The 71,257-nt window shown below is 45.3% G+C and overlaps 3 protein-coding genes across 4 annotated transcripts in view; 1 reads left to right on the top strand and 2 right to left on the bottom strand.

Moving 5' to 3' along the window:
- LOC135310914 (transmembrane protease serine 9-like) overlaps positions 1-3,770 on the top strand; it is a 15,111-nt gene extending 11,341 nt beyond the window's left edge. The window contains 6 exon segments of the mRNA XM_064440044.1: positions 1,717-1,821; positions 1,823-1,906; positions 2,209-2,385; positions 2,387-2,466; positions 2,991-3,127; positions 3,609-3,770. Coding sequence (XP_064296114.1) covers positions 1,717-1,821; positions 1,823-1,906; positions 2,209-2,385; positions 2,387-2,466; positions 2,991-3,127; positions 3,609-3,770 — 745 coding nt within the window.
- A 2,276-nt stretch (positions 3,771-6,046) lies between these two features.
- LOC135310908 (mitochondrial import inner membrane translocase subunit Tim13-like) lies at positions 6,047-6,789 on the bottom strand. Its single transcript, XM_064440031.1, has 3 exons — positions 6,592-6,789; positions 6,358-6,426; positions 6,047-6,280 (listed from the first exon to the last, which is right to left on the bottom strand). Exons 1-3 carry the CDS (start codon positions 6,703-6,705, stop codon positions 6,182-6,184), a joined length of 282 nt encoding a protein of 93 aa, XP_064296101.1. The 5' UTR covers positions 6,706-6,789; the 3' UTR covers positions 6,047-6,181.
- Positions 6,790-12,478: 5,689 nt separating this feature from the next.
- LOC104041540 (lamin-B2) lies at positions 12,479-48,293 on the bottom strand. 2 transcript variants are annotated; one of them, XM_064440034.1, is made up of 12 exons: positions 48,020-48,293; positions 36,513-36,649; positions 26,595-26,751; positions 25,942-26,067; positions 23,302-23,472; positions 18,661-18,786; positions 18,227-18,447; positions 17,361-17,640; positions 16,743-16,850; positions 15,790-15,909; positions 14,277-14,378; positions 12,479-13,038 (listed from the first exon to the last, which is right to left on the bottom strand). In XM_064440034.1, exons 1-12 carry the CDS (start codon positions 48,218-48,220, stop codon positions 12,997-12,999), a joined length of 1,791 nt encoding a protein of 596 aa, XP_064296104.1. In that variant the 5' UTR covers positions 48,221-48,293; the 3' UTR covers positions 12,479-12,996. The 2 variants fall into 2 exon arrangements, with proteins under 2 accessions (XP_064296104.1, XP_064296105.1); XM_064440035.1 differs by lacking the exon at positions 12,479-13,038 and adding an exon at positions 13,078-13,674.
- Between the last annotated feature and the right edge of the window lie 22,964 nt (positions 48,294-71,257).

Below are 71,257 nucleotides of genomic sequence, written 5' to 3'. Positions count from 1 at the left end.
TCCTGCTTCAGGCAAAGGCAAACCCATTTGTGGGATTGCTTTTGCTCGAGGACCTGGGTGCACTTGGTGGGTGATGCAGGAGGATGGAGGAGTCCGGTGTGTGCCTCAAGGGGATTTGATTTTGGGCGAAAACAGCCAATGAACTGAATGGCACAATGCGGACTGCTATATAATATTGTGTGTCACCTCTGTGATGTATCAATGATATCATAATACAAACCTCCCAGTCCATGGAAGATGAACTTTGATGAAACAAGCTGTGCAGCAGTGATGGAATGATGACTGACTTGGTATGCAGCAACCCAACATCACACACACACCACCTCTCCCACCCTGAAAGACTGATACAACAGATGGAGCCCAGAGTCACGGACTGGGTGAACTCAATGGACATTTTACAGGGAAGGTCCATAGACTAAGGGACTGATGTCTGTGTATTATGTCAAAGGATGGGAAGGGAAGGGGAGGGGTGGTGGTTGGTAAGGTTGTATTGGATCGTATGGGACCTGGGCATGGTGTAAATAGTATGGAATAAGAGGTGGAGAATGTGCTGGTTTTGCCTGAGAAGGGGTTAATTCTCTTCACTGTAGTGGTCAGGGACCTTTCCAGCTTCCCGCGCTCTGCAACGTGGGCAGGAGGCTGGGATGGGCGGGGCCACGGCAGCTGACCCCAACTGGCCAATGGGATGTTCATTCCATACCATGTGACGCCATGACCAGTATATTAACAGGGGCAGTTGGCGCATGGAGGGGGCAGTTGCGGCTCAGGGACTGGTGGTGTCGGGTCGGCGGGCAGCTGCGTCACATGCTGTTTCTTTTGGTGATTCATTCCCCTTCCCCCCCTCCCAGCCCCAGGTTTTGTGCCTCTCATTGTTTTGCTTTCCATTGCATTTTTGTTATTGTTGTTTTATTTTAATTATTAAACTGTTCTTATCTCAACCCACAAGCGTTACCCTTCTGATTCTCTCCCCTGTCCCACTGGTGGGGGAGTGAGCGAGCAGCTGTATGGGGCTGAGTTGTCGGCTAAACCACAATTGGAAAAGAAAATCCCGAACGTGATGGCATTGTTAACTGCAGCAATGGATTCGATGAGCGCAACTGCGGCGAGTACAGCTTTGCAGCCTGCTCCTGCTGCCCAGCTTTATGCTACAGTACCCAGACTCCCCAGTGCAACCCACCAGGTTTACATGGGCTGTCTTGGGCCCCATGTTGTACAGTGGGCCAGCCCCTTGTGGTCCAGGTCCTACTTGGTCTGCCAGAGCCTATAAAGCTCGATGATCAGGGTCCAAATTTTCTGCCAGGGAATGTGGCCTCTTCTCCTACACTATAGACATTAGAACCCATTTCCCAGCACACAGGCCTTCTGGCCAGTCAGTCTGCTAGTACAATCTGGCAAGATGGCTCTGCACAATGTGGCACCCCAGAAGATGTCTTGTCATCCTCGGGACTGCTCCTTGGGCTATACAGTCCTTGCTGTGTGACAGCTCAGCCAGTCCATTCAAACATCCCCTCCTCATGTACCACATCCCTGGAAGGTGTGATCTGTAATAACAAGTTCCCAAACCATAGCATGTCTGCCAAGGCTTGCCTCAGATGGGTGAATGAAACTCATTGCATCCTACCACCCTGTGTATGTCTCCCTAGAAGGCTGCCCCATGGCCCAGGCTATGGAAAGAGGGCAGATATCCCTTTCACTTATGGTTACTTCAAATCACAGTGCCTCTTCTTCTGTTCCAGACTGTGAATTAACAACTGCCCTGGCCTTCAGCAAGATCGTGGGTGGCAGCACTGTGGCTCAAGTAGAATGGCCCTGGCAAGTCAGTCTGGCTTCAGCAGAAGGAACACAAGTGCAGGGCTGTCCTCATTGCTGACCAGTGGCTGCTCTCTGCAGCTCACTGCTTTGATATGTAAGTCTGAGATGGGCTAGCAAAACCAGCTGGCTCTTGGCCTCACTCCCGTCAGCCCACCTGCCCTTCCCCTTCCTCACAGTCCAGCACCGTGGCTGGGATGCTGCGCCCCACTGGAAGTGCGCACTCCCTATTACAGACATGTGCCTGCACGTAAGCATGAAGAGGAGTGAGTGGAGCAAAGCCTGGGTATGCCCACAGTGTGACAGGGACAGGGGTCCTGGCCTCACAAGGTGTGGCCATAGCACATCCTAGCCCCACGAGTGGAGGAACAGCCAGGTTTGCTGTCTTTCTGCAGTTAGTGACCCCAAAATGTGGGTGGCCTTTCTAGGAACACCCTTCCTGAGCAGCATCAATGGCAAAATGGAGAAAACATTCCGTATCCACAAGCACCCTTTTTACAACGTCTACAGCCTGAACTACAACATGGCCCTGCTAGAGCTGAACACGCCCATCAAGTTCAGCAGCACCATCAAACCTATGTCTCCCAGACAATTCATACATCTTCCATGAAGGAGCCAGATGCTTCATCACAGGCTGGGGCTTCACAAAGGAAGGAGGTACTGCCTGAGAGGGCTCCCTTACATCTGTGCTGGCCAAGCTAAGCACCACTTACCCTGTGAGCCCAACCATCTATGATTCCCATTCCACTGCCCCATGCCATGCCAGGCCCTGCAGGGATACCAACCTGGGCAAGGCCTGGTGTCACCACAATCTCCTCCCCAGCCACCATGCCCTGTACTCCTCCATTTGGTTACACCTCTGCCCTCTTGCAGCCTCCCCAAGCTTTCCGCATGCCAGCCACTGTGCTCCGCATCCCTGCGGCAGCTGTTCCAGCTGTGCTCCCGCAGTACAAGGACCACCCCGATACCATTTCTATCTGGTCAGCTGAGCTGCCTGACAAACTACACACCAAAGGGACCTTCCTGTGCTTTCTCTGCTGGGGAGGAACCATGCCCGATTCACTTTCCCAGTGCAGGTCTCTCCCTTTGGCAAGCAAATAAGGCCAGAAACCCCACTCCTACACATACTGCTGCTTCTCACATGCTCTGCACCAAGGTAACAGCAATACTTGTCTCCTCAGGTGTCATGTCAAAGCATCTGCAAAAAGCAGCAGTGAACATGATTGGAGACCAGGCCTGCAAAAAGTTCTACCCTGTCCAGATTAGCAGCAGGATGGTGTGTGCCAGTTTCCCACAGGGCCCTGTCAACAGTTGTTCAGTGAGTGTGAGAGCAGCAAATGCTGCAGCTGGGACAGAGCAAGCTTGTACAAAGTCCCCAGGCTGTATTCTCTCAGGAGGGCCTTGCCCTGCCTCCCCTAACTCAGCTGTCTGTCCATCCATCTCCACTGGCTGTTGCCATTATCAAAGTCCATCCTGCATACACCTTGTTCTGCTTGCCCCACCAACCTGTGACAGGTCAGGGAAACATGCAGAGCGATAATGCCAAGCAAGAGACCACAGGGATACCATGGAGCCCATCTCAAGACCCCATTGTGCCTCCAAACATGCTCTTGCATGTTCTAGAACCCCAACCTCAGATTGTACACGCAAGTATATCACTGAACAGTCCTCCAGCTTGGAAGCAGGCTCCTGGGGAGGTGGGGAACGTCTGTCCTAGACAAAAAAGAACATCTCACAGTGGGGGGGGGGGCTGGGCTGCCTGTTTGGCTTGATACAGGACCCTTTTTCTCTCTCTGCAGGGCAATGCAGGTGGGCCCCTGGCATGTAAAGAACCCTCAGGGAAGTGGTTTCTAGCAGGAATCACAAGCTGGGGCTATGGCTGTGCCAGGCCATACTTCCCTGGTATCTACACCAAAGTCACAGTTGTCCAGGGCTGGATTGCACAGAACCTCAAGCTCTGAAGCTGCACATTTCACCAGTCAGGGAAGGCGACGAATGAGAGGAGTAATTGCCAGAGGATGTACTAACCCCTCAACTATTGTACATTTTTCTTGATGCTGCGAAGGGGTGAAGATGGCCTGCAGCAATTAAGCAAATGCCAGTGTCGTGTGACCCACTGCAGTTGTGACACCAGGGCATTTGATAACTGCTTTGCATAGAAAGGTACAATTCTAGACACTTTCTATAAATAAATGAGGCCTGTGTCATCTTAAGACCGGGCCAAACATCTTACACATTAAAATGTGGCCTTTCTAGTTGGAGGGGTGCCTGACATCTGCCGGAGATTCACGTAGTTTGGCTGACCTCTGTCTATGAGCTGTCAGTCCAAAGCCAAGTCAAGAGACAAGCGACATTTGTCCCAGCCCAGTTATGCCCTTGCAGAAGCCTCAGGCCTCACTGCCTTGATGAAGCCGTTATGTTGTACGCTGGCTTTGGAAAGGGGATGCTACTGTTGCCACTTAACGCTTGGTACTAGTAAGCTCAGTGATGATCCCCAGGCTCACCATTTGATCACAAGAGAGGGTAGGATTAAAACACTGGGACTTAAGATTTCACAGGCCCTCATCTCTATTAGAGAATCAGGACAGGCTTCTCACACACACACCCCCGCTCCCAGCTCCCTTTGCATAAGGGAACAGGTGGCTAAATTGACAAAATTAAGGCATAGCCAGACAGACCACTGTACTGGTTAAGGTAAGTGGGAAAAATTCCAAGTGCTGAGACAGTGGCCCAAGGATACAACTCCTTCAGGAGGAAGTCAGGTCCCACTAGCCCAGGCTAGAACAAAGGCACACAGACACCTTTGTTCACAAGAAAAAACTGCTGCAGAGCCCATGTGTCAAGTCTTAGGCAGATGTAGATATCGCCTCATAGATTCAACCACCAAAACTGAACAGCAGCTAGTAACCCAAACCCCTTCCTAGTCTTTGGCACTTAGGCTCTGCATTTGGGTACAGGAAGAGGTTTCTTCTTTCCCCACCACAGCTGGCAGTGAGATCCACCCCTTTCCCAGCTAGAGCGCCAGTAAGGTGTGAGACCTGGCTTCCAGGCATGGCTCAGCTTAAGCTGGGTTCAGATCCCTGGCTGGAACACTTGTGGGATGCACCCATCAGTGAAATGGCACTGCTGCACAGCCACTACCACAACATTCATACAGCCATAAAGAAAAGTAAAAAAAGTCCCTAAGCAAACATGGCTGGAAAGCACTTTTTATTTTCAAGTAGTGATTCTGCCCAATCTGGATGGGAAACTCCAGTTCAGTGTCTACTAGTCCAAATATCTTGTTATCTCCTAATAGTTTACCTTGTGTGAGAACACTTTAGTCCCTTCATAGAAGCCACCACATTGGGAGATGAAATGAAATCTGCTTCTCCCACTTCCCTTTCAATGTCCTAGCAGCTAAGGAGATTACATCCTTCTAGTCTGTCTCCCTGCCCCAGCAAACAGTGAAATCTTTTATAAAATACAGAAGAGCTTCAAAAGAAGGGATTTCAAAAATCTCACTACAGGGGCATAGGCACTTTTAGTCTCCAACACTCACCTCTTCCAGCTGCTGTCACGTTGCTACCTACACAGCATAAACTGACCTTTCCAGGCGAGGTGTGTAAGCCAAGAACAATACAGAGCTCAGCCCCAAAGCAGCCCAAGTCCTCAAAAAAATGATGCCTAAAAGGTAGGCTCCAAGATGGAATGTCTGTGCCAGAGCCAAACCAGAAGTTACAGAATATCACAGCCACACAACACATTTTATTCTATAAAGAAATCAACCTAAGTACTTCCCAACCCTTTTCATCCCCAATTATTTGCAAGGCTGTACTGCAAACCTAGTAAGAGCACCCCTGCCCTGCAACACACTGTTTGAGCCAAGTCAAAGCCTATGAGCCCAAAAGTGAGCCCCACATACAGCTATACAAATACAAGGGAAGAAAGAACCGAGTGTGGCATGTGAAGCATCTTATGGCAGCTTTTCCACTGATGAAAAGGGACTGGATCCATGCTTGCTTCCTCAGCAAGTAGAATGTGTTGCTGGCTTGGCCCCCTTTTCCAAAGAAGCCTCCTTACCTCTTGCAGCCCTTTCAGCAGGGAATTTATCAGCCTGCCAGTATCAATATCGACTGCCCTGGCCAGTCTGGACCATTGGGAAGGGCACGAGGCAAACCAAGCAGCTCACCGTGGCTCTCAAGGCTGGAAAATTCGCTTGCTCCTGAGGCTGGTGTTAATAAAAGCCAATGAATGCAAAAGGTTCAGCGAGTGTTTATTGCTCTGCCGTGGCAGGGGCTGGAAAGGCAGCAGGATTTCGGCCCCGACCACCTGGACTGGCCGCTCGTCCCTTCCCAGCAAGGTCCCTCCCGGCTCCAGGAGCCAGGGCGCTTCACATGTTGGCTCTCTCCCGCTGCAGCCGCGAGTTGTAGGCTCGAAAAACCTTGTTCCAGGCGTCCATGTAGCGGTCCATGCACATGGCGATACACTTCTGCGGAACAGAGAGCCCTCAGCGGTCACCCCAGGGGGGCGGCCCGCGGGTCCCCGCATCTCCCCGACCGCGCTCACCTGCTCCGAGTTGTCCAGCGCGCCGCCGGGCTTCCCGATGCACTTCCGAAAGCACTTGTCCGTCATGCGCTGCGGAGAAAGGCCGTGAGAGCGGCGGGGCCGGGAGCACCGCGCTGCCGAGGGGCAGCAGCACGACCGCCCCCCCCGCGCCCAGGGCAGCCCCCGCCGCCCGCCCCAGAGCGGGGCCGGGACCCACCGGGCCAGCCCCGCCCACCCCCCGCGGCCCCTCCTGACCTGCAAGAGCTCCTGTGCGTTGGCCACAGCGATTTGCACCTTCACCTGCTCCATGATGAGCCCCGGGTCCAGCTTCCCCCCACCGCCACCCCCGGAGCCGAAGGCGCTCTCCATGCCGCAAAGTCACCACGGGCGGCAGCCCCCACGCTACCGGCGAAATGGCGACTGGCCGGGACTACGGCTCCCAGCGTGCACGGCGGGCGGGGCGGCACCGCACGGCCCCTCCCAGGGCTCAGCGATCCTCTCAGACACGGGCGGCGGCGGGACTGGGGCCGCGCCTCAGCGCAGGCGGAGCTGGGGCGGCGAGGGCGAGCTGGGCCCGCCGAGGCGCCGGGATGGGACGGGACGGGGCTGGGCCCGCGCCTGAGGCAGCAGGGGATGCCAGTCCCACCGCGCCTCGCGGCGGGCTGAGGCCCGCGTCCCGCGGCGGGACGAGCTGCGGTGGAGGTGACCCGGAGGAAGAGCGCTCCTGGGTGCTGGGGCGGAGAGCGCGCCTGCAGCGCTGACAGTGCTGCGGCCGGGGGAACCGGCGGGCCGGTGCCCGGCGTCATGTTCCCTAGTGGCGCGGCTGCGGGTGGCTGGGCCTCGGCCAGGGCTGCCCGCCAGACCTGGACACTTCTCAGGTTGGGCACGTTTGAGTACCAGGTTTTAAGCACAGCCCCACACACACTGAGGCAAGGGGAAGGGACCTAAACCTGCCTTACCACAGAGAAAAATGGTGTACAACTACATCCTAGCACAAAATATAAGCATTATGATCCAGGCTCCCTACAGATAGCAAGACCATGCTGAATTTTCCCTGGAATTACTTTCTTCTGTCCTTTGCAGCTATGATGATGGTTCCATCTGCCTTGGATAACTTGGGTAAAAGCCTCACACCCTTAAAGCCTGCGTTAATTCCACAATGGTATATCTTCCATTAAATAAGAATGTAAGAAGGCTGTGGGAGTTGGTAAAAGCAAAAATGGGAGACAAGGCTACGGAGCTTTTTTCAGGAGTAGATGTGATGTGCAGAAGAGAGCATGCTCTTGTTCCCTCAAGTCAGGTCAAGGGGGCTAAATGGAAAGCAGCCCTTCAGTGCTGGGGCTGTGGCGGTCAGCAGGGTGGCGAGAAAGGAAGGGAAGTTTATCTGCTCCAGCTGCTTGAGTTCTTCCCTCTGCTTTTGCTGGGAGCAGTGCTGATGATCAGAGAGGACAGCACTTTCCAGGAGCACTGCATCTGTGTACAGCTTAAATGAAGGCACTCATTTGTTTCTGGAGCACAGCACACAATGCAGCTGGTCCCCTTCAGGAGTACAGGGAGCTCACTGTCCCCTACACCTCTACACACAGGAAAGTCCCCTGGGACGAATCATCTCACACAGCCCATGTGGCCTCTGTGCTGGTTAAATGAAAGGAGGAGACAAAATGCAAAACGTTTATTTGAGTGTGTTGTACAAAAGGTTTCCAGTCATAAAATGTATATTACAAATCATTGAAAAAGACATTTGGCATGCATATTCTAAGAAGAAAAAAACCACTTTGAAATGATAAAGTCTAGATCATTATGTAGTTTTCATAAGTTCCATGTGTACATTTTCATAATTTTGTATTTCAAATTGCAACCCTTTTCATAATTCTGTATTTTAAAAACTTGAACCTTCTAAACACTTGTCTGCAGCAGCCAACTGATGGTGGTCAGTTACACTGGCCAGTGACCTAGAATCCAAGCTATCAAAATAAAGATTGCATTTAAGAAAAAAAAAAAACATTTTAAAAAAAAAATCACAATTCGAGTCACAAGGCATCACTGTTATGAAAATGGAGTTCAACTGAGAAGGTACTGTTGTGCCCAAATGGAAAGCATTTTGGCTTAAACTTGGTTAAAACAGCTTATTACTAATTTTAGTGTAATGATGATCTGGGTAGCTGGAATATACAACATCATCTACCTTATCAACACGGAATTGTCACTTCATTAAAAACTAACTAGAAAATTTGGACATTCAATAAAACACATTTTATTTTCCTGAACTCCAAGTCAATTCACTGTTTGTGCTATTCTGAATGGAGTCTTTCAATATTAAGCATCCTGTTCACTCTCTAGACCTTAGCATTTCAAGAAAGGCATTATGTTTACAAATAATAATTGCGTGTAAATATGGTCTCATATAAAAAAGCTTTTAAATTATTTTAAACTGGTTTAAAGCTAAGCATATTGAAGGGCAAATAAAAATTCTGTTTCCCATGCCATTTTAAGTGAGAAAAGAAACTCTCCAAGATAATTTGTCTTGACATTCAGCTAAAAAAAAAATTGCTTTGAAAATGCAATCACTATCTCACCCTTCCACTCACTGGTTTACAACAGGGCTTTGTTTCCTGCTCAAACAGGGTTTGGACCCAACAGTGGCAATAAAATCCAGTATCAAATACAGATAATGCCCTTGTTTAGAGAGAAGACTTTCTAAAGAAGATACGGAAAGGGGAGAGAGAGAATGGCTTAACAGTGAGGAAGTGAGAGAAGTAGCTACAAGAGATGTAAAACAGCATGCATGTTTTCATACAGCATCAAAATCTCTCTGATGCACACAAAAGAAACAGATACTCAAATATTTTGGGGTGTAGCCAGGATTTCTATAAGCCTCTTCTAACTAACCCCATTCAGGATTTACTTACAGGGCCTTTATACAGGAGAAGCATTAAAAAAAAAAAAAAGGGTGTATAAAAAACAGTAGGATCCCTGAACTGAACATGAGGTGTCCTGTTGCTCAAGGATGAAAGGAGAGCACTTAACGTGCATGTTTACAGTACGGTCTGCTCCATGCTGCAATACAATTTTCACGACTAACACAAGCTGCAGACAAGCTTGTCTGGCTTTTACATTACAGGTCCCGGGAAGCAGATCTTTATTTTCTTCCTGAGACTTCTGATTCCTGCTACAAACACAGACTCTGCCAGCCAGCTCCCACCTGATGGCAAAACGGCGCTGAAGATGAGTGACCAATGCATCAGTGTAAACTATAGTTTTTGTCAGGGCAAATCTAGAGTCCCGAGCTAGCCTAACTGCACACGCTGGGAAATAAAGCTGTGCAGCAACAAAGGAATCAACACCCACTATTACATGGAATAAGTCACCAAGGGAGAAAAACAGCATGATATGTCAGAGGCTCTCTGTAACCATACCTCACTCTGCAGGATGCCACGGTACCGACAGTTCTGCAGACGGATGGACTTGTTCTGACACAAGCATTTCCACATGGTGCGAACTTAGGAGTAGGAAGTATGCGTTTATCATATTTTATGATATTCTGTTATGATCTACACAGTGAAAAGATTGGCTTTGTTTCCTGACAAATCAAATGCATTTCTCCTTCAGGCTCTACACCTGATACCAGACACTGGAGAAGTGCTGACTATCCTCCAACTTCAAGAGTGTCTCACATACAGGATCAAATGGGAAAAGAGGGCAAGGGGACACTGGATTTTATTTGAACAAAAAAGCTTTAATTATCCTGAAAATGAAAAAATAAAAATCCCTGAAAGACAGGAAAAAAAGGAAACAGTGCTTTTTGGTTTGGTAAAGCCAAAAAACATCCCAGTATGGCGCACCAATGTTAAAGGGACAGTGCTATTATAATGCAGCTCAGCATCAAAAGCAAGAGGAAAGGATGGTGTCTAGAGAAGACGCACACACAAAAAAGAAAGTACATGGAATACAGTAGTTTTCCTCTGTCTTGTAATTTACAGCTAGGATTTATCATATTTTTAGTAGCCTTTTTAGAAAGCACTGTGGTGACAGAATCACCTGCAGTTAGACTGCTGGCATTCAGCTTTTCCCAGTGTCATTCCCTGTTTTATATGAACACCTGGATATACCCAAATGTGGTACTGAAGAATAAAATAGACTGTTTCCAAAGTTAAAGGACACAGTTCCAAATCTAAGGACAAATTCCGCAGACTGTTACTGAGGGGCACAGTGCTCATCACAAAAGATCTGCAAGCACTAGTCCTTAAGGCTACAAGAAGACACATTGCTCATACAGTAGCTGGTAAGAAAACTATGGCTCAGGTAGCAAGAGGTTTTTCCTTGTTCAAGCTGCCTTTCCTAGCCCATTCTTTACAGGAAAAAAAATAAATTCACAGAAAAAATGCAAATGGACTACACGCTCATTGCTTTAGTATCCAAGATCACAGAACAATCTTAAAGAAGAATAAGCAATCTATAACTGGCCAATGTAAAAAAAATAAATACAGATCTTTAGGGAAAAAAGCAAAAAAGCCCTCAAACATTATGTAATTATTTTATAGAAACTGTGGGTCAGAAAGGGAAATGCTGTCCAGTGGTTGGAAGGTGCATTGCAAAAATACTTTTACATTTATTGCATTCATCTGCAGAACAACAAATTTAGAAAAGGTAATTGGTAACAGTATGTCTGAGAAACATAATTTCACTAGATACATTTTACAGAGAGATAGACATGATTTACTACATATTTAACCTTCTACTCAAGCAGAGTGGGAAAATCACATTAGAAAAATGGCCAAGTACATCAATGAAGTTATCCCATCATCCCAAACAGCCAAATCTTCATAATTCTTTTCTGTAATGAATCTTTTGATAATAGATTAAAACATAATTCTAAATGTCTATTAGTTTAACTTCAGTAATTCAGTCATCCCACTCAAACAGAGAAAAGTAGCATCTTTTCTTTATTTTTAAATGGCAGAACAAATCCATAAGCTTAAAAAAACCCCTTTTGTTCCCACCCTGCTTGCATTACAAAGCCATCAAAGCCACTAAACTGACTTCCTAGGTTATATCTGTCAGTCACAATAGTTCGGAGAACATAATGTCCAAAAGCCACCAAAAACATCCAAACCTTGTAGCTTGTTTGATGAGCCTAAACTATTTGAATGACAAGATCAGACTTCAAGAGTGTAGGTAAAACCAGGATTCTATGTTGGCATCAAATAGTATCCAAATTTTGTATCCAAGCTAATAACTAGCAGAAAACACATTTGCTTGTACAATAGCCAATACATTCTTCCAAGCAGACAAGTGTTTCTCCTAGTGCTTAAAGGTGCACCACTATATGAATACTAACCCTCATGGGAATCAGTTACCTCCACAGAAATGCAGCACAAGAAACCTTAAGCTAAAGGGACACTGTCAGATCTAAAATGAAATAAAAATCACCTGCTGCTCATACAAAGCATTTTCTATAAAAAGCATTATTCTCCCTCCACTCGCTGTTAGACTTTGAGTGTTTGAACACTGCAAAGCAGTGCTTATGTCCTAAACAGCAGCAGTTTCTTTTAACTTTTAAAAAGTCTGTACTATTTTGCAAATACTGCTCCTTAAGATATCTGACAATGCCGCTTTGAATATAAGAGAAGTATGAACAAGTTGAATCTAGCTCTGATTTAAAAAGTCAACATTTACACAGGATAACCTTTAAAATCCCCGATATTTATCATTGCCAAAAGTCAAAATATTTTTAACATCTAAAATCTCATTCTGTTTAATGCTGAGCATGCCAAAAGCATTAAATCATGATGCTTAACATAATCTGTAATGTACATCACAACTCACGTCCGTGATTTAACAAGGTTTCATTTGTGACGATGTCAAAAATCCCTTGGAAAAAAAAAACAACCCCAGTTAAAACTCTGGTTTTGACACTTCCATACCTTAAGATGGTGTATATAGTCAGTAAGCAGAACCCATCATTCTCCATTTTCTGAAGTAATGATATGGAGCTAAGGTGTTGACAGACTCAGACATTTTTACCACTGTCAAACCCTGGAGCAGGACAAGATGCCACGGTCCTGAGCCAACAATGGCTGAAATGCAGCTTCCCTCTCTCGCTTCCATTGGTGTAGCAGCGTTTTTAATGAACCGGGGGGGGGGGGGGGGGGGGGGGTGTGTGTCTAATTTTCCTAAGCTGGGCACTGCTGAGGATACCAGGCAAGATACCACCAGTTCCTATAGTAGGGAGGAAACTACTGTGGATCTCTCCTGTGGCCCTGCAGATCAACATGCCTTCTTAATTTTTAAGTTATCCTGGTTATAGATGCAATTCTAGATTTACCATACACTCAAGGAGTCTTATCCCATTTTAGCTAAAGATTTCTTTTCTGTTGCAGGTTTGTACATAAGACTTAAACTCTGTATGGGGAAAAATGTTGTATTCCAATATAGTGTTTCAAAGAGGGAAAAATAAAGAAATCTATTAAAAATTCTGGCAGTTTTGTTCAATAAAGGGGTTTTTCTGAGTTTTTTTATAAAAATGTACCAAGGAGTAAACTTCAAAGAAATCAGATGATGCATATAAAAATAGTTTTCAGTGGCTCTGGAGGGGAAAAAAATAGCAAAAATAAAAGGAAATAAATGAAAAAAATTAGCAAATAGCTTCTTTTTCTTTCTTCACATCACTGAGCATCCTCTAGAGGTTGTTCTGGGATCCCCCTAAAATAAGACAGAAAGAGTTGAGCTCAATTCTCACTATGTTTTCTTATTGTAAGCCTAAACTCTGGTTATCATCTCAGTAGTTAAAAGCTTTTTTTTTTTTGTTTAGTTACATTCAGGGAACACCCCAGCTGTAGAGGAAGCGTGGCACATGGCACATATCACAGTCTACTGCCAGGATTAAGGCACTGCTACTCTGGTTGTGGCTTTCTACGATGGGCTGACTGGTTAATCTCCGTACTTCCGGCACCGATACAGATGACAAATGAAAATCATTATGTCATTAGCTTTAGAACAAGAATTTTCTTCCTTTATTTCAAACGATGCTTCCGTTTGAGAGCGCGCTATGCTGCATAGCTGCTTCTTAGGGTAAAAACCCAAGAGTTTCTGTTTCAGTTGCTTTATACTACAAATACACTGCTCAGTCTCCTGGAGACCAAAAAAAGCTTTCAGAACTCAACTTCAAACTTACCCAGAACGAGTTATTTGTGAAGAGAGCTACTAATGGCCACTGATCAGGAGAACAAATTGCTTGAGTTTGAAATAAGTTTAAAATGTTTTCTGGTATCAGCTGTATGAAGTATCTTTCTCCTTTTCTCTCTGCCAGCTGCTGGTCAGTTATTTCACAGTACTTAACTAAGGGTTATGAGAACATACAGGTGATATTATGAAAAACCAAGTTTATTTCACATGTAGCAGGTATATACTACCAGAAAATAAACCAATAAGCTGAAGCTTGCAGCAACAGAAGCACTCCCCCTTTCCTGGTTTTTAGTGGTTTATATTTCCCAGTGGCTATGCATACAGCAAGGAAGCCACTGACTCTGTTTTATAGAGAAGAAAATACTGGAATGGGAGGAACACTGACTGTTCAAACTAATCTTATGAACCCTAAAAATAGTCTATGTAATTGCAGTGCTGTAAATCTGTGATCCGTCGCATACTTCTGTAGATACCCTGCCATCCTGATGTGATGTTAGCCACTGCTTGAGCTGTACCACAACTGATTCAAGCAGGAATTCCTGGAAGAATTGCTCCCATTATACTCTCTCTGTGCACTGTAGCAATGCTGCAGGGTTGCAAGCCATTCTGAGATTGTCCTCTGCAAGCATCCATTGGAAAAATGGACCAGGAAGCTCAGAGTTGGCAGAAGTTGAAGGGACCCCCCCCCTAAATCTTATGCCTGATTAACCCAACCAACGAGGCACAAGTTAAACATCTGATCTGCATCTTATTACCTGTTGGTTGAAAAGGTCTTCCTCTCCAAACTCTGCTTCATCCTCTTCCTCTTCATTCTCCCGCACGACTACTGATTTAGTAACGCTTCTCACTGCAACTTCCTACACGAAATGACAGATAAGGAGATGGCCTGTAGTATCTATCTCTTAAGTTTTTGCTATACCATCAATATAATACCCCTATTAAATCTTGGAGGGTTTAAAGCAATTTGCCCTTGTTAGCTATGCAAGCAAATACTGGTAATATCCTTCAAACTACAACATTCCCATTTCTATTCACTAAAAGGCATGGTAATGTAATTTAGCTTCAGGAATTTTCTCTCATTACCCAGGGATTTGAGAGGAAGCAGCCACGTTTCAGGTGGTCGCTACTCAATTTTGTACAAGCTCATAGTGGACCCAGCTAGCAGCTGAGACATGCTGTAATGTGAGAAACTAAAGTTTCTCAGTATGATTACACAGCATTAAGAATATTCCTAATTTCTACTAAATATTCTATATCAATTGCATATATCAATTATCAGGACAGCCTTCCAAACCAGGCACTAAAAAGAATTCTAAAACACCAGAAAACTTCCCTTATTAGTAGATTATTTTTGACACTTAGTCATAAGAAATTGTTCTGTAGACTTAGACCCTTGAAATCATAGGTGCAAATTTCTACTTATGGAAAAAGTCGCCCTAAACCTACACTGCTAAGCAGGGATACTAAAGGTAACCACAGTGGGAACGGACATGGATTTGAAAATTTTTCAGATACTAGTTTAACCACTTCTATTTAAATACAAAGTCAGCTAGCTTTCTAGTTGTACACTTGACCCTCCCTCCTGCCTTGTTCTGTGCTGCTGTTCCTGCACAAAATGATTCCACAGAACTGCCAGCAAGAAAGGCAGCATGAAAACTGATACAACTGTGGTCTGTTTCACTTTCCTATTTCCATCAGAGCACTGGGATAACACCACATACGTGAATAACAGCCAAAGCATCCTCCCTTGCAGGAATCTTCTGCAAGGATGGTTTTAAAGAAATCAGTTGTGGGCAGATGTAGGACAATGCAGAACACACAGGAACCTGTGCCAAATGAGAACTTCTGATACACTTCCAGCATCGAAAGGCCAGCTATCTTCCTACACTAATACTTACACTGCACCCCAGAATATTGTAGGTACTATATAAGGTCACTTTGAATTGTCATCAATACTTATTTTCTTTGTCCCTTCTGAAAATAAATACTCAAATTCCAAACAAATTCTCTACTAGCACGGTGTTTTTCTAAAACAGGAAAAATAAGTCTATGGATATAACCAGGATGATGGTCACAGTTTTCCAGAACTTCCCAAAACTCTCAGAGATACATACAGATATTTAATTGTTTCAGTGCTATAACTGTCTTGTTTTAGATAATGTTTGGGGAGATCTTAAAAATCAGGATTTTGTCATCGTTACCCCCTCCCCCCAAATTAAAGCGTTTGGGAGATAACCCAGACACAGCTTTTTCCTACAGACAGCCTACCTCTCCTTCAGAGTTTACGAGATATGTGCGGATATTTCCTCCAGTGCCCCAGCTGCCTTGATTCTTCCACACAAGAACAGAAGGGGGGCTATGAGCTACTCCTGCATCTGCACCCCAAATCTAGTGGGAAAGACATTCTGTAATTAGCAATTTATACACATTTTTAAATATACAGAACCCACTAATTCTCCTACCTCTCTCTACATACCAGTTTTGTTTCTGAATTCCAATGAGTTTTACCCTGCTTTTACCTATACCATTACTTGTATTATTCTCAGTCTACAACAAAAAGTAACACTAGCCATAAAAACCCCAAGAGAAATAAAAACTTATCTAATACTGCAGTCATCAATTCTTTTCTGAATAGTTCTACCACTGTCTCAATGACTATGCTGTATGGAGCCGGGACATAAAATGCAGCTTGTAGTGTATCAATTTGATCTTTTATATGTATCTGAGCAACTGATACTTAAGTAGAAATAGCTGGAACTGATTAAAAGAAAGCCATTTTTTTCTTGTGAAAGAACATCTGTTGCAGACAAAGCAAAACACAAAATTACAGAAGAGCAGCTGTTCTATTACAGTTAAGGCTGAGAACATCTAGTAGACTTTAGTTAAGTTTAAGAGTAGACTGAGTGAATGCTCTGAAACGTTCCTATTTCATTAAGAGGCTGACCAGGATTAACATTCCAAACCTGGGCAACAGTGCTTGAAAACAAACAGCCCTTGACCCACTCTCCAAAACACCTTCTTCGTCAGCCTCCTCTGTGCCCGAAATGGTCTTAAATACTTAAGTGCTAATAAAGAAATTCAGTTTCTGTGCTGCATTTTTATAAGTGAGATCCATGAAAGCAGAAGTCATACACCAAATCAGGCTGTACTAAATGTCAGATTTACAACTGCCATAGCATCAACAAAAGAATATGTTGGTGACAACTGTAAGTATAACTTACTGTTACGGTCTGCCCAGCTCTGAGGACATACTTAGGAGTAAATTTGTAAGCAATTTCTTCTCCATCTCCAATTTGTCTTTTCAGTCTCCAGTTACCCAAAGACTGATCCTAATGGAGAGAGTCATAATGTTATTTAGGGTGAGCAAAACAGAGCAAACATGCATCAGAGCTTTCTCTAGGTCTCTCTGTTATTAAAACGATGTGAATATAAGTTTTTTTACATGGTTGTTAAACACCTGCATTCTAACTTGAAAGTATTTTTCTATACCCACTAATAGTCTAAAGTGTAACTCCCATAAGGTCATTCAGCAAAATTTTAAAAGACGCATTTCACACAAAAAAGTTCTGCTAAAGCCAAGCAAGGCTATTTACACGAGCAAGGTACCAGCACACATGTTCAGACATTTGGGACACAAACTGTGTTTTCTTCCTGCAGCAAACATTACACTCATGCCAGCACACTGTAACGCTCAACTTTCAAATGCCCCGTTAATTACTGCACCTTGAGATGTTGCTCCTGCTCTCTGAGTGACTCCACCTCCTTGTGCTACAAAAAGCTAGGTAACATTTCAATTTAGCTCGTCCTTCTCGTTTTCTAGGAGTTCTGCTGACACTCACCTTCTCCGAGTTGTTCTTCAGCTGAATGTATTTGCCCTCCAGGTCTATCTCTTCTATGCTGATACTTCCTGTAGCTGAAGCTTGCTGGGACATTTGGAAGCTACTGCTACTGCCACTAATACTTCCAGTGCCAATTCCACTTGTTCCGCTGCCTGAAAGCTCCTCTGCTTCAATACGTTTTCTCTTGCCTCGGGAAGAGCGAACAAGTGAAGTGCTGCTGCTGCTGGAGGTAGCCCGAGAGACTGTAACATGGGAGGAGGGGCTTGGAGAGAGCTTCAACCTTAACACAATGAAGCAAGCATTTTAATTAACTCATCCAGGGAGCTACACAAAAAACAATAATGCTACAATATACCCAGTAACCAGACTGTAATATGGCCCGAGGCTGAAAGCAGCCTCACTGTCTGTGTCAGGATGAGAAGGGGGGAGGCTATCATCCATTCCTGAGAAATTTTCCAGTAGTATGATTATGTGATCTGGAAAGCAATGCTAATGAGAGCAACACAGATCACTTAACCCTCCCCTCCAGTGTATCTACTACTTAACACACTATTCTTGGGCCACATAATTTAAAAACAGGAAAACACAGGAGTATAAGCACTTAAATAAAAAGAGGAAATGAATGTCAAGCACAGAATGATATATTCCACTATACTGAGACCATTATAAAAACCCAAAATAAAATAAAGACAGTGTTCAGACGAGAACACTTTCAAGTGTTCCATGCAACACGTTATTGTGTGAAGCCGGTATGACCTCAGTGAAATAAAATCTGGGCTTTCCTGCTCCAATGGTAAAAAAATAATTGTAAGAAATGAAAATAACACTTGCCAGTCCTAAGAAAAGAATGTGGAATCTGTACGTACCTTTCCTCTTCTCCTTCCAGGAGTTTTCGGTAAGCACTGATCTCCATATCCAGTGCTAACTTAACATCAAGCAGTTCCTGGTACTCTGTAAGCTGCTGCTGCATCTGGTCCCTCATTTCTGTCATTTCCCTCTCCTTTGCATCTAGCATCTTCCTAAACTTTTCCCGCTCACCAGCCATCATTTCCTCCAATTCATGAATGCGATCCTCTGCTGCACTAGCCTAGGTAGACAGCACAACAGAAAACCCAGTTGGCATCTATGTGGGTATAGTCACAAAGTTAAAAATTCATCTCCCCCCAAATGAAGATAACAAAGATTTCTCTCTGTAAAATTCAGAAAATAAAGGTACATAAAATTTAATATATTCAAACAATACAGTGCTCTGTAATAGAAATCACAGAATCACAGATGAAAGCAAATTTAGTCCCTTTACCTGTTTCTGAAGCCCCGAAAGCTGGTAGCTGAGAGCTTCTATTCTCATGCGAGCCTCCTTCAACTCCTCTCGAGCTGCACCAGCAGCTTTGTCATTTTGGTCAGAGGACAGTTTGGCATTCTCCAGCTGGAAGGCAAGGTTTATACAAGTCACTTGCATTGAGTTATAGATATCCTGCAAATATCCTTTTGGTAAAAAATAGAAACTATTTAACCTTAAATAATTTTAAATGGAAATCTGGTAAGTTTATGGTAAGAATTGCAAAGTAAAAAGGAAATGCTCTAAGGACCAGGAAAAGCTATTTCAGTCCTATTCCTATAGGATTTGCTTATGATATTAAAAAATAGTCTATTGGTCCTTCCATTATACAAGCAGCCTTATAGTTTCCAAAACCTGAGGTTCATGTGATGACACTATCTGCCTGTTTGTCTTAAGAACAATCACACTGGGTCAGAGCAAAGGCTAACTAGTTCATGTCCTGCGCTAAGAGTCCCCTGGATGCCCAGGGACTAAGCTCAATAAAATATTCCACAGGTATTATGTATCAGCTGGCCATTCACAAGTCAGGGACTTCCTAAGCCAGAGACAGTCTTTGGATGCTTACTGTCTCTCCATGGATTTTTCAGGCAGGAATTTGTCTCTGCTTTTTGAATTTATGGGTCAAGGAGTTCAGCTATATATTAATGAAAAGCAACCTTTTGTTTCTTCTGAATCTGCCACTGGACATTCACTGTCCCTACTTCTTCTGAAAAATAATAAACAATCACTCCTCGTTCACCTTCTCTGTGCTATTTAATCTTTTACAGACATCCATTGTATCTTCCCCTTCTCTCGACTCATCTCTTTTCCCAGGTGAAGTTTAAAATAAAACTTTCCTCATGCAGGCCTGTTTCACGCTAACTGCCTTTGTTAATCTTCTCTGTATTACTCTGGACCACCTTTTCAAGAAGGACTAAACCACCCACAGCACTCCAGATTACATTCTGCCCCAGAGGCAAAACAATGCTTTTGGTTGTATTCTCTAACAGTTGTCAACATTCAATTTGTTCTCAATTTTTGTTAATTTCTCCTAGTGATCCAGCTTGGTTTCTAGTGGCTAAATTTTAAACAAATCCAATAGAGCAACCACAGAGCTCAAAGCTATTACACAGTACGTTTCATCAAAGCAGATAACTAGGAAAAGCATCCTTTGCATGCCTTGCAGCTGGAGTTCAACAGTTCTGCTGAGCTCCATGGAATCCACCCAGGAACTAAACTGCCCCAATTCAAAGAACAGTTACAGGCAGAACATGTTCTTTAGCCACACAGCACAAAGCTTTGTAAAATCCACCTTCATTAGCTCTGCCATTCACAGGGTTCCAAGTAGGGAAGAAAACACACGTAGAACCTTCTTTAAGCTAAGGGTTTTGAAGGAACTTCAAGTCCAATATACACTCCATTACTTCTTGTAAAGTTTAAAATTAGAAATTATTTGAATGCCGACAACAATTCACTTCCTTACAGTCATGCTGGCATAGTGCCAAATCCTCAGATTTATAATTTCTATTGCTTATTATCAAAGATCATGGTCAAGAAGTCAGCTTTTAACCCAAGACCCTCCCATCCTGGAGAAGTTCACTAACTAAACTGAACCATCCACTTTGACATCATATTCCTTAACAGCTCAGGCTCTCTCTGAACAGGGACACATCTTTATCCAGAAATCCACAGAATGAAGTTCACATCTAAGCCTCTCTCCCTTCGCATTCCAACTTCATCCATAACAACAACCATCTTTTATGTGGGGAAAGCTTAATTTGTTCATCTCCCTGTTCAAATCTTGCCACTTTTTCATTCTCTAAGCCTGTATTTTGCAGGTTTACTTTTTTCTTTTTCTTTTCTACTAGGCATCTTCTACCCTGGACCTTCTTTGGACCATGACAAGTCAATCCAAATATCTCGTTGTATAAAAATATCATGTGTTCCTAACTTCTGTGAATAATGCCAAGACTGCTAACTGTACTTGATTTGGGGTTTTAGTGTCTATTATCTGTATTGTTGCTGCCATAAGAAACTTTTAAACATTTGTAGATAAATGTTTCTCAAACTGTAAATCATCAAATCAAAGAATTCAAAGGGAGTCTCAGTGAAGGGTAGGGGAGAACAATGTTAGCAGCACCATAATTTCTCTACCACAAAAGAATTAGAAGTGGCTGTAATTATTGGCAAGTATTTTCAACAGCCAGAAAACTGGCAGCTGCCTAATTCCTTCAGGTAGGGCAATGAATATTTAAAAAAACACCACAAAACAAACGTGTAACCAGGAATCGTACCAATAACAAAGCTGCTACCATGTCCCTGGTGCTGGATGAACTAGGATTTGCTAAGTCAGGATTTGCCATACTTTGGTTCAGGCTAAGGAGCAACAGATCTCACATCCTTGGGGTGAACTCGCAAGCTGGAAAGCCCCTGGCTCACATACAAGGGATTGAAGGTGTCTTGAAAAATATTTCAAAAGGTGGTTTTGAAACCCAAAAGTACAAGATAACTGAAGCACAGAACAAGATACCAGAGCTAAAATGAAGACATTTATCTCGTCTATACTACTGACTAACAGCCAACTACTTCACCCTAACAAATATTACCATCAGGACGGGCTCAATTTAAGCTCTCCCTGAATGGCAGCTGGACTACATGCCAGGTGACTCTCCCCTTGAGCAGGGACACCTCTCAAGGATAGAGATTCCTTACCTAGACTAAGAGATCCTTGCTTACCCAAGGCGGAGAGATCCCTTACCCACAAAAGATCCTCGGTAAGTAACTGATAGCATGCTGAGTTAATACTATGAACCATTACTAATCCATGTAGCTACTCAATATTATTATAAACATTGTATGGATAATTCCATTAGACATAAACCATTGACCAAGTCAGACTAAAATTGGATCCAGATGCACCTAGGTTCCAAAATTAGTTTAGAAAGCAAGGGGATTCACTCTGAAGCTCATGACTCAACGGGAGGGTTCCACTTACTCTTTGCATCTCCAGTCTGTGTGAATTATTCTAACTCTATTTTCCTTTGTATGTTCCCTCCATGCAGTAATTAAGGTGAACCTTGCCATCAAAATTATTGAACCTTGTCAAAACACCGTTAGACTTAGTTAAGTTCCATCAAGCTTACTGACCTCTGTCAAATTATTTTACCTCAATAAAACATAGTGCTGCTTCTCTCTTTTGAGTGAGGTTCATTCCACTCATCCACAACAACAGGAAGATAAACTACTTAAAAATATATGCACTCCTTTGGTTTAAGAAGCATTCTCCTGGATTAAATTAGTCCTATGTTCACATTTCCCTTCTACTCCACTCTGGTGAGACCCCACCTGGAGCACTGTGTCCAGCATCACCTGGAGTCCTCAGCACAGGACAGACATGGACCTGTTGGAGTGGATCCAGAGCAGGGCCACAAAAATGATCACAGGGATGGAACACCTCTCCTGTGAAGAAAGGCTGAGAGAGGTGGGGTTGTTCAGCCTGGAGAAGAGAAGGCTCCAAGGAGACCCTGTTGTGGCCTTTCAGGACTTAAAGGGGCCCTTACAGGAAAAATGGGACAGACTTTTTAGTAGGGCCTGTTGCAATAGGACAAGGGGTGATGGTTTTAAACTAAAAGAGGGGAGATTCAGACTAGATATAAGGAAGAATTTTTACAATGAGGGTGGTAAAACCTGGCCCAGGTTGCCCAGAGAGGTGGGAGATGCCCCACCCCAGAAACATTCCAGGTCAGGTTGGACGGGGCTCTGAGCAACCTGATCGAATTGAAGATGTCCCTGCTCACTGCAGGGGGGCTGGACTAGATGGCCTCTAAAGGTCCCTTCCAACCCAAACCATTCTGATTCTATGATTTTCAATGTATATACCACGGTTTTCATCGCCAAAGCTGGTCAAAAAAGGTCCAATACCTTGCCTGAAGTTTCCCCACCACCAATAAAAGCACAGCTGTGTCTAGTAATTTTCCAGTCCAAAACTAACTTAGGTCACTGAAATGTGATAAGGCTTACACACATTTAAAGGAGCAGTGGGGCTAGTAAGAACATTGCAAAAGCCACAGTAAGAGTAAAGTGACAATGCAACCTTAGACATAGAGCCCCTCTCAGTATGTCCATATTATTTTGCAAGCTCACTGCGTCCAGGTAAAAGCCCGTACTGAAATGCAGCCATTCCCCAAGCTCTCCAACCCATCCCTCCAGGCAGTCAGCTTCTTAGAGCCAATGTACTGCACCTACTGCAAGTCTCCTCCACCACCTCCATTTTGGAGGAAGAACTGCATCTAATGATGTCAAGGAAAAAAAAAAACCTTACAGCAGAAGACATTCTCTAATCAGCTATTGCGTGACATCCACTATTCCCACAGTGTCCTTTGCAGTGACCAACAGTTCCACATGTTTTTTCACAAATTGGCATTTCTTGGCTAAAGCTATTCCTACCTATTACCTCTGGCTATAATAGTTATAACCTCCCTAGAAATGCATCCGTGCACAAGCACCAGAGGAGGCACTGGAACACAGCTTCTTCATATTATAATTACTTGTCTCCTTAAAGACAGTTGGGCTGATGGAGATGGTTTTCTCTCACCAACTGGACCTCCTGTCAACAGTAGTTACCTTAGCCTGATAGGTCTGCTCAAGCTCCATTTTGTACAGTCTGACTTGTTCTTCATGTTGATTTCGCAGATCCTCCAGGGCCTGAGTCATTTTGGATTCATACTCCTGTTGGCGACTAGTGTCCACCTCAACCAAACGATGTTCATGTCGTTTTCTCGTTTCTCTTATTTCCTACACACACAAGAGAAAAGAATGGGGACAAATTCCCACATGAGGGTAAACAGTACAGCAATTACATTCAGACAACAATTGACTATTTCATTACTAATTATTTAGTATATAGGAGCTGCAGTACTAAAGGCATTTAAGCCTAAGAACTGCTGCATGTACTAACAGATTCAAGTTACCGCTCTCATTTGGCAGGATATAATTCTTAAAAGTGATCCAACTTAAAAACAGGTTTATAAATATCCATTTACAGTTTAAGTAAGGAGCTGTTTTATGCTACAAAAGTCAAAATGGGGGGGATGGGATGGACAGGACAGACAAGAAGAAAAAGTTAATTTTTCCACAGCAAAGAGATTCCATGTGCTACACTACAAACCCTTTCCTTCTCAATATACATGCCTACCTTACAATAGCAGTCTACAAGGAGTCAGGTAAAAATGAACACCTTCTGTGACCACTACATATATTGAAAAAAATAATCATTATAGAGAAAAACTGCATCTTCAAACTTCACTTGTAAGCATATGCAGATCTTCTCTCTTTTTCTGTATACTGGATGACCTCTACTCATTGATTTTTATTACATTAGCAATAAAGCAGAAATCCAAGCAACCCTAAAGACGTAAATATAATATTTTCTGATCAGAGTTTGTACTAAGAAATTTTCATTTTTTAGAGAAGTACGAGTTCTCTGTGCCTAGAACACTAGTCCCAAACTAGTGAGATAAGACTTCTTCATGTTGAGCTCTGCAGAGACCTAGCCAGGCCTGAATGCATGGTATGAGAAAGAAACAGTTTCTCCCTTCAGGGTAGGTGGTTCCTTCAGGGAGTGGTTCTGAGTACTGGGAGGAGGCCTGAAGGGAACAGCAGGCAAATGAAGCAAGGCTCACTTTGCACACCTAAACTGGAGTCATAGCAGGCTAACACAAATTCCGAGTGATTTTACAAGTTGTTTTGCAGAAATGCTCTTCCATCTAAAAACAGACTTTTGGAAACATGCCCTTCTACTGACAGAAATGTGCCCTGATGTGATCTGGAAGAAGCTTTCTCTTCTCCCTAGTGAATTTTTACACCAAAACACTAGCAAGCAGCAGTCTCAGTAACTGTAGGCAATGACCCCTCAAGGAGGCCACAAAAATACCAGAGGCCTACAAAGTATCAGGTGAAGGACTGAGCTGATGTAGCAGTTCAACACCACTAGCACAAGCAGGCTTCACTTGCCACACTCCCACTCATGACATTCTAAGTCTAACGAAGCTTTGGACCCTTCATTGAACCAAATGAATTCACTAATCTAAAGGAAACCAATTCCTTTTTTTCTTCATGTGTTGAATTGGTCCATACATGGATCAAAGAGCTCCAGGATGGCTAAAGGAACACCCCCACTTCAGCACAGCAAGCTTTAAGATTAGCTTCTGCTGTCTCATTTAGCTTCACCTTTAGTCAGTAGTAACACAATTCTCCTCAGGAAGCAAAGTTATTTTAAGGCCCTACAACCAAGCAAGGGTCTGTCATTGCAGTTGTGTGCAGCAATCCAACTACTCCAGGGCATGGATGTGAGACAATGGTCAGTAGTACTCAGGGTGATCTACCTGGTTGGTTTCTTTGCCCTGCTCCATGCCCTGTCCTTATCACACAGCTGTGCCCCATCCCTTAGTCCAGTCTGGGCACTCACTTGATTCCATGGTAAGACATAACTCAGCCGCTAACTGGCAAAAATTAAACTCAACCAAAAAACCCTAGAGTGTTTTACTAGTTATGAAATGGTTTGGTGCATGGCAAGCCAAACATCACAACTAGTGTAGGTGAGACGAAGGGCAGAAGCATGTAGCAATTGCTCAGCAGCCACTAATTGATTAAGCTTGCAGAAGAACCAAAGGTTAGAGTTGGTTTTCACAAGATGGAATAAACTGACATAACACTTTGCATCTGGTAGCGAGAGGTGGTCATTCTTCCCTTTCCCAATCTCCCAGTCCCCACCTGTGCCTTCCCACTATTTACTTTATAAAAACTCTGGTCCTCACTAGGACTACTATGAGCCAACTCAACTCACTAAACAGGCAGAAAACTACCCCTGCAAAAAGCAGGGTAATTGCATACTGTTCTCGTCAATGAAAACAGGTTACAGTCAGGTCCAACAACCACCAAAGTTGTGCAAAGCGGTGCAAGGAGCAAGGGCCATGCAACCAGGTCCAAAGAGAGGGAACAAGACTCTCCCTTTCCCACAGCAGTCAGCTGCTATAGCTCACCTAATGTCACATGGAACAATACCCTTGTCCTTTGGCTCTCGTGCCAGCTCCGCCACTGATTTACCATGTAACTCTTGCAAAACCTTTATTTTATTACTCAACCCATTTATAGCAAGGATAATACCAATTTTCCCTACCTGGACTAGTTAGTAATTGCTTATAGTCAGTTGAATAAAAGCTACATAAACATCAGACTGTGATGAGATTACTAGGTTGATAATACCTCCTCAAACACATTCTTCCTGAAATCCAGATCCTCTTGCAAGCTCTGGCACCGATTCTCCAGGTCCACACGCATGAGTGTCTCTTTCTCCAACTGCTTCTTAGCCACAGCATGGCCATCTTCAGCCTAGTTAAGAATTTTATAGATAAAAATTTAATTTTGTCTGGATCCCTATTTTCCATCCCCATAATCCCTTCATGGTCTTCATTTGCCATCTTTGGACCAATTATCCACAACAACAAATCTAATGTCAAACCCAAAAAAACCCAACAAAAAAAGAAAAAGAGTGCGTGTGTGCACGCTTATGAATATTTAAAACAAGCTTTCATGTTTGTATACCAGTTATTTAAAACACAGGATTATTTCAATACAGTATGATAATGGAGCTGAGGATTATTAATTCCTCAAGCACAATACATTGCATATTCTTAAACTTTTGACTAGCAAAATTTCTAAAACACCATGTCGCTTTGGTTGTCTTATAGAGATTTCTTACAATTTGGTTTTCTATCCAAGAGGGGCAGGCAAAGATTCGACAGCAAGCAAGCTGGATCAACGATGTTCAGACTATAAACTAATTGCAAAGAAAAATAACAAATTTTACAATACACAGCCTCTCTTGTGCTAAAGCGAGGAAGCATTCACTGTCATACCTTAGCCAGTTGGGCACGCAGATCAGCCACCTCTGCTTCCAGACTGCGTTTCTCATTCAGGACAGTACTGAGCTCTGCCTCACTTCTGTGGAACAGCACTTCAAGATCCTTAATGCGACCCTGAGCCACAGACAAATCTGCATCTTTCTTCTTGTAGCTGAAAAAACAAAAGTTAATTATATTTATAGGTGGGTGCACGCACATCTCAAGCGTGTCTTGGTTACAACTATAGCTATTGTTATTATACACACTTTATTAGGATTAGTGTGCCACTAGGTGGCTCCTAGAGTAACCTGTAAATGTAGCTAATAAAAGTAATCATAAACACTTCTTAAAACTCACAGCTTGTACCAATGTGTTGTAAATGCATTGCCTAATAAAGAACAACATATGTCATGGGCAGGCAAGGGAAAACAAGGCAGCAGCTCCGACAGCTAAGAAACAACAACAAAACTGCTTTACGCACAAGGTGTGTAAAGAGTAGTTTTCCACCTCACTGCTGCACAGCACATTTAATTGCTGACATCTATCACATTGGACTACGACCCCTGAGAAGCAGAGCACATACATCTCCCAAAGAGGCCTATTAGCATCCCCAGTGTTTTGTACTTGATGTGGCCAAGCCCATTCCCTAAGATGTAAAGTAATCCACTAAGGAAGTGTGGTCACTTTTCAGGAATAAACTAGTATTTCTTCAGCAGCATTCGTTATGAGCAAAGCAGCTCTGGTCACTTTAAATATGATTATTTGAGCTGTTATATCCAACTCACTGAAATCATCACGGTCATCCTCCTCCTGCCCACCAATTATTTGTCTACCTTTTCCTCTAACATACTGACTTTCTGCAGTTTCTTTAGGTATGTGTTGTAATGTTATTAAAACTGTTATGTGAAGTAATCCTTCCTTGCTGCAGTTTAAACTCGCTATTCTGCTCTCACACCACTAAGAACACAGGGAATGGCTTTTTTACTTTTTCTCTTAAACCATCTTAGAATTCATTTTTCCCCTTCCCTTTCCTCAAACTTCTCTTCTATAGATCTGTAGCTTTCAGCCTGTGGTCAGTGAGCTGCCTTTAAGGGCCCACAAAAATAACTTTGAAGAGGAATCCTACTACCTATAGGCTCTAAAAAGCTCTGTATTTGGTCTGCAACTCCAAATGTGGAAGAAACATTACATTTGAAAAGGAAAGAAAAGGTGAAAACCAATGCTTTACATTATACAAACCTTGCTCCCCAGCTCAAGTCCCAAGTCCTGGTTCCCAAACTGATCACTCGTACTGTCCTCTTGAATTTCTAATTTGCCAATAACTCCAAGAAAATACAATACCCAGAATTATTTTACAAAAATCCTGCTTTATGGGGTATTGGTGTGCCTACAGACAGTATTTCTTTACATGCGTCAGCATGATGTGCATGTTCTCCTAACTACAGGATGAACTGACACATTTGTTTTGTGATACACTCTAGCTACAAGACTCATGTTCCCTCTGTATTCCTTGGTGTAGACCTCCGATTTTGTTTTCATTTAACTGTAGCTAATTGTTCTTAATCATTGGTCCAATCTGTCACTGTGAATCCTGTTCTGCAACATATGCGCAGTGTCTTCAGGCTCAGCAGCTTGCAGGAAGTGTATAGACAAAACATGACTTCTACTTAAAAGACAGTTATTTAGCAGCAACCAGAAAGTCTTCAAAATAGACTCCCCAGACTCATGTCCTTACACCACATGTGTCAGAGTAAAACAAGCCACTGTGCATGTGTCACAGACAATCAGATCTGGAAACCTTCTGTCTGTGCAGTACCTAAAAGGCAAATGCCACTTCACACCAAGTATGAACAGCAGTGTACGCTTACACAGCCAATAGCTTCCTCCCAGCTGCAGAAGCCAGGCAGCATGCCAGTATTCCCAGGGAGACAGAAATGAACAGAGGTGTTCAATGTACAGCTTGACAAAGCACCAAAGAATTCCTGACAGTGATAAGTGACTTCTGCTCCTTCATGAACACTGACACTGGAAGACAATACCAAGCTGCTTTCATTCACATTTTTATTTGCATTTATAATTTCAGCCTGGTTTATTGTCTTCATGCAAAAAATTGACAGAAGGCTTTACAAAGGTACAACCTGATTTTGGGGGTCTCAGATGCCTGGAAGCTACAAAGGGGAGTTGATGTGTCTGTTGAGATGTATCAATGTTCTTTGAAGGACACCAGTTTAGGGTAATGTTCTAGAGCTCTTTTTTTTCCAGAAAGCAGCCATGTTTGCTCAAGGGAAATATTTCGGTGACCATGTGGGGTAACAGGCAGAATCTGCAGCAAGACTGTCACACAACTCAGAGGTGGGAGCTTACAGCTCAAGCAAGACCACCGCTAAAAGGAGTGGAGGCCTACATATATCTACCTCCAGGCTTTGCTTGACTTGGGGACCTGTGACACTGGTAAAGATATGAACAGGCACTTCATGAACATCAGGACAGGAGACTTTCATTAACAGGCCAAAGTTACCTCTGCTACGAGCGAATGGACCCTGCTCACTACACCAGGTCTGGTTCAGCAGGCTCATGGGAAGGTGCTGTTCCACCAAAGCAAGTGTTGTGCACCTCGTTAGTAAATTAAACATTCCCATCTATACCTCCTCCACTCATCCCCTCCCTCCCTCAATCAGTCAAAAGTTTTGTCAAAGAGCTAAAGGTGCACACAAAAAGCACTAGAAGCTGTTACATAGCATATAGACAAGAACCATACTTGCTTCAGAATTATATTAGAATGTCTGGGGTTTTTACAATATTTTAATCCTAGATTAAAAAATACATCCCTACTCCTGATACAAACATCTTTAAACTAAAAAGTTAAGCTGTTCCTTATACCACATAAACAGTGTTAGAACATCCTAAAGATATTTCACTTTTTATAAAGTGAAACCATCCAACTGCTTTATGAACTTGGCTCAATACAAAAATTTTTAAATTCATGAGTTGTGTTCAAGGTACTAATGTACATACATGTATGTATTGTACATATTGAAGATACACAAAATCACAGAATGGCTTGGGTTGGAAGGGACCTAGTGCCACCACCCCCCCCCAGCCATGGGCAGGGACATCTTCCACTAGATCAGGTTGCTCAAAGCCTCATCCACCCTGGCCATGAACACTTCCATGGAGGTGGCATCCACAGTTTCTCTGCACAGCCTCTTCCAGTTTCTCCCCGCCCCCAGGGTAAAAAATTTCTTCCTAATACCTAAATTAAAAGAGGGTAGATTTAGTTTAAAACCATTACCTCTTATCCTATCACTACACTCCCTGATAAAGAGTCCCTTCTCATCTTTCCTGTATGCCATGCCCCCTTTAAGTACTGGAAGGCTACTGTAAGGTCTTCCTGGAGCCTTCACTTCTCCAGGCTGAACAACCCCAGCTCTGTCTGTCCTCATAGAGGAGGTGCACTCCAGCCCCCTGATCATCTTCGTGGCCCTCCTCTGGACCTGTTCCAAGAGGAGCATGTCTGTCTTATACTGGGGGCCCCAGAGCTGAGCACAGCACTCCAGGTAGAGTCTCACCAGAACAGAGTAAAGGGGGAGAACCACCTCCCTCAACCCACTGGTCACACTTCTTTTGATGCAGCCCAAGATATGGTTGGCTTTCTGGACTGCTAGTGCACATTGCTGGGTCATGGTCTGTTTTTCATCAACCAACACTCCCAAGTCCTTCTCCACAGGGCTGCTCTCCATCTACTCATTGCCCAGCCCATAACCACATTTGGGATTACCCCAACCCAGGTGCAGGACCTTGCACTTGGCCTTGTTGAACTCCATGAGGCTCACACAGGCCCACCCCTCAAGCCCATCAAGGTCCCTCAGGATGGCACCCCTTCCCTCAAGAGTATCAACCACACCACACATGTTTTGGTTGGGTGGTTTTTCACGGGCGGGGGGGAAGGTGCTTTGCCCTCACAGCAAGTCTCATGTTCAATTTTTTTTCCAGGATGTTTCTTTCTTATTTACAGCTTCTACTTTTGTTGCAAGATGCCAATAAAAACCACACATACAATTTTATCTACTACTTTTCATTGCAAAACAATTGTCCCCAGCAGTGTAAAGGCCCCTACCTCGAAGTGGTTTTTGTTTCTTAATTTCCATTTAAAACCTGATCCTTGATTGTAACTTGATTGCTGATCAAAGAACATGGTAAAGGACAATGACAAGTACATGTATTGTGAATAACACCAAAAACTCCACCCCCCCACCTCCCCCAAACACCCACAACACAAATATAATTTAAAAGCACAGGCAGTTTTATGACAACAATGAAGGCAACGATTAGAAAATTAAGATATTTTCCCAGAAGACCTCCCTCACAGGAAACGCTTAAGTTTAGTTAAGATTTAGATGCTTCAACTGGGATATCTGCAACATCCACATGGTACTGGAACATATGAGAAAAAGGACCCGTGGGAGGTTCGTACCATAGCACAGGATAACTGACAATGGCTACAGTGCAAGACACTGATGTTCAGGCATCTGAATCCTACTTGAATAATGGGATATATGATTTCCTGACATTACATTTGCAAACTGAACTGTGTATGGATGCTAACATCTTAACCAACAGCTCCCCCATCTTCTGCAGATCAATCAATAATTTGGAACCAAAACTAGTTTCACTCTATGACAAAGCTCCCTCTAAAGAAATTACAGTTGAACATTACTTAAACTAGACTTGAAGGAGTAGGGGGATAATATCAGGCTTCCCCATGACAAGCTATGGGACAACATGCCAAGGTTAGAGGGACAGGGTGCCAGCAAGGACACCAGCAAGAGCCCTCAACCTGTTGCTCTGAAACATGCTGGGTACACTGGAACACACAAAGTCTTACGGAGATGAGCCAGAGGCTCCTGAGGTAATAGGAGCCAACAGGGCAACACCAGTGAAATACCACAAAGAAATTTGGACTCGATCTTGGAGGTCTTTTCCAACCTTAATGATTCTATGAATTAAAGTTGTGTTCCTCTAAGGTCACATGGCCAACAGCCCATCCGAAATGCCTCTACACCAAAGCATATGGCATGGGCAACAAAGAGAAGGAGTTAAACTGTTCTTATCCCAACCCATGAGCATTACCCTTCTGATTCCCTCACCCATCTACTGGTGGGGGAGTGAGCGAGTGACTGTGTGGGGCTGAGCTGCCAGCTAAACCATGACAGCTGCATCAAAAGCAGCAACCAGCAGGTCAAGGGAGGTTATTCTGCCCCTCTACTCCACTCTGGTGAGACCCCACCTGGAGCACTGTGTCCAGCATCACCTGGAATCCTCAGCACAGGACAGACATGGACCTGTTGGAGTGGATCCAGAGCAGGGCCACAAAAATGATCACAGGGATGGAACACCTCTCCTGTGAAGAAAGGCTGAGAGAGGTGGGGTTGTTCAGCCTGGAGAAGAGAAGGCTCCAAGGAGACCCTGTTGTGGCCTTTCAGGACTTAAAGGGGCCCTTACAGGAAAAATGGGACAGACTTTTTAGTAGGGCCTGTTGCAATAGGACAAGGGGTGATGGTTTTAAACTAAAAGAGGGGAGATTCAGACTAGATATAAGGAAGAATTTTTACAATGAGGGTGGTAAAACCTGGCCCAGGTTGCCCAGAGAGGTGGGAGATGCCCCACCCCAGAAACATTCCAGGTCAGGTTGGACGGGGCTCTGAGCAACCTGATCAAATTGAAGATGTCCCTGCTCATGGCAGGGGAGGGCTAGACTAGATGACCTTTAAATGTCCCTTCAAACCGAAACCATTCTATGAACCATCAGGGCACAGAAGCAAAGAAGGCTAAAGGCATCCTGGGCTGTATTAACAGGAACATAGCTGGTAAGTCACAGGAAGCAATTATCCCCTTCTGATCAGCACTTGGTAGATCACTTCTGTGTCCATTATTGCATCCAGTTATGGACTCCCCAGTGTAATAAAGACATTGATAAACTGGAACAAGTTCAGCAGAGGCCACCAAGGTGGTCAGAGAATTGGAGTACATGCCCTGTTAAAAGAGGCTGAGGGAACCAAGTCTGACCAGCCTGGAGATAAAGGCAGCTCCAGCAGGAGCTGACCAGAATGACAATATGTTAAAAGGAAAGTGACAAATTAATACCCATTTTTTCAAATAGAGAAACTCAGACCTTGATATTTGTATGGGTAAAATTAGACAAAGGCATCAACGAAGAATAGTAGTGGGCACATGCATAAGCATGAAAGAATTTGGGCACAAAAGAATTTGAAGATTCAGAGTCAGTTTGGCTTTTGTAAAGGGAAAGTAAGGGGAGTCAGCAGGGCTAAGAACCATGCATAGCAGGGCTCTGCAAGGGCCTGGCCTCACCTCTGCCCAAGGAGGCCATGGCAGATCTGGTTACTACACCACACTTCCAGGTTCGGTAGCACCCACGCAACTCAGAGGTCTCAGGAGACGTCTCTGAGTCTGATGTAAAAGCCTATCTGGAGCTTACCCTTCTTCACACATCAGTGGCTCAGAAGCACTCAAAATGCAATTATATTTAAGAAATTACTAGTAAATAAAATACAGAACAAGACATTGAATACTGTTACAGTAAAACCACATTTTGACTACTGGCTGACGTTCCAATTCTGCAGCCTTCCTCCCCAAGAGGATACAGTAATACAGGAAAAATGACAGAGGATAAAATGTTGATTGAAGGCACAGAGCAGCTTCTGTAGAAGCAGCAACTAAGCAGGTAAGATGCTTCCACTTGAAAAAAAAAACATTAAAGGGAAATCTTAGGAGATATTAAGGAAAATACAAAAATTGGGGTATAAATTAACAAGTGGAACTGGACTGGCATGTTTAAAAACATGTTCTTCATACAAAATGTAGGTAAGCTCAGAATCCCCTTGCTAAGTCCAAGAACACTACAAACAGATGGTCTCAGGATACTGGTCACACTATGAAATGAAAACCCATGAAGGCTTACAACACAGAATCCAGCTGGACCTCAGGAAGTCCCTTAGCTGAAGGGAATTGCTGAAGTCTGAAAAAATATTTCAGAGAAGCATTGTTATGCATGCTCTGTTCTTGTACTCTTTAGATGGCTATGAGTGGCTTCTAACAGAGATTACCAGGCTAGATGGATCTTTGGTCCAATCCAATACAAACTGCTCTAGAAAATGCCTTGGGATGCTTCTTGTAGACTTACTAGGCAAGGTGATGTCCAATTATCCCCAACACTAGAAAACCCAGAAAGTGTTAGAACATCAGTAACACATTAAGTAAAAAAATCTGAAATAACCAAAACATGTGCCAGGGCATCCAAACCCCACGAGCTGAATTTGCACTCACATAGAATACTGGGGTAGTATCATTTGTCAGTATCTGAACGAGTTGCAGAAAGACATAAGCATAAATGCTTGCTCTGAAGTCCAGTACACTGATACCTTGTTCTTTCCTAGACCACAGGCCCTGTCACAAATCCCTGTGTACCCACCGAGGGTCTTCCTGCAGGCTGGTCAGCTGCTTTCCAAATCCATTGCAGCTGTGCAGGCAGACAGCCTCAGGAGCAAACTAAGAGCAGGGCTCCTTTAGACACAAACTAGGCCTGACGTCACCACACCCTGTTGCCTCCCTGGAGCATCCTCAGTGCTTTCAGGAAAGGGCTTCCCACACTCACCAACCCAGGCTTTAGGAGAAAAAGAAAAGGGAAGTCAGCTCTTGAAGCAGCAGGTTGGCTATATTTGGATCCCGTAGCTAGAAAAGCCCTGCAAGCCTGCAGCTCAGCAACTAAAATTCAAGTCAGTCTAACATTGAGGAAACATTTCCCAGATATCCTTTCAAGCCAATGTTTTCTCTACTCTGCCTACTCCAACTATCCCTCCTCTTCTCCCTCTCTCACATGGGAGACCAGAGGAGAGATGTCCCAAGACAAAAGCCTATTATCTCCTGTCCCAACAACCCAACCTATTCCAAGCAAACAATGAAGTGACAGTGTCTGGGATCCCTCCTGGCCAGACTGTGCTAGCATCCTTAAGCCTCTCCTCTATCATGAGCTAGAAAGAGAGACCGAGGTAGTCATAGTGAACATAAAATTACTCACTAATGTACTCTTACACTACACACAGCTCTCGAAGCACTGAAGCAAGCTTGGCCTGTGAGAAGCACCATCTGACTGTTAGCATGGGCAGGAAGGACTTCAGTCATGAGCTAGGTGTCAAGTGGACACTGTGCAAACCAGGCAAACAGACTTTTTAAAGCTGTGTTTGCAAGAATCACATTTAAAATCTGGCCATGTCACAAGCATAACTCTCCACATGGCCCAGGCTAGGCACCCTAAGAACACTCCAAGTACATTACAAATGTCTCAAGGGACTAGAAGCAATCTGGTAGAGAAACTTTCAAGCCAAGGACAAGTTCAATTCTGTTCTTACAGTTCATAGGAGTAGAGAGAAAACCAGGTATATTTTCCTCATATTTAGTCTATCTCAGAAAACAAAAAATTTTGAAATTCATCTGGCAGAATTAACCATCATTTAAGTGACTGGTAAGGGGCAACTCAACTGTCCAAACAAAGGGCAAGGGAGATGATGACCCAAGGGAAAATATCATCTCTATCACTTCCTGGGCTGGGCAGTACTAATCTCACTTAACTTTAGGGGTTTACATCTGACCTGGTTACCAGAGGGTCTTCTTATGGTTAACAAAGGCCTAGCTAACTGAGTCCATACACTTTAACGCACAGGCCATCTGAACACATGCAGGCATATCATCTGGCATGAACTGTGCACCGAGTTCAATAGGCTTTACAGCAACTTATGCAAATAGAGATGCTTACTCTATAGCTATTTTATATTTGGACAGTTATTTTAGGGGCAAAGTCCACAAAATATCTCCAATGGCTGACTTTAACAAGAAGGCCCAACACAGAAAACGAAGATCCAGGGATACAGCAAAATTTACAGTGAAAACAAGAAATACTTCATCATGAATCAACTAGCTAGTCAGAAAAAACACAGGGGAGGGAAACAATTTCTTTTATAACCACTGAGATGCAAATGAAGGGAGATGGGAGACTTACAGTAGGCCTGTTCTGGCACTGTTGGATTAAAAGCAATTTTATGGCCAACAACATCCGTATACAGGTGATGTACATACTGACACGCTCAGGAAAAATATCTCCCAAATCTTATCTACTAAAATAGGTACCAAAATTCAATCAGAAGCAAAAAATAATTTTCCCACCACATATATTCATTTTAAAATGAAGTTTCAACTGCTAAACAGTTTTTTATTACAAAAACTCCCTAGTGGGAATAGAAATAACTTCAACAGCCAGTTAGGCCAGTTCTTTTTGATGTAAACTGAACAGCAGTTTTTAAAAGTGTAGTCAGTACAAGGTCTTTTTCCAGCACACTTACTTTGTAGCTTCATGTGTTTAAGGCAACACTGCTTCCATATTCCCAAATTGCTCAGGGCCACCCTTTTCCTTCATTTCTGCCATCAGTCAATACAGTGAACCAGACAATAAAACTGATAATATTTAAATATTAGCCTTCTTTGGATGGGTCAATTTTCATCTAGAAAAGTTGCTCAATCCAGTTTACCAAACAGCTGCACATGTGCATGCTCACAAAAGGAGAGGTACAATAGGACAGAAGCAGGCACAACTGATTGTTTCAGCCTCTAATGTCCGAATTGCTCAAATCACAGTATATTAATCTTATATCTACAAATACATTTCAGTATATATACTGGTTGGACTATCTGCTCTGACTAGCTGTACCAGCAACCTAAGGAACTTCCCTCTGACAAGCCTGGATCTTCTCACTGATCTGCAATGCTTCCAAAAGGCATTTTAAGAAGCATCAATAGTATCATTCCCACTGCAAATAGTGCCCATTTTAATAAAAAAAAAATATCATGCAGGGCTTTCCTTACCTTTTATTGAACTCCTCAAGTTCTGCTCTCAGTTTCCCTATTTCAATCTGTAATCTTGCCCTCTCTTTGGCTGTTTCATCCAGAACTCTTCGAGCATCAGCCAGTTCAGACTCATAGAGACTCTTGATTCCACTCACCTAAGGGGAAAAAAAGTATCCAGATATGACACCATCTCAAAGACTATCAAAGAACTGAAACACAGCACCAGGTTTCACAAAGCTTTCTTTGAAAAAAGGGTATATGACATGATTTCTGTTGTTTAAGAACATTCCCTATCAAACATTTGCAATTAACAGGCACCTACAATTAGACATCATCTAGTCCCAAGGACAAGATTTAATTTTTATTCCCAGTGGAACACAACAAAACATACTATGTTTGAAGTGTGCAAGCCTTCCAAAGAGGTAAATTGAAGCAGATCGGTACACCCTACAATCAGATCTTATTTGCTCTTATTTCCAATACTGATGCTTTAGGAGATTTTTTTTTTTAAAAACAGTAATATCACTTAAAGGTAAGTGGTGATAGACTTGTTGAATACAGGTCCAAGGCCCAATTTGACTCTGCTGCTCTTGCACTATAAAGCTAAAAAGAATCTGAAACTAGATGAACTACAGAAATGTGAACTGCTTCCACTCCTGTTCTCTACATCAGATGATAAGGACCTACAGACTTCTCCCTGTCCCAACTCAATATATCACATAATCAGCTATTCAGACTGCAGCAAGGCACCTCAAAGTCTTCCACACCTTTTTTTTTTATTTGTAAGGTATAAAAGACAGATAAAATGTCAAGACCATATAAGATTCAGAAACAGGTTTTGAACAGAAGCAAAAATTCAGAAACAGAGCAATCAGGAAGTGAGAAGAGCCAAAAGCAGAATGTACCAACTTTAGGAAGAGAAATTTCATAACAAAGCATAAAATGTAGAAACAAGAAAGCAAACTGCTATTCCTAGGAGTGCCTATTTCAACATCAGAGCAGCACCAAAGACAGACTCAACCATCTGATCGTCAAATAGACTGATTAAATGCAGTCAGGATATAATTAAGATCCTGATAGACTATATTCTCATAAAACTTCTGAAATTAACTAAAATATGACAGTATGAGGGCTGAGAAGCCTTAGTTGACAAGCATACCACATACCAGAAATGAGTTGGCTGTCCATACATCCATGCTATCTTACTTCTTTTAAGGAATTAATTCTTTCAAGCTTTATTCAGCTTAGGTTTTGGTTTGGGGTTTGTTTGGGTTTTTTCCTTCTCCATAGTGATAGCCATAGGTTGTTTAGGGCACAAGCCAATACAACTCTGTATTATCAGTTACAAAACTTAGGAAGTTCTACAAAGCAGTGTACCATGACTATGCTAAACTCATTCATACCACACTCTACAACGCCAAGAAGAAACTGGAGATTTTAAGTCTGTAAAGCCTTTCATTATGGATGACCCTTGAGTGAAAATACAGTATTTGCAAATTGCAATACAAAATACAATCGCCCAAAGGCCAAGCACTGATTCTGCACCATCAGGTATTGCACCTACAATGCTCCTTCTCTAATGGCAGCCCTTCTTTAGACCATCTGCCCTTCAACTCTGACATGTGCCAAAATCCTTGCCCTAGGACATCTACCAGGAACTTGGGGCTGTATTGGTATAGGTTCAGAGACACACACTAAATCACAGTGCAGGACACAAGGACAAATCTCTTCCCAGTACTCCAGGGCATAAACTGGAATTGCATATTGAGGTACAAAGGAAGAAAGCCTTTTCCCCTAGGTTTTTGTGAATACTGTCACAAAGAGGTGTTACTGTGTGATACTTACAGTAAATTATTTACACTTTTGAGGCATTACCAACAATACAGAGCTTAACAACACCAAAACAACAATAGTCTCAGAGACTAAACACTTAATGCAATTGCTGTGTAGAGAATATGGCTAGATGGAGCCAAAATTTGCATGATGAAAGCAGTTTCAGAACCTGTTGGTAAAGAGAACCAGAGACTACTTAATTAGAAAGGACTGATTCATTCACAGCATAACCGGTTGTGGTAGCTGAGTATGTGTTTTTCTCCTGCAGCATGTTAACCTCTTCTCTACTCCTATTCCAGTAACAAGCATGAGAAGGAAACACACAGGTCCAATTCACAGTCCAAAGTGTTAGTCAAAAAAGCCACTTTCATTAGAATTTTAAGCTAATGCACTGAGCAGACAGAAATAACTGAGACATAAGGACACATTGCAGCTTCCAGCACAGGGAGGCAGCAGACAGCTGGGAGCAGCAACACCTTCAATCACTGCAAAACACACACCACACCCAAAAAAACAAACCCTCGCCAGAACTCTAACAAAAGGATGCAAAAAGAATATGGATTCATGACAACATTGATAGAAGTTTTAATTATCAAACTGAACTGGAGGACAGTTCAAGATGGTCTTTCTAGATCATAAAAAATAGCACCTTTTTTTATTTTCAGCACTGGTCAAGCTGAGGAGAACCAAACACAGCAGCAGGCTCAAAGGAAAGTAAGTAGTGCCAGCTTAGCTGAACTAGCCTGGTATTATGTACTTGACTACACTTCTAGCCCAAGACATTTATTCACTGAAAGCACCTTCTACCCCAGCACTGAGAGAAATTCTGTATTTTTGTTCCCTGAAATTGTCACTCCTCAAACTCTGTTCTGGTGGAAGGAACTTAACTTAGAGTCTGACTGTATGAAAGTCTCCAGAGAAGTATGATCCCAAAAGTGACTCTTTTTAGCATACACCTATGATTTTGCTTTGTTTTGACTCTGCAGACACTCTTCTGCCTACTCCCTTTTTTAAACCACTTTACATTTGCTACTCAGTTTGGTCTCTAGTACAGTGACACTTCCAGACATTCTTAAAAAGGTGCTGTTAAACCAAAGCAGGACCTCCTAGGACAAGCCTCACATGCCCCTTCTGGGGACACACACACACACACACACACACACACACAAAGTCAATAGGAACAACAGCCAGCATCCACAGCAACAAGAGAAGGACTTTGAATAAATGCATCTGGCAACTGTGAAGCCCATTCCTGGTTCTTTGGCTGATCAAATCTCTGAGCAGAGTGCCACCAGACAGTGTGTACCTGTCCTTGAACACTTCCAAAGAATACTGGATGCAAGAGAAGATGGAAGACATGGTCAGACAGGTTTTGCCATCTTCTACCTGTAGAATCTATCAATTCAAATTCCTTCCTTCATTTGTTGTTCCTCATCATTTTGTTTGGGTTACCACAACTGATTGTCTCCTGCTCCCCACATATGAGAAAGATACAAACTCATCCTTGAAGCCTATGCCAATCCTTCCAGCATAAGCCAGTAAGAACAGCAGCTGGCAGCAAATGCTGAAGGGAGAAAGTACAGAGAATGAGCCAAACACACTGATTCAACACTTAAACTCCCAGCTTCTAAAAGCTGAAGAAAAAAAAAATCTGAGCCAAAAATTGCTTCCAGGCACCAAAAACCAGCAGTCACCGAATACTGTTAATTTGTCTAATCCTTTTGTAAATCTGTTTAGCTTTCAGTTTCCACAACAGAGAGCATCATGCAAGGACAACTGGTGGATTAAAACCTACTGCTTGATAATTTCGTTTCATGCCTTTAGATTGTGTTGTAAGAAATGCTGAATATTTGCTTCATAGACAGAGCTCTGTTTGGACTTGTGACTTAGAGACCTCAGGTATCTTATCTCTTTTCCAGATTTGCTCCTGGTCACAAGTTGTTCTGCTGCTCTGCTCATCTTTGTCACCTTTTACTTACACACTTTTTCCAGGCTCTAGATTTTTTAAAATAGGTTAAGAGAAATGCAAGCATCATTCAGAACAACACTGATTTACACAGTGATTACTGACCACCAGCTACAAAGGAAAACAGGGACATTACAGGAGATCAGAGAGCCAGAAATACAGTAATTCTAACAGGTTTCATTTAGCCCAAATTGTGGTCCAGAAGGTGATACCTGAGCTATATTTTCATACACTAGTAGTGAGTGGCATGGAATGGCTAATCCAGGAAGCAACAAGAGAACGGAACTCTTCACCTGGTTCTCAGGAGCACATAGAAGATTTGCCAAGATACTGTCAAGAACATCAGTTGACTTGGTTTCAGCATCCTTGCAGACGCAAGAGAAGGCCAAAAAAAAAAAAATATATCAATGACTGCTGCAATTGTTTCAGCATGGCAACTGGGGAGTACCGAGGTATTTGTTAAAACAAATTTTAAAAAGTTAAGAATAAAATCTTTCTAGAAAGCAAGATATTGTATAAAGACACCATTGTAAACTAAAGAGATCACATATACAAAATATTTTAAGATGACCAAAACGAGGATGAGACATAGTAAAGCATTGTTCAAAAGGCTGAGGTCATACACAGACAAGAAAAATGAATTGATCGTGACTTCTGTTAATCACAATACAGCATGGCAAGCCAAAAAACAAAGTTTAAAGAACAACTCATGAATGGTGTAGAAAGCAATTATCTTGCTCTGCTCATGGAAAAAGGCATGAGGCATACATGAGAGTCTATGGCCCCAAGCTGACCAGTTTATGTAGAACCACCACCTAAAAAAACCGCAGTGAGAACATACCTTTTGGTTTGTTTTGTTGTGTTTTGGGTTTTTTGTTTTGTTTTGTTTTTTACACTTACAGTTGCACTAGAGGATTCTTAAGCATCAGTGGAATAGCATTGCATAGAACAGAACAAAACAAGCAGTAACAAGCTATCACTTTCTAAATGAAAGTATGAACAGCTTTCTAAAGCCCACTTTTTGAACTAAATCATCAAGTTATTTAAGCTCTCATTTAGAGTCCACTTTGTACTAGAGAATTAGAAGATGGCTCATGCCATCCAATTTTCTAAAACAGGAACTACCTGTCTCTAAACTCTGAAGTTCATGGCAGTACAGCAGACATTAACCCGAGGAACAGAATTACAGGGCCCACGAGTAGGAGTCATACTGAGGAAGAATCAAAAGAACTTGTGCAAAATAAAAGTTTCACAATCTACTGGACTTGCTCAGTCAACCAGGGAGGAGGTATTCAAGACAATTCTACTAAACACAGACAAGTAGTAGTGGATACTTGTATAAGCACAACAAAGTGGAGAAAACAGAGTCACACAGTATGGCTTTCTTTAAAGGAAAGCAGCAGACAAGTGAACAAGCACATGAACAAGGGTTTGAAAAGTCAACATGCATTCAGAAAAGGGATATTGAGCTAAGCCAGTCTGCCTGGACTCCCAAAAGGCTTGAACAATATCCCCCACCAAAGGGTCCTACAGAGGCCACGCAGAGTCCAAGCAGGCACGGAGAAGAAAAAAAGACACAGAGACATCACCTGAACTGAGTTCACCAGAACTGAGGTGAGGTTAATTGGACTGTAGCTCCCTGGATCTTCCTTCTTGACCCTCCTGAAGACAGGCATGACATTAGCTTTCTTCCAATCTTCAGGAACCTCTCCTAATCATCATGATCTTTCAAAGATAACTGAGAGTAGCCTCACAATTATGTCAGCCAGTTCCCTTCGCACTCATGGGTGCAACCCATCAGGTCCCATGGACTTATGTCCAGTTTGTTTAGATGTTCCTTATCCTGATCCTCCTCTACCAAGAGGAAGTCTTCCTTGCACCAGACTTTCTCTCTGGTCTCAGGGGCCTGGGATTCCTGAAGGCTGGTCAAACCACAAGAAGGCATAGAGCACATCAGCTTTCCTGAGTTCAGTCAGGACCTCCTTGCTCATCCATACAGGTTTCCTGCCACCTTTGCTCCATTTCCTGATCGTTGGGATCGACCAGTCTTCAGCTTGGAAGAGGTTATCCTTGAATATCAACGCAATGCTCATGGACCCCTTTTTTCTCCAGGGCTGTAACCCATGGGATTCTTCCAAGCAGAACCCTGAAGAGGCTAAAGTCTACTCTCCTGATATTCAGGGTTGTGGTCCTGCTTATACGTACATAGCAGACATACCACAATGTCACCCATCTTGGTCTGCCCGCTAAGCCTGACCAAGCTCTCAGCTAGCTCATAATCTGTCCTCAGGCAGAGCTGCAGGCATTCCCACTGCTCTCTCACATAAAGGGCAACTCCCCCTCCTCACCTTCCTGAAAAGCCTGTATCCATCTGTCATAGCACTCTAGACACGAGAGCTATCTCTCCTCCCAATGAGGTCATAGTTCTGTAACTGCTCACGGACTTTTCATTCCCCCATTTGTTCCCCATGCTGCACACATTAGTGTTGCAGGCCCTTCAGAGATGATTCCCCAGAAAGGGCAGAAGAGCTTCCCCACAACACTGTTCTGTAGGCATTCCTTCTTTACATGCTTGGGGTGTTTCCATTTCATCCTTTTTCTGTTCCCATAATCCCAGGCTTTTGCTTGCTTACCCCATCCACTACTTCCTCACCTGATCTTTCTCAAAAGGAATCTCTCCCTCCCCCATCATTCCCAGTTTAAAGTTGTTCTTAGCAGGTTGACCAGCTCTGTTGTCAAAGATACATTTGCCCTACTTATTCAGGTGGATCCTGTCTCTTTAAAGCAGTTGCCAATCCTCCCCAGATGACAGGTTAGGCCAGCAAATGGGTCCCTCCACTCTGAAAAATGTAGCCCCCCCCATCTGAAGGTGATGGAAGAAATAAAGCTAAAACCTCAAAACAGAGTTCAGCAGGAATCAGAAGACAGGCTGCAGCCTGATCCACATCAACATGCACCCAAGCCTAACTCTTCCTGCACAGAGGCCAAGTTGAACACCCTATGAACTGCACTACAACTGTGCTTTCACTTTTTTCCTCTTTTGCTGGCAAAAGAGCCTGCAAGTTTTTAACTGGGCAACACAGGGGACAAGAACTAGAGCATGTGGAGAACAAGAAAACAGAGTTGTTTCCATAGCACAATCTGGAAGGCAGGACTGCTGAATGCTCTTTAACCTACCAACTTCTGCTGGGAGCACTCAAAGCTCACTGTGCAGTGGTTCAAGGATAGACGAACACAGACCCTCTGATAGCAATCACTTGAGTGAAGCTGCAAGACATCACTTAATGGAGACACAGGGAACATGCCAAGAAGGCAAGAAGCATGCCCCATCCAACCACAAGGACAAATTTGGTGATGAAACGTTAATCTCAATATGCATTAATATGCAAAACGTAAGTGTATTCCCACGAGGTATGGCTCAATATGTTCTTATACACCCAGTTATAGATTAACAAAGGACTGCCAGTCAGCTATGGCTCAGACTTACCAAGAATATCAATCAAGCTCTCAAGAACAACGAAGATGTGTGTTGCGTATCACCACCATCACCTCCCAGATGATATCTATAGTGCCAGAAGACCATTTAACTCCATATCCTGGACACTACAACTCTTGAGTGACCCACCATCCACAGCAGCATCTGAACATGTATTTTGCAGGTGGCAACTAGGCAACACCAGACCCCAATATCCTGGTCACAACAGTAGCTCTGGTTACTACATATGGTGCATGTGAAGGGCATGGTAGCCACAGTACTGGCAGATAAATGGAGACCAGGTGAGACCACAGTGAATGTTCTGATGGCTGTGACATACAAGACTGCAGCCACCTGTAATCACACCCACTGAGCTGGGAAGACACAGGTGAAGAGGGAACCCACTGTAGATACTGCTTTTGTCACAAGGGAAATTGCTGTTAGTAGCTGAGGCTCTCAGGGATCTTCTCTTTTTCTCCCTACTTCTCCTTTCTGTGGGAGAGAACAGCAGGATGTCCTCAGAACAGTGTAGTAACCCCTCTCATGCACATCATGAGAGGCTGCAATCATAAGCACCGCAGGGGAGGGCAGAGAGTTAGTAGAAAGGGAATTGAGGAGAGCTCTAGAACTCTCTTCCTCTTAGGCCCTTCCAGTATTCCCCTTCCCAGCCTCACAAATTAGGTTACTGTAACAGTGACCCCAACACAGGGAGAACAGCATTAGTCATATACTAGGGAGGTAGAAAAACAAGGGGATGAGCTAAATTTCTCTTCTGTCACAAGCTAAGCTACACAAGGGGACTCATGCAAGAGAGCAAACAGAGAAAGAATGAGGACAATTATAGGTTCCCCCAGCTACAAAGGCAAAATATTTTTTTTGTATATAGTAAGCCCACAGACAAATACATTTTAATTTATCTAGAGGCCTATACTGCATACAAGTAGAGACAGAACAGCATTGGACAGGGTTAGGAAAAGCAGGGGAAAGGGCTATCATTAGTAGAGGGCTAGAGATGAATCTCAACTTCTGCAAAGTTCCTTTTTCTACTGTTAAGAGGTGGCAGCCCTGTGTTCCTCAAAAAGAGCAACAGGAGTTCTTTTGTTCCAACACCACGATGCAGCCGTCTGTAAAACTAAGGAGATTGCCCAACAGAGGAGGGCAAAGAGGCTGCTTTCTTCCATCTTCTGCAGATTGGTGATTAAAGCAACAAGGGAAAAGAACATCCTGATGAGCTGATAATTAAAGAGCCTCTAGCAGAGCAGTGACTATGGTCCTTGCCTAAACAGCATCAGCAGAACTTCTCTCATCTAGAAGATATTCCCCTAAACCTGAGCTTTGAGAACAAGACCAGAAACACCAACCCTTTGGTCCCATGCACACAGGGGTGGGGGAAGAGATGTTATTAATGATCTCACCCATGGTCACTGTGGGACACTGGAGTGGCAAGCAAGGGACAAACATCTCTCTCATGATACCATGCTCTTGGCTGCTGCTTGTCATAGCAATCCTCAGCCTCCCATTTGCCTTGGATTATGGGCCCATCACCTGGTCTCAAGGCAAAAGTCCCAGGTGTTAACGTAGAGCTCACCATGAGCAGTCAACTCTTGCTTGCCATCCCACAACATGCATCATTCCATCTACCACAGCAGCAGATGATATTCCCTGCCACTACCAGAGATAAGCCAAAAATATTAGAATATTTAGACAGCTTACAAAAATCAGAGTCAAATTTACACACAGTTGAGGACAGCCATGGGGAATTTTCATCTTGAACACCCTGGGAAAAGAAAATAGTCTATTTTAAGCAGGTAGAGCTAATATAAGGATATAATGATGTACCCAGAACAGCATGCCAATATCACTGGGCTACGGTGAACTGTGCTTCTACACAGAAGTTAGAGTTGCTTTGGGTATTGTTTGGTTTTTTGAGGGGTTTGGAGGGTTTATTTTTAATTAATATCTTATTTCATGCTGAGCCTAATAATTTTTTGAACATGAATTCTAACAATGTAACAAGAAAACTGAATTGTCAGCAGAAAATTTGGTTTACTAGATTGATCCTGAAAGTGAAAGGACAGGATTCTCCCATTCTGGCAAACCCAAATTCTGACAGCCATCTGAAGTTTTACTGCTCCCACAGTCCTAAACTACTGCACACTATCCTGCATCAAAGCAGTAAGACTACAAAGTCTCCTTTTCTGGACATATGTAAAGAATAAATACGCTGTTCTGAAGGAACGGCAGAAGCATTTAATAAACATGGTCCAGAGACCAGCTAAAGTATCTTAAATTGTCTCTGATGTGTCAAAGAAGAGCTTGAGGAATTCTGACAAAGTTTGTTAGAGTATGTCTAAGACTTACGAGGTTTTTTTGAAGTCTGAAGGAAAAGTGAGGGAAAGCTCAAGGGCAAAGCAAGCAAAGTATTTGTATCAAAATCCTCAAGTTTATTTTCTGATTATTCAGAATATCAGAAGTATTTTTCCAGAACTGATAACACACAGAACTGCTATTAAGAGTTGGTTTATGTTCATATTAAAAAAATATAATGGTATTATACCTGTTTTCTGCTTCTCCTGTGCTTACTCATTATATGTGTACTGTCAATAGAATTATGTTCTGCCTCCTACATTTAAAATGCATACTCCTTCTAGCTGCCAGCAATCTACAACTCAGAACCTCCCTGAACCAGACATAGTTACTTTGTTTATAGCATGGTTCTACACAGGACAAGTGATATAGGCATGTTTTACATTTAGAAATATCTAGTTATTTTGAAAACATGGAAGTTATCATATATCATTACATGGTAACAAAGGGACTTTAAAGGTACTTCAATCCTGGGTGTACACTAATCGCAGGTAGGCCAACCACTCCCAAAACAAGACACTACCATATCTGGTCTGCTTAAACTAAATTAATTCAAACCTTCCTCCCACCATCCCTAGCATCATCAAACCAGACCCTTAAAGAGGAATTAAAAAAAGCACCAACAAGCCTACACAGTGGCACAGAAATCGATTGCATCACACAAGTTACAGTAAAGGCTATTACCTACAGGTTTTCCACACAAATTTAATTTCATCTCAGAGGTGGGACACCTCATCTTGCAGACTGCCTCCAAGAGATGGAGTAGAGGGGATTTGGGCTGGTATAGGATGGGTGGGACTGTCCCCAGCTGTGTCACTGACTACACCCTTCCTCCACAAGGGAAGTAGAGTCCTGGGGGAAAGCAGATACAACAGAAAAAGGAAGAGCAAAACGTGGCTTAGGAAAAAGGATCAGCCAGTTTTGCCTCCAAGACCACAGGAAGCAGATCGGAGTAGTTCACGCTACAAGGATTTGATTCCTGGCATTTACAGAGACTAGGAAAGATTTTCTCCGGTGAGAAGCAAAGTTAGTCAAAACCTTTTCAAATTTTTCATCTCATCGCATCAACCGTCAGGATAGGGGCAGTAAAGTAACGTTCAGGTTGCTACAATTCACAGGACGCATGTGCTCAGCATGGGGTCCAGTACACCAAGAAGGCTCAGTCTGCACGAGGAACAGACTACAAACTACAGCAAAGAACCAGCCCACAGCGGCTGAGACCTGCACGAAGACCCAGAGGACCCCGAGAACGGTATTCAGTGCCGCAAGCCCCCCGGGGCCGAAACACACCGGGGAGTGTGCGACTGCGCCCGCCACGCGACCGCGGGAGCGGCGCCGCACTCGCCCCGCCACCCGGAGCCGCTTCCCGGCCTGCTCCCGCCACCGGCGCCCTTCCAGGTGTCCGATTTTTCACTCGGTGACGACCCCGGCCTGAGCCACCTTGAACGTGTCACCAACAGCCCACCACCACGGCCAGAGAGACCCTAACAGCCCCCCGAGGGGCCACACAGGCAGGCGCTGGATCTCCACAGCGCCCCTCCAGCCCGCCCTCAGCTCCGCCCTGCCCCCGCAGCTCTCGCCCTCAGCCCCCAGCCCAACTGCCAGGCACGGCCAGAACCCACCGCCCCGGGGCGACCTTCGCCCCGAGGCCGGAGCTAGGCGGGAACGGCGCGGCGGGCCGCACATGGCGCCGCCGAGCCCAGGGCCGCCACAGTGCACCCCACGCCGGGCGGAGGCGCTGCACGGGAACAGTTCGGCCGAGCCCCTGGGCCGCGGACCCCCTCCTCGGGACGGAGCGGGGGAAACGCCTCCCACGGGCAGCCGCCGCTCGCCCGCCCGCCCCGGAGACCCGGGCGAGGGCCAGCAGGTCGCCCCGGGCCGTACCTCCCGGGTGGTGACCTCCTCCTTCTCGGAGATCTTCAGCAGCAGCCGGTCATTCTCCAGCTCCAGCGCGCGCACACGGTCGATATAAACGGCCAGGCGGTCATTGAGCTGCCGCAGCTCCTCCTTCTCCTGCATGCGGGAGATGCGAGTCGGCGACAGCGGGGTCCCGCCGGGGGTGCCACGGCTCGGGGTGCCTGACATGGCGCTCAATTCGCAGGCAGCGGGCTCATTCAATCCAGCCGCACCGGGGGAGGAGGGAGCGGTAAAATGGCGGGCATCACCTCCCCTGCCGCAGCGCCGCCTGGGAAATGAAGTCTCGGCGCCAAGATCACCGCGCCGCAGGGCACGCTGGGAGGCGCAGTCCCGCCCGCCCGCCCGCCCGCCATTTTGTGGGCTCCCCGACGCCTGGCGGGCCCGAGTCTGCTCCTCATCCAAAAGCGTGGCTTGTGCCGCGTATTAAAATACAAAATTAGGCTGTTGTGAGTGTCAGCGCAGGAAGCCGATCTTAAAAGATCGTAATAAAACCCGGAGGGACCAGAGCTACCCACCAGGATTGTTCCTCACACACTCCTCACCTGTCAGCAGTCCCGCTGGCAGCCAGAGCCACCACTCAGGTGTTGGTGGGTGCGGATTCCCCCGCGGGTCCCAGCTCACAGCACGCCCCCCACCCTTCCAGAGCGCAAGGCTGGCCGTAAGCCCCGGGCTCACCAAACTCACCTGACCCACCGGCCACCCTGGTCTCACCAAACCTACTAAACCACCAGCCACCATCGTACCCCAGCAGAGGCATGCTGACTAGAAGGGATGCCATGGTGGTCACAGTTTTATTGAAACTTGTGTAGCATTTCTCCTATAGGATATATTTTCACATTAGTTATCTACAACATTGTTATATAACCCTGGTCTGAGCTGTTTGTGAATTTGCCGTTCTTTGCTGTTAGCACTGAAGTTTTATAGGCCAGGGACCTGCTGTTTGCTTAAATTGGGGGTGGAGAGTCTCAGAAAAAATGTCAATCGGCCATTTCCATGGGTGAATTTTTAGGAGTGCTGTTTTGTAGATTTTACAAATTTCTTCTGAAGTTTTTCTGAGATGTTGCAATGCCTCCCAATCTCCAATCAGGCCATTCAAGGAGGAAGCTATCCTGAAATAATTTTCCAGTCCCAGGGATGCAGCCAAATTTTGTACAAACTAAAATCCACTGGGAAGTTCTCCCTTCCTAAAGATTTGGAGTATTATTTTTCCCAAAACATATTTTTACTGAGTATACCCCAACTTCTATCAATTCTTGTGCATTAACTGGTATAAAGTGGATTACCATTCCCATGAGCTAATTCCTCATGTCCCAAAACTCTGGAGGCTGAAAAGCCCTTACTGCTGTTGTGCCTTTTGGCTACCAGGGAAGGCTGAGAAAGGGGAGATTTTCTGCCTGAGAAGTAGAAAAAACAGATTTAAAGTTTGTTGTCTATATATGTGGAGAGCAAAGAAAAAAAGCAGCATGAGCATAACACAAAAATGTGCTGTGCATGAGAGGGAGGACAGATCTAGACAGAGAAACAGGAAAGAGAATATACTACACGTGAAATAGGAAAATAAACTTAGGGAGCCAGACTAAACAAATAGGTGCGAATGGGTTTATCCTCAAAATAGAAGCTAGATGATCCTCATGTTAGAGGATCTGGGATCCTAATATCAAGTATACCTCAAACTGGAAAACCTCAGCATAAATCCAGGAATTCTGGACACTCAGTACCCTTGTCAGCAAATAGCTTAAGTCCCTCTTGCAATCACTGCGTATCTTTAGCTGCTGACCCATGTAAATAGTAGGTTTGCATCTGAACGCATTTGTTTAAAAATATACATCCGATATGAAAAGAGTTGTTGTGGCTTCCTCTGTAGACAACAGTGCCCGTTCCACCTGGCTTGGGCATCATCTCTCCTAGGACAGCACTGACGGCTCCCTCACCCCGTCTCCTACAGGGAGCTGAGGGCACGGATTTCCACACCGAGTCCATGAAGCGGGGGGATCAGTGGGTTACTTGGAGGGAGTTGATTAATGATAGGTAAAATGAGAATAAGCCTATAGATCACTACACATGCCCTTTCTGTAGGCATTTATACCACCTCCCTGTTGAAGGTCACTGTTATCAGATGTTTATCAGTGAGATCTGATAATATGATATACGACTCGGTGCAAAACTCAGCTTTCTGACTGAATTCAAGTTGGTTTTGACTTGAATTTATCTGGGAAAGGAAGCAGAAAGAAAAGACTACAAATCCCAGAGGGCTGTGGCCTCTTTGCTCAGCAGGGAGGTCAGATCCTGCCCTGTCTGCCCACTCAGGGCACAGAGCCAGACTACGGACAGCCCAGGAGTCCGTGGGGCCGCCTCCTTCCTCACTGTTTTCATCCGCGTCTCTGGATTTGAAGTACAGTGCGTTTTTTGAATTTTGGCGCCTTTCTGCAATCTGTAAACCAACTGCTCCTAGATCGGCTCCATCCCCCATCCCCGTGCCTCCTCCCAGAGCTGCCTGTCTGTAATCTGTATCGTTTCAAACATCACTGCCTTCCCCCAAGGAAAGCAAAAAAATGCATGTGACCATCGAGCCATGCACTTAGAATGAACTTTTTCTCTCTCAACATGCAGTTTCCAACGCCAGCAAATTCGTGGAAGACCAGTTACAAACTTTGTTTATATTAAGCCAGAAAAAAATATTGTAGGAATGCTGAAAGCCTCTGCATAAGCATTTTTGGGTTAGCTCATTTCTTCTCTTGTGATTTGACGTGATACTCTGCCCATCTGTCATAATTTGGGAATTCTTTTAAATCTTTTGCCTAACTTTGATTGATAATGTAATCCAGATGTAAATTCCTTTTGCTCATAAAGTTTAGCTCAAATTCCCCCATTATTTTGTCTGTCAGGTTTTTTAAAAATGGCTTAGAAACTTTGAATGTTTCAAAGGTATGATTCTCTTTTCCCCTTCTAATGTTGCCAGTTCACAGAATCACAGAATCACAGGTTGGAAGGGACCTCACAGATCATCTAGTCCAACCTTTCTGGGAAGAGCACAGTCTAGACAAGATGGCCCAGCACCCTGTCCAGACGACTCTTGAAGGTGTCCAACGTGGCCAAGTCAACCACTTCCCTGGGGAGATTATTCCAATGGGTGACTGTCCTCAGTGTGAAAAATTTCCCTCTGGTGTCCAATCAGAATCTCCCCAAGAGCAATTTGTGTCCATTCCCCCTTGTCCTCTCCATGGGACTCCGTGTAAAAAGGGAGTCTCCATCTTCTTTGTAACTACCCCTTAAGTACTGGTACACGGTGATGAGATCCCCTCTGAGCCTCCTTTTCTCAAGGCTGAACAAACCCAGCTCTCCCAGCCTATCCTCGTATGGCAGGCTTCCCAGTCCTTTGATCATCTTGGTGGCCCTTCTCTGGACCCCTTCCAGCCTGTCCACATCCTTTTTGTATAGAGGGGACCAGAACTGTACACAGTACTCCAGGTGTGGCCTGACAAGCGCTGAGTAGAGTGGGATGATGACTTCTTTCTCTCTGCTGGCAATGCCCTTTTTGATGCAACCCAGCATCCTGTTGGCCTTCTTGGCCGCAGCAGCACACTGTTCGCTCATGTTGAGCTTTCTGTCCACCAGGACCCCCAGGTCCCTTTCCACAGAGCTGCTCTCCAGCCAGGTGGATCCCAGTCTGTACTGCACTCCTGGATTATGTTTTCCCAGGTGCATGACCTTACGCTTCTCCTTGTTGAACTTCATAAGGTTCTTGCTGGCCCACTCCTCCCACCAGATCTCCCTGCAGAGCAGCTGTCCCTTCTGGAGTGTCTACTTCCCCACTCAACTTGGTGTCATCAGCAAACTTCATCAGGCTACACTTGATGCCATTATCCAGATCACTTATAAAGATATTGAATAACATTGGGCCCAATATTGATCCCTGGGGGACTCCACTTGTGACAGGTTGCCACTTGGAAAAGGAGTTCATTGTTTTCATAGTGCTGATATCAACTGTGTTGCAGTAAAATCTCTTTTTCTGAATATACTTCCTGGAATATGCTTCAAGAATAATACCTAATATTTTCTACATTTTTTTTAGAAGGTCTCTTTCTTTAGCAGTAATGGGAAAACTTGCACACTTTCATCCTTGGCACTGGTCTCCTCTCCTTGTTAACTGAACATGTATGTTCACTTTTCCTACCTCTGCTAAAAAGAAGAAAACAGTTTGGGGGTGGGATGGGGAGGGGAAGAGCAAAAGCTGAAAGCCCACTAGACAACTGTGTTTTACAGGGGGTACAATGCATGTTTTAGTCATGGAATTAGCATCTGTTCAAACACTGGTCCTCTTGGATCACTCTGATGGTATAGGTTAGTATTGAACCAGTCATTCATCTCAATATTTAGCAATTAATTTTTCATTAAGGACCTTGACAGTTCAGTGCTACCCAAAATAATTTTATAATAAACTTCCTCTCTGCTTTCAGAAGGTAGAATTTATTTGTTAGCCCAGGACACAGTCATTTAGTATTTAAAAAAGGGACAACCTAGAGATGTGCCAGCCTTATCTGACTGGGGTGGCAGAGGGCCATGGCGATGTTCCCTGGGTTTTTCAGATTGGGAACCTGTTCAGAGCACACCAAGGCTCCTGCCTCACCCACTCCCCCAGGTCTGCTCTTTGTGGAAAGCAGAGCACAGGAGAAGGCTGGTGCATGTACATGTTTCACCCTGATGCAAAGTCAGGAACTTGGAAGTGCCCCGGGCTTAGTGTCAGAGCTCTAGCTCAAAGGTACTTGCGATGTATCTGGCTGTCTGGGAAGGGTAAGAATAAATTTTTGAGGTGTCAGATCTAACACAGACAGCAGTGATAGGCTCTGCCTAGCACTGGAGTGCTTCTCCCATCAGATAAATTAAGAGATTGCTCTACAGTATGTAATAAAGGCAAAAGAAAATCTCGTGTATCCTTTGATGCAGAGCATCTTCTCAGTTGTTGACCAGTTTCCTGTACTGTTGGGTGTAATGAGTTTTCTGATGCTGTCTGGGATTTCATAATGACTCTGACATTTTCACGAACCTGGGGACACAGGATTTAAACTGCTATTTCTAACTTCAACTCTTGAGTTTCTCAGCAGCTGCTGCCATGCCCTCCCCTTTCTCATTCTATACTTTATTATTTGTGTGTCTTTACTTCTGTCTTTTCTGTAGATGCCTAACTTCCCCTCTGCCTCGTGTTCCTTATCTCACTCTGAACAGCCTGTCAATGTTTAATCAGTTGTCTCAGATATTTTCATTAATTTCAGGAAGGGGCAAGGATTGAACATATAGCACAGAACATCTTCCTATCAGTCCAAATTCAATCCAGCTCAGGATTAGTGCTTTAAAAATTGCTAGCAATGACTGCAAGTCTGGAAGAAGCACTCATACCTCACCACAGGTTTCTGCTCCAGAATTTCAGCTTTCATTTATTAAAATTCTGCTTTCAGCAGCATCAGGACAGAAAGCAAGTAGAGAAAATTAATATTATGCCATGTGTCATCATTGAGATCTTTCTCATCTGCTATGAGAAAGTTTGCTAAGAGACATAAAAAAGAGCAGAGGAGCACAGTGCATGGTTGTGGGATTAAAGTGAACAGACAGCAGACTGCACATAGAACAAGGATTTTTTCAAGACAAGACACCACGCTGTAACGTGTAAAGGGCATATTTATTTCTAATTCCAGGCATATAATGTTTGGCCAGAGCCTAGAACAATAATATTATTCTGCTACAGCATTTACCTCCTTACTAAGGCAGAACTTAACCTGTATCACAGTGAGGGGAGCATTAACCAAGCCTGGGGAGGAGAATTCAGGTCTGTGCTTGGGATTGTTCACTCCTTTGTGGCAGGAAGGCGAGTGACTTTTGTTGTCAGGAGGGCCCAGACAGCCCTTTAGATTCTTGTACTGGAACCAGAGCCTGGTCTCACGTGACCAGAAAGAAATGAGTTTCATTTAAAAAACCCTCTCGTATTTCCCCCCCATCTCAACAGAGAAGTGGCAAAGGAAGAAGCTGGGGGGGTCAGTGCTCAGGGCTCCTCAAAATTCTGCTTCATCACTTTTCCACACAGTGATTTGCTTATAATACCCCATGCTAAAAAGAGCCACGTCTGTAACACAAAGGGCAAGGGAGAGGCTTTCTGCAGTACAGCCCATTCACAGCCTTTAACAGGCAAAGGAAGTTTTGTAGTGTAGCATTAGCTACTGAGCCTTCCCCTCACTGGCTCCCCATAGCTCAGGAATTCTTCCAAAGTAACAGGAAGACAGATTTCTTGGCAATAAAATACCGTGAAAACACTACTGAAAACAGATGAGGTGGCCAGGTAGGAACAATATCACCATTTCCTTCTAGTCAGGCTGCCGGCAGCCCTGGAGTCTGTGGAGATGGAGCTGTGGGCATTCATGTGCATAAATAGCTGCTGTTTATATAGCTAAACAGCAAAATTAATCTAAGATCAAGGAAGAGATTATTCATATCACCTTTAATGAAATATTGGGCGAATAATCTCTAACATTATGAGTCTGACTTTCACATGCAGAGCTGAATTTCATTCAAGTTATACTTTTAGGGGTCCAAAGACAAAAGATTCCTATGCAGCCTGCCAAGGTAGCCCCAGGTTCTCAGCACTCCGTGGAGTTCAGATTCCCTCATAATACAAGCAAGCACCTAATCTTTTAGCCATTTGGCAGTTTGGACAGTGTAGTGGAAGAGGGTGGGGACTGGCTCTGAAATGAAGTTCCTCTGAGTTCATAAAGCTTGCTTTATCAGCCAGGAGCAATCCCAGCTCTGCTGAGACTCACTTAGATCATTGCTACTCCAGTGGAGCTGTGGGAGGGGAGCATGCAGTGCTCACACCCCCGTGCTGTTGTTATATAAAACCTGGCACTGAACTCAAACGCTAATGAAAACAAACCCAGTGTTTTTTTCAAAGCAACCATTTGGCGCCTAATTTTCAAATCTGCAGGCCAACTGCAGCTGGCTCAGTGCCCATCACCATAGAGCTATTTACATATTTTCCTCCAGCAGCTGCAGTAACCTGTTATGTACCTCATGTCTGGCCAGGCTGGCTCAGCCTCTGTCAAGGTCTCACTGGGCATGGGTTAAGTTTTCAATTTTATTCTGTTAAACAAAAACCTCCCAGTGTGTTAGAGCTCAGCTTTTAGCAAAGAAAAGTGAAAGCTGAAATCTTTGGCCCCCCTTTGAAGGATAATTAGTCCATCGTGCGCCATAACATGAGAAACGCTGCGTACATCTGGGAGTGCTGAGATTCCTTAAGACAGAGCCTCTGTCAATGGTAAAGTTTACAGAGTAAATGTATGTGAGAGGGGAGAAGATAGGTAGGTCTATGGTGATAAAGAGGTATGTGCATGGGATCAATCTCTCTTGTGCATATTACATGATTAATAAAGGAGATTAAAGGAATGCTTTCTGCAATTCCAGAGCGTGCTCCACCCAAGATCTCAAAGTATTTTACAAATTTTACAAATTATCAAGCTTTATCTTGCAACAAAATTAAGATGTCCATGAAGATTACTCCATTAATGTCTGTATGTCTTGAGCTTCATGAAGTAGCTTGGTGGACCTGGCTTTCAGGTCCTATCAATGCATCTGTCTCACTGGAAAACATTTTTCCAGTCCACAGCTGGTGACACCAGTGAAGTGCCAGAGCACAGGCTCAGTCAGCACTTGTGCTGGAGCTGCATGTGCTTAACATGAGGGACAGCTCTGACTAACCATGAACCTACAACAGGAGGCCATTCGCTGTCTTGAGTTTGGTGCCTGACTGTACAAACCAGGAGAGCCTCTGCCTTATCCTGCCCACTGCAGCCTGTGCTGTGTACAGAATTTTGAAAGCCAGCAGCATCATGTTGCTTCTTTCTCTACCACCAGCACACTGCGGGTGGGTCTGGGTGGGTAGGTGCAAGAATAAGATGTTTTGGGCAGCTGTGAAAGAGATTTGCTTGTATGGAGAAAATGAGCAGGAGCTACAGCAAATGAGGAGAAGCTCTAGGTTGATGGAGATATTTGCAGGCTACCTCAACACTGCTAAACTCAATTTCTGGGTATGGGAATATCATAGCTTTGTAGGATTTGATTTGTTTTACAGCATCTGCAGAAATCTTGCATGTAAAAGGAAAATCAGCTTCGGCTTGGCAGTATGTATGCAGTTCTACTCACTGGAAAGGCTGGGGCCATTACACAGTGGGGTCTGGAGAGATGTCATTGCTTGGTAGGTAACACACCCAAGGGCAGGAATTTAAAACCTGGGCCTGCTCTGACTGAACCTCTGAGCTCCCTCGAGTGTAAAAGATTATATATGACTCCATGGAAACCAGTGAAATAACTGGTGAGTTCAAAGTGGTGAGCTTCCCAACCTGCAGAGAACTAATAAATGAGATGAATTCACTAGCTGACAGTTCTTTCCATACACCAAAGAGACCAGGCCAGTTCTCCCTCAGTACATCAGGAAAGATTGCCTCAGTTTACCAGCATGGTGTCCGCCTCTGTCACTCTCAGTAGTGTCAACAGTGCTCTGAAGGGGCCTGTGATGCTGCCATCATAAATGACTCAGGGGTTCATCACTCTCTGGGGATTTACTCACACCATTAACAGAGATGCTAGCCCCAGGCATAATCACCCTGCCACAGTGTACACAGCCCAGTGCAGATGTGTGCAACCCCCATGGCACATGGGGATGTGTTCCTGATGCGTGCTTGGGGTCTAGCACCCCTTTGGTGGTTGTCTTGGAGAGTGGTCTACCTGAAAGCACCTGCCTGATATGTGAGACCCGGCCTCTGCTCAGCTGTAACCAGTGAGATTAATCTGGGATCTGCTGGATAATAAAGAAACAGTTGATAAACCGTTATGCAACAGTTGCTGGGTTTGCGTTTTTATAACACATTTCAAGTGGGAGGCCGACGAGTGCTAGGAAACAGCAAACTGCTAAATGGCCTCAGGTATGGAGGAAGGCAGAGATATTGGTGTGGGGTTACGCAATTAGTGAGGACATTGGCAGCTTATACTGTCAGTTTAATTTAAAAAGCAGTAAAGAGTTAAGTCAGTGATGTGTCTGTGTAGGGGACCACATGCATGGCTGACATCATGTAGAGGAACCGCCACTTGCAGGAGTCAGCATGCTGATGGCTGGAGGTGAGCATCCTCTTTCCCCTGCCTGTATCGTGCTGGTCTGTACTGGTCTGGAGGAGCAGAAGCTCTGATCTGTGCAAGCCTGTCATGTCTGCATGTTGCAGAATAGAAATCACTATCCACCCACTGTGCCTCTCCTGCTAAGAAAATACATTTTTATGATACTCACTCTGTGGTTCTGGTTCAGTGGCCACCCCACCCAGTTTCCCAGTGGCACGGGTTGGGTCTGCAGGACTGGCCTGAGGCCAGAGGGGAGAATACCTCCACCCTACATGTGGCAAGGAGCCAGGCTAGAAGTCTTTCCAGTCTAGCGACTGGGCACCTCAGTAACCTCTGAACATCTTTAGCTGCATTACCAGAAAGCAGGATTCCCACAAGGAGAAAATCCTGTGTGAAGGATCTACACTCATATGGGCCACCCATGGGCACTATGACTGCTTAGCCCTTTGCCTTTGCTCTGTCTTTACACAAATTTCTTGAATTCTATTTATTTTTTCATTCAAAGAGTTCTCCTCAGGAAACAGCCTTGCAGAGTTGTCCCTGCAATCCTTAGCCTGTTGGTATGTCTTCTTCCAAAAGAACTCGCTTTGGGAAGGACCCCCCCTTTGCAGTCCTCCCATCTTCCTCAACCCTTGCATCATTCTTGCTGCTTTTCTGGCTTCCTTTGGCCTGAGGACCTTTGTGACCAGTGGCTGCTCCCTGCCCTGCAGGAGGTCACAGGTATGCCCTGGACTCTGCAGATGTCCCCAGCCTCCCAGGATAAAGCGTGGGCAGGTAATCCATCCATGCAAGCAAGGAGTGGGAAATGTTAGAGCTCTAAGCATTTGCTAAACATGCTGTGTCACGTGATCAGTCATGTAAAAATGCTTCGTAGCTGTCTGGTGGCATACAGTGCAATCAGACAGCACAGCTGAGAGCCAGCTCACACGCAGCTGCTCCTCTGGAATGGTGTCACTGGAGAAATGAAGGGGAGCCTCTATGCTCGGCAGCCCTTCTCACTTCCACCGGGGCATGCCCGTCAAATCCCTCTTGAGGTGGGTAAGAGACATGCCCTTGCTTAGTGGGACAGGTCTGGGGAGGCAGTGTCCAACCACAGGTAGCTGCTCTAACCAGAAGCACCAGGGCTTGCTGAGGTAAACATGCAGATCACCTTGGGGCTGTGGTAAAGCCTGTGCCAGAGAGGTGAAGGATACTTCACACAGGCACTCTGCCGCCTGGGACATGTGTCTGTCCCCTGCAGCACCTACAAGCATCCACCCGCATGGGGCACAGCAGCTTGTAGCAATCGTCCCGATCGCTGGCTGTGACTGCTGCCCATGTCTCTTGTTCATGCCACAGATTGAGCACCTCACCCCACCTTCCCCTTCAACAGCTGGGACCTAGGCACCCCAAGGGCTTCCCCACTGGCTCCTGTGCTGGCAGCCCCTTCTGTGCCCTGCTGAGAGCTGCACCCTAGTCCTGGAGCAGTGGTCCTCCCGTTCCAGAATGGCATGTCCAGGTAAAGGCATGGAGGAGCAAGCACGCACTGACCTAGAAATGAGGGCCAGCTCCAAACCTCTGCCTGAACCTTGAGGTCCTCACAGGCTCCACTGAGATGGCAGTATGGGCTTCGGCCTCCCTCCAGGAGGCTCCTCATAGCTGGGACAGCCTAAGACCCCACCAGCACAGACTGATGGTTGGGCTGAGCTCATCTGGCCTCCCAGTGCTGCCCAAAGGGGCAATGCACCCTCGCTGCCCCAACCACACCATCCAGCCTTCTTCCTTGTGCCTGTAGTGGGACTCAGCTGACCCACCAAGGAACTCGGGCATGGGCTCATCCCCATGGAAGCCATTCATATCTATATGGCATTCAGCCACTGCAAAACATTGGGTGTCTTGTAAAAGGCAGCAATATCTCAAATGGTGGTTGCATTTGTCCAAAGTGGCTAATTCTGAGGGAAATCTGTAGGGCTGTAAATGGCCTTTCCCACCTGATAAGGGTGAAACCTTTCCATCCCCAGCAACAGCAGCAAGTAGGAAAGGAAGGTAAGTCACTGTGGTCCTACTGAAAGGTGCACTGGCACAGAGGAGAAGCAGCACGTGATACACCAGTACAGCAGCTGCAGGGGAAACTGAAGTCCTCCTCTATGTGGTTCCCTACAGGAAGGCAGGAAATTTGCTTCTCAATGACAGAAATAAAGGTTGTTGACCCAAGCATATCCCTTTCACTTGGAAGTGATGAGCAACTTACAAGGAAGACCAAAGCTGAGGCTCCTCTGATTGCAGAAGTGGATACAAAATTAAGGCATTCCTTTGCACGGCAACAGAAGTGGATTAGCCCAGACTGTAAAACCCAAGCCATGTAAGCCCCAGTGCAGCCCCAGAAGAGTTAAATCTTTCCCTTCAGCAGATGGAAGAAGCCTGCCTGAACTGGCAGCTGCAGATGGTTCCTCTGCTCAGGCAGAGCAGGCAGTTGGACCGGCCAGGTGGACAAAAACCATCTCAGCAGAAGCTCCAAGGAACAGGCAGGGGCTGTTTTTTCCACCTTTTCCTGGAGCAGGTGGACTTGGGAACAGATGATGCTCTGTGGCAGCATGGGTGACAGTTTTAGCAGTGCACCTGTGCTATAAAAGAAGCCTTTGCACAAAGTATAACATTAGAAATACACGTAGCCTTCCCTGTTCGTTGGTGTTACACGCAGTGATAGTGGAACTGCTGCAGGGTCGTCTGCCTTTCTCAGGAGGGCAGTTTTTGTGGCTTCTCCGTGCATGCCTGTATGTGAAGCAGTACATGTGCTTCTTCAGAGGGGAGACCACAGCTTGAGTGGAGCAGTGGTGCCCTTGCTTACGGGGTGATGTAGGAGAAGGATTTAGCCTACCATTTCCTCTCCTGGTTTTGGTGGTAGAGGCTGTTGGTTTGTGATTTTGCTGTGGAAGGAATTGCAAGTTACCAAAAGCTTCTGGGAGATATTGTCTGGACCCCAGTTTAGTTACCAAGACCAGAGTTTTCTTTAAAGTCAGGTTCAAACTACTTCAGCTGGAAGAACTAAGGACCAATGTGAAAAATGCCCTATGATGTGTAAAGCAGTGTTTTATTTAAAAATATGCTTAAACCTACCTAATAAACCACCACCAAAGCAAATGGTTAGAGTCTCTGATTGCCTCAAAGCAGGGCTTTAAAACTTTGTGATAGAGACAGTGAGCAACACGGTAACTGTCTGGCAGAAGGCAGTCAGAGTTTAGCCTGGCTGGGCTGAGACTGATGCAGCACGTTGCCCTGTGCTGAGGCTTGCTTGGCAAACACTACGTAGGAGGGAGACAAAGCATCCGAAGGTAGCAGAGTCGTTCCAGTGGGAGAGGGCTGTTTTTATTAAAAGAGGTAGCAGTGGGGACTCTGCAGTGACCTTCACTTCCCTCCCAGGAAGCTTAAGCGAGGAAGGACCACCTTGGTTTGGCTCTGATCATTCCCTGGACAGCCCTGTTACACACCAGGGACTCTTCCACCGCCAGCATCTCACCAGCAGAGGCTGGATGGACGCCTTCCCTCGCTTCCTCCTGCTCCCTCAAAAGAGCACCATGGAGCTGTGACAACTACTACCAAGCACCCAGGCAGCACCAGCATAGCACTGCGTGCCTGTGAGATGAGCCTTGCTCGTCATCACAAGCTTCTGTGTCTGACAGCCACAGCCACTTCTTAGCTGGCAGAGAGATGCTATCACTTCTGCTGTCCCCACATCCTCTTTTCAGAGCCCTGTTCTATCTTGGTGCATGGGGTTATTTCCATCCCTGATTGTGAGGACCGCAGTTGCAGAAATATTGCGTATGACGAACCCTGTGCTGGGATTTTTGCTGGTTGTTGTTGTGAGTAATTATTTCCTGGAAGACAGTGAGGCTCCATCACTTGGGGAAACACCCTCCGTGAACATGTGGGGTTGAGATAATGAAGCACAGAGCAGACCTCAGCGCAGAACCAAACAGCCTTGCAGAAGTGAGTGGGGATTTCAGGTGTTTGAGGTACAGAAGCCTCCAGTGGGACAGCCAGGGTGCACCGGGGAAGGGACACTTCCAGAAGAAACCAGTGCACTGAAAGCAACAAGCTCTCAGCTCAAAGGGGAGGCCTCTGGCTACCTATGGGAATAGCGCTGAAGTGCTTTCACACTGTTTGCTGTGCATGTTTTTGTTAATTAACATAAGACAGTAGCCTCTGAATTTAAAATGGCCTGGATTTAGGCATGAGGCTGAGCCTGTCTCCTCCTTGCCTTCCCGATGCCCAGACCTACTAGCCCCCTGGGTCTGCTGGCTCACAGGGTGATGCATGCTGCTCGCTAGAAGCCATCTGGCAGAAAAACACAGCTGGATCTTGGCAAATGCAAACACCTGCATCTTGCAAGGCCTTGGCCAAGGAGGGGTAAGACAGGAAGGTGAAGTGACAGCAATAGGCTACAGCTTCCTCACTGTCCTCCTCACTTCTGGGGAGGCGATTAAGTTCATGCTTGGAATTACTGGGTAAAGGGCCTCCACCACTGCATCAGCTATGGGAGAACATCCTGTGAGAGCATCTTTAATCCAGTGTAACAGCCGTTTGTTGGTGGGCATAGGCTCCACAGTGACCTTCTGGGAATTCTGGCTCCCCCAGCAGGAGGGAAGGGAGCTCTGCCTTTCCATGGTTGTAAGAGGTGGATCTCAGAAATGTGGCTTTTTGGCCATGGCAGCATGCAGGGGGCTGGCTGAAAGAGGGATGCAGTGAAATGGGCAGGTGGAGATAATTTTGGACCTGACTTGGCTGCTTGCCTTGAAGGCCCATACCTCTGCAGTGAGCAGGATGAGCTTCAGGTCAGAAGATGATGGGGACCAATACATCATCATTCAGCTGTGTATCCTGTGCCTCTGTGAGGTGGATCATGGATTGTGCTGATTCTATACTTGGAAAAGAGGAGGGACATTAAAATAAATCTCCTCTATCTCGTGGCAGAGAATGGCACTCTCTTTATAAACCTGGAGAAGATGGGAGAAGGGCAAGGTGTTCACATGCTGAGCTTTTCCTCCTTCTCTTGGTCTTCAGCCAAGTCCAGCTGAACTCTGGCTTTTCCAGTTCTGTCCCTGCATGTCTGTGCAATGTTTGTGCATGTCTCTTGGGTAGCTCAATGCTGCTTCCATCCTCTGTGCTCTTCATTTTTGCATTTAAACTCAATCCAGAACTCCCCATTCAGCCAGCCTGGCCTCCTGCTGTACTTGCTCAACTTCTGACATGTTGGGATGGATCGTTCTTATATGGTTATTCTTCTTATGGTTATCGTTCTCATGGTTAATCAGAAATTCAGGTGGCTGCTTCACATCTCAGCTCACTTCTGCTTCTCCTCCATGCTGAAAAAGCCTCATTCCTTCCACCCTCCTCACAGGACATATGCTCCAGTCCTCAAACCTCTGCATGGCCCTCCTCTGAACTCATTCCAGTTTATCAATGTTTTCCCTGCACTGCGAGGCCCGAACCTAGACACAGTACTCCAGGTGTGATCTAATGAGTGCTGAGAAAAGGGAACAGTTGCATCCTTTAACCTACGCAGTGCACTTCTGTTAATACAGCCCAGTATGTTCACCACAACCAGGACACACTGCAGATGCTCAGGCTATTGCCCATCAGGACCCCCACCTCCTTCCCAGCAGAGCCAGTGTGTCCCAACCTGAGGTTCTGATTCAGCCCCAATCACCTTTACCTTCCTTCAGCCCCAGTCCTTTACCTTATCTCCCTTTTCTCTCCCTCCCGTGCTCACCTGATGGGGCCTTTGCTTGTAACAGCTCTGGGAAAGTAATAAGGCAAAGAGTGTGAGGACTTGTCGTGGTTTAGCGGCAGCTCAGCCCCACACAGTCGCTCGCTCACTCCCCCACCGGTAGATGGGGGAGAGAATCAGAAGGGTAACGCTCGTGGGTTGGGATAAGAACAGTTTAATAATTAAAATTAAAAGAAAACAACAGTAGAAATGCAATGTAAAGGAGAACAACGAGAGGCGCAAAGCCCCGGGGGAGGGGGGGAACGAACCGCCGGAACAAACTGCCCGCGCCGCAGCCGCCCGCCGACCCGACGCCGCGCCGCCTCCGCGCTGGCGCTGCAACTGCCCCCCCGCCCAATATATTGGTCATGGTGTCACATGGTATGGAATGAACCTGCCATTGGCCAGTCGGGGTCAGCCGTCCCCACCATGGCCCTGCCCCTCCCAGCCCCCCCCGCCACGCGGCAGAGCGCGGGAAGCTGGAAAGGTAGCCGACCCCCACAGTGAGGAGAATTAACCCCTTCTCAGCCAAAACCAGCACATTCTCCACCCCTTATTCCATACCATTTACACCATGCCCAGGTCACATATGATGCAATATAACCGTACCAACCACCACCCCTCCCCTTCCCATCCTTTAACATAATACACAGACATCATTCCCTTAGTTCATGGACCTTCCCTGTACAATGTCCATTAAAATGTCCATTGAGTTCACCCAGTCCATGACTCCGGGCTCCATCTGTTGTATCAGTCTTTCAGGGTGGGAGAGATGGTGTGTGTGGCGTTGGGTTGCTGCATACCGAGTCAGTCATCGTTCCATCACTGCTGCACGGCTTGTTTCATAGTTGATCTTCCATGGGTTGGGAGGCTCGTACTCTGATATCATTGATACAACACAGAGGTGACACACAGTATTATATAGCAGTTCACATTGTGCCATGCAGTTCATTGGCTGTTTTCACCCAAAATCAAATCCCCTTGAGGCACACATCAGATTTCTCCATCCTCCCGCATCACCCACCAAGTGCACCCAGGTCCTCGAGCAAAAGCAATCCCACAAATGGGTTTGCCTTGGCCGGAGGCAGGAAGAACCCAGACTGTTTTGCCCAGCATACTTTTTGTGTGCACTACAGGGACTCTATCCCCTTCCACAGTATGTAGGATTTCTGACTGGGCAGGGCCAGCTCGCCTGGCAGATCCCCTCGTGTTGACTAACCACGTGGCTTTTGCTAAATGTGTATCCCAGTGCTTGAATGTTCCACCCCACCATTGCTCTCAGTGTAGTTTTTAACAGTCCATTGCACCGTTCAATTTTCCCAGAGGCTGGTGCGTGATAGGGGATGTGATACACCCACTCAATGCCATGCTCTTTGGCCCAGCTGTCTATGAGGCTATTTCGGAAATGAGTCCCGTTGTCTGACTCAATTCTCTCTGGGGTGCCATGTCGCCACAGGACTTGTTTCTCAAGACCCAGGATAGCGTTCCGGGCAGTGGCGTGGGGGACAGGATATGTTTCCAGCCAGCCAGTCGTTCTTTCTACCATTGTAAGCACATGGCGCTTGCCTTGGCGGGTCTGTGGGAGTGTGATATAGTCAATTTGCCAGGCCTCCCCATATTTATATTTCAGCCATCGTCCCCCATACCACAGAGGCTTTACCCGCTTCGCTTGCTTGACTGCAGCGCATGTGTCACATTCGTGGATAACCTGTGCAATAATATCCATGGTCAAGTCCACCCCTTGATCACGAGCCCACCTGTATGTTGCATCTCTCCCTTGATGGCCTGAGGTGTCATGGGCCCACCGAGCTAGAAATAGTTCACCCTTATGCTGCCAGTCCAGATCCACCTCAGCCACTTCAATCTTGGCAGCCTGATCTACCTGCTGGTTGTTCCGATGTTCTTCAGTGGCCCGACTCTTGGGGACGTGAGCATCCACATGACGTACCTTTACAACCAGGTTCTCTACCCGGGCAGCAATATCTTGCCACAATGTGGCAGCCCAGATGGGTTTGCCTCTGCGCTGCCAGTTGCTTTGCTTCCATTGCTGCAGCCAGCCCCACAGGGCATTTGCCACCATCCAGGAGTCAGTATAGAGATAGAGCACTGGCCACTTTTCCCGTTCAGCGATGTCTAAGGCCAGCTGGATGGCCTTTACCTCTGCAAACTGGCTCAATTCACCTTCTCCTTCAGCAGTTTCTGCTACTTGTCGTGTAGGACTCCATACAGCAGCCTTCCATCTCCGGTGCTTTCCCACAAGGCGACAGGACCCATCAGGGAACAGGGCATACTGCTTCTCATTTTCTGGCAGTTTGTTATACAGTGGGGCTTCTTCAGCACGTGTCACCCCCTCCTCTGGTGATAATCCAAAATCTTTGCCTTCTGGCCAGTCCATAATCACTTCCAAGATTCCTGGGCGACTGGGGTTTCCTACTCGAGCCCGCTGGGTAATCAGTGCAACCCATTTACTCCACGTAGCATCAGTTGCATGGTGTGTAGAGGGGATGTTTCCTTTGAACATCCAGCCCAGCACTGGCAGTCGGGGTGCCAGGAGCAACTGTGCTTCAGTACCAACCACTTCTGAAGCAGCTCGAACCCCTTCATATGCTTCCAATATCTCTTTTTCGGTTGGAGTATAGCGGGCTTCGGACCCTCTGTATCCCTGACTCCAAAACCCTAGGGGTCGACCCCGGGTCTCCCCTGGTGCTTTCTGCCAGAGGCTCCAGGTAGGGCCATTCTCCCCGGCTGCAGTGTAGAGCACATTTTTTACATCTTGTCCTGCCCGGACTGGCCCAAGAGCTACTGCATGGACTATTTCTCGTTTAATCTGTTCAAAGGCTTGTCGTTGCTCAGGGTCCCATTTGAAATCATTCTTCTTCTGGGTCACTTGATAGAGAGGGCTTATGATCAGACTGTAATTTGGAATATGCATTCTCCAAAAACCCACAACGCCCAAGAAAGCTTGTGTTTCCTTTTTGCTAGTTGGTGGAGACATGGCTGCTATTTTGTTGATCACATCCATTGGAATATGACGACGACCATCTTGCCATTTGATTCCTAAGAACTGGATTTCTCGTGCAGGTCCCTTCACCTTACTTTGTTTTATGGCAAAACCAGCTTTCAGAAGGATTTGGACTATTTTCTCTCCTTTCTCAAAAACTTCTTCCACTGTGCTGCCCCACACAATGATGTCATCAATGTACTGAAGGTGTTCTGGAGCTTCTCCCTGTTCCAGTACAGTCTGAATCAGTCCATGGCAAATGGTAGGACTGTGTTTCCACCCCTGGGGCAGTCGATTCCAGGTATACTGGACGCCCCTCCATGTGAAAGCAAACTGTGGCCTGCACTCTGCTGCCAGAGGGATTGAGAAGAATGCATTAGCAATATCAATTGTGGCATACCACTTGGCCGCCTTTGACTCCAGTTCGTATTGAAGTTCTAGCATGTCTGGCACAGCAGCACTCAATGGTGGAGTGACTTCATTCAGGCCATGATAGTCTACTGTTAGTCTCCACTCTCCATTAGACTTCCGGACTGGCCATATGGGACTGTTAAAGGGTGAGTGGGTCTTACTGATGACTCCTTGGCCTTTTGGTTGGTGAATGAGCTCATGGATGGGGATCAGAGAGTCTCTGTTGGTGCGATATTGCCGCCGGTGCACTGTTGTGGTGGCGATCAGCACCTGTTGTTCTTTGACCCTCAGCAACCCCACCACAGAAGGGTCCTTTGAGAGACCGGGCAAGGTAGACAGCTATTCAGTTTCCTCCGTCTCCAAGGCAGCTACACCAAAAGACCACTTGTACCCTTTTGGGTCCTTGAAATACCCTTTCCTGAGGTAGTCTATGCCAAGGATGCACGGAGCCTCTGGGCCAGTCACAATGGGGTGCTTCTGCCACTCCTTCCCGGTTAGGCTCACTTCAGCCTCCAATACAGTTAGCTCTTTGGATCCCCCTGTCACTCCAGCAATGCTGATGGGTTCTGCCCCTATATAGTTTGATGGCATTAAGGTGCACTGTGCGCCGGTGTCCACTAAAGCTTTATACTCCTGTGGGTCGGACGTGCCAGGCCATCGGATCCACACAGTCCAGTAAGCCCGGTTATCCCTTTCCTCCACCCGGCTGGAGGCAGGGCCCCCCTAGTCCTGATCATGGCAGTCACAACTCACTTCCTGTAAATGTGAATCAGGAGTCCCTCTATTACACTCTAGAAATAAAATCTGCGCTTCTACTCCTCTGTCTGGGGACTTGCTCGCTGGAAACTGGAGCAGCAGCTTTCCTGAAAGAGCCTCCCTGAGTGACTGTTCTTCCTTGCAGTTCATGTACTCGTGCCTGTAGCGTCGAGGTAGGCTTGCCATCCCACCTCATCATGTCCTTTCCGTGGTCACGCAGGTAGAACCATAGGGTGGCCCGTGGTGTGTATCCCCTTCTTTGAGCCAAAGGACGCTTATTCCTAACAGCTGAGACACTGCTCTGTCGAGGTGGGGAGTAGGACAGATCTTCTTTGAGTTGCTGGACCTCTTGGCATAGTTTCTCCACAGCAGAGACAAGCGAGGAAGAGATATTTGTGTTGTAATCTCGGAGTCTATCACCTCTGCCACCGTTGGTGTCTCGTCATCTTTCCAGGACATCACTGCCAATGAGTTTGCATGCGAAGATGGTGCGCTCCGTACAAACTTCTGCCACATAGGTCGTGTGCACTCAGCTTCATCTGGATCTTTGGATGACCGTTGATCGTCCAGGTCACCATAATTCACCTCAAACACAGCTAATTCCCTTAGATACTGGATGCCTTTCTCCATAGTTGTCCATTTTCCTGGGCGATATGTAACATCTTCTTTAAAGGGATACCTTTCCTTCACTCCAGACAGGAGTCGCCTCCAGAGGCTGAGGGCTTGTGGTTTTTTTCCAATTGCTTTGTCATCGCCCCCTTCCCCAGAAAGGGATCCCAATTGTTTGGCTTCTTTTCCCTCTAATTCCAGGCTACTGGCCCCATTATCCCAGCATCGGAGCAGCCAGGTGACAATGTGCTCACCTGAACGACGGCTATAATCTTTTCGCATATCTCGCAACTGGCTTAAGGACAGGGATCGGGTGGTCTCTATTTCATTTATTACTTCTCCCTCCTCTCCCCGCGATGGCCCTGGTTCTTCATCATCCCGTTCTAAACGAGTTGACGTCTGCTTCCAATATTTCGTCTTGTGTATGGGGGCAACTGATACTGGTACGGGTTTATTTTCTGAGCTAGCTCTGGTACTTGTTGTGGGGGTTTGAGTGGCTGCAGTGCCTGTTGTCAGGGCTGGATTGTCTACAGTGCCAGTCACTTTGCATTTCAATCCAGAGCCTTTCTCTTCCCCCTGGGGGCACTGAATACTGTTGAGCAGGGCTCGGTATGCATGGGCCAGACCCCAGCATGTTGCAGTTATCTGTGTCTCTCTGGAGTTCCCAGCGTAACAACATACTTTCTCCAAATATTCTACTAGTTTTTTAGGATTCTGCACTTGTTCGGGGGTGAAACTCCAAAACACTGGGGGTGCCCACTGCCCTAGGGATTTGCCCATGCTGTCCCACATGCCCTGCCACTCGTAACTATCAAGCCTTGGGGAAGATTTCTGGGTGATATTCTTAAGTTGCTTAGTCAAAACCAAAACAACCTGCCCAAAAACTAACAATAAGTGCACCTTAACCACCCAAGGATGTTCAAGATACAAAGACATTGTTGTAACAAAGGCACAGACATCATAGAACAAAGTTGCAAAGGTATTATTCTGTATTTCCTCCATATAAAATCTCTCAGAGGAGGAGGTATAATTGCTAATTGCCTCAACAAGGTGGTATCCAAAGTACAGTAAGGGTTTCAGCAAAAACCCCAAATACCAGATAAAGCTGGAAACCAGTGTTTACATAACAAATCTTGTAGGCAAAACATTACTAATCACAGCAGAACACAGCAGACTCAACAAACCAACACCGATTTTTAACACCAACTGCAAAAAGGACAACATGGTGCTGTGACCAGCAGCTGTTGTTATCTCCAACCCTTGAGCCCCACGTTGGGCGCCAAAAAGACTGTCGTGGTTTAGCGGCAGCTCAGCCCCACACAGTCGCTCGCTCACTCCCCCACCGGTAGATGGGGGAGAGAATCAGAAGGGTAACGCTCGTGGGTTGGGATAAGAACAGTTTAATAATTAAAATTAAAAGAAAACAACAGTAGAAATGCAATGTAAAGGAGAACAACGGGAGGCGCAAGGCCCCGGGGGAGGGGGGGGAAGGGAGGGGAGAGGGGGAACGAACCGCCGGAACAAACTGCCCGCGCCGCAGCCGCCCGCCGACCCGACGCCGCGCCGCCTCCGCGCTGGCGCTGCAACTGCCCCCCCCCGCCCCGCCACGCGGCAGAGCGCGGGAAGCTGGAAAGGTAGCCGACCCCCACAGTGAGGAGAATTAACCCCTTCTCAGCCAAAACCAGCACAGGACTTAATGCAGAATTCAAAGAAAGGGGGAAATTCAGCTGAGATGCAAGCCATTTGCAAATGCTGGGAGTGTGGGAGAAAGCATTTACCACTGTTGGAATGGGGCAAAAGCTTCTGGAAACTGAAAAACTGGATTTTCTAGTAGAGACTTGTGAAGGCAATGATGGGAGGCAAAGGGTCTGAAAGAACCTTTTCTTGGACGAAAGGCAGTGTTTTGGTAGGGGGGAGGTGTTTAATGAAGAATAGGAAGGTAAAATGAGGAGAAACCCAAGGAGAGTTTGGGAACTGTAGATCTATGTGTTTGTACATTTGAAAAGAAGGTGTGAGTGGAACACGGCAATAGCCAGGCTGGGGGGGGAAGAGCCTCATGTCCATAGCACACTCTGCCGGGTGCTTCGTGCTCGCAGCAGAAAGCAGCAGCTGCCTCCTCCTCCTCCGGGCAAGTGTTTATTTCAGGGGCACCGTGCCTGAAGGTGGTCACAGAGACAACGCAGGTAGGATCCCCTTCTTTGCACACCCAGGGCTGATGTGAGCAGCCACCTTGGCACAAGGGCAGTGGCAGGAGAGGTGACACCTCCTTCTCCAGCTTGGGGTGTGGGGCAGCTCCTGAAGGAAAACCACAGCTTGTGGATGGGTGGACCTTCAACTGCCCCGTATGAGAGATCTCATTAGCAAAGATGACATCAAACTTGGGTTGATTTTAGAGGTGCAGATAAAAAATTCGGCATCCCTAATTTTTTTTTGCCTGACTTTCAGAAACGTTGGAGTGAAGCAGACTGGGGGTTCCTTTTGTCTGTATAGGACAGTCGTCTTCGCCCTGCAAATGTCTATCAATATTCTCCTGTGGAGAAAAGCATTAGAGCTAGACCCGTTTCACCATCTAAGGGATGAATATTCCTCACTGCTTGAATTTCTGCCATGAGCTGGGTGACAGAGAGTCCAACGAGACTTTGTGAGGTACTTGGGAAAACTGCCCTGGTACGGCAGGAACAAGGTCTGCAAAGACTAGTACTACAGTGTGTCTAAAAGTGTGGGGGATGAATTTGCAAGTAACTTAGCACTGTTTGACATGTCCTTGAACTGAAGCAATGCGGCAGTAAAAAATGAGACAGGAGCATGGGAAATGCCAAGAAGAATTTAAGTAAGCAAAAACAAATGAGGTAGCGCAAATAGAACAGCCTATTAGAATGTAGCATAAGGCGCGTGCTTAGAGCTAGCTGACGAATAACAGAAATCGTTTGTGCGCGTGATTGTGTGAGGAATGTGTCGAAAAGATATATAAACAGTGAAAAGCTGTCAATAAAGGTCTTCTGCAGAACATGCGTCAGGAGTCCGTGACATTCATCCCTGCATAAAAGCAAGATGTAAAAATTTGTAATTTGTTTAAAAACTCAAGATTTTCAAATTTTCAATTATTTTTGTACTTTCAGTTCAGTATTTTCAATGTTAAGGAATTAAACGGAAATGGAATTGCCTTTGAAAGCAGAAAACAGTTAATTGGGTTGAACAATATGTTTGCCTCAGTTCTTCATGTCAGAGGTAAGGATTTGTGTGCCCATGTGTCACAGGCAAGAAAAATCCAATCTGTTTCATTTCAACAAAATAGTTTAATCTGTTTCTTTTGATTTGTCTATCCGACGTGGACAAATCATGGCCAAGCAATACAAAGGTTTTAATTTGTGGGAGAAAAATCTGTAAGAGCTTGGCTTAGCCGCAGAGCAGGGTCTGGCCTATAGCCTGCTTCGGTGGTGATTCCCCTTAGCAATTTTGGTGTCCAGACATCAAGTCCCATCGCAGGGCAGGTCTAATGTTTGTATTTGCACGTGCTTCATGTTCATGG

The sequence above is a fragment of the Phalacrocorax carbo genome, assembly GCF_963921805.1.
Source record: "Phalacrocorax carbo chromosome W unlocalized genomic scaffold, bPhaCar2.1 SUPER_W_unloc_8, whole genome shotgun sequence".
Classification (NCBI taxonomy): Eukaryota; Metazoa; Chordata; class Aves; order Suliformes; family Phalacrocoracidae; genus Phalacrocorax; species Phalacrocorax carbo.
The sequence above is the reverse complement of the archived record's forward strand: the minus strand, read 5'-3'. Positions and strand labels throughout refer to the sequence as shown.

Excerpts from the sequence above, each read along its gene's own strand:
- LOC135310908 (XM_064440031.1), bottom strand. The coding sequence starts at position 6,705 with ATGGAGAGCGCCTTCGGCTCCGGGGGTGGCGGTGGGGGGAAGCTGGAC. Across the intron at positions 6,427-6,591 it reads ACGCACAGGAGCTCTTGCAG|CGCATGACGGACAAGTGCTT; the intron begins GTCAGGAGGGGC and ends CTTTCTCCGCAG. Across the intron at positions 6,281-6,357 it reads CGCTGGACAACTCGGAGCAG|AAGTGTATCGCCATGTGCAT; the intron begins GTGAGCGCGGTC and ends TCTGTTCCGCAG.
- LOC104041540 (XM_064440034.1), bottom strand. The coding sequence starts at position 48,220 with ATGTCAGGCACCCCGAGCCGTGGCACCCCCGGCGGGACCCCGCTGTCG. Across the intron at positions 26,752-36,512 it reads CTTGAGGAGTTCAATAAAAG|CTACAAGAAGAAAGATGCAG; the intron begins GTAAGGAAAGCC and ends TTGTTTTTTCAG. Across the intron at positions 15,910-16,742 it reads GAGCTGGGCAGACCGTAACA|ATTTGGGGTGCAGATGCAGG; the intron begins GTAAGTTATACT and ends CTTTCCCACTAG.